The 71,754-nt window shown below is 47.5% G+C and overlaps 1 protein-coding gene across 3 annotated transcripts; it reads left to right on the forward strand.

Moving 5' to 3' along the window:
* Positions 1–5,177: 5,177 nt before the first annotated feature.
* On the forward strand, positions 5,178–47,915 carry LOC118471938 (DNA repair protein RAD5A). 3 transcript variants are annotated; one of them, XR_004857791.1, is made up of 20 exons: positions 5,178–5,841; positions 5,922–6,055; positions 6,154–6,289; positions 6,698–6,751; positions 6,832–6,978; positions 7,067–7,218; positions 7,306–7,390; positions 7,498–7,755; positions 7,938–8,084; positions 8,546–8,701; positions 8,869–8,936; positions 43,160–43,282; positions 43,481–43,580; positions 43,649–43,761; positions 43,926–44,194; positions 44,295–44,495; positions 44,709–44,802; positions 46,519–46,590; positions 47,194–47,292; positions 47,446–47,915. XR_004857791.1 is itself a non-coding variant. In XM_035967311.1 (20 exons), exons 1-20 carry the CDS (start codon positions 5,326–5,328, stop codon positions 47,566–47,568), a joined length of 3,051 nt encoding a protein of 1,016 aa, XP_035823204.1. In that variant the 5' UTR covers positions 5,178–5,325; the 3' UTR covers positions 47,569–47,915. The 3 variants fall into 3 exon arrangements, 2 of the variants coding, with proteins under 2 accessions (XP_035823204.1, XP_035823203.1); XM_035967311.1 differs by having other exon boundaries at positions 43,926–44,198; XM_035967310.1 differs by lacking the exons at positions 46,519–46,590; positions 47,194–47,292; positions 47,446–47,915 and adding an exon at positions 44,929–45,868 and having other exon boundaries at positions 5,180–5,841; positions 43,926–44,198.
* The last annotated feature ends 23,839 nt before the right edge of the window (positions 47,916–71,754 follow it).

Consider the following 71,754-nt stretch of genomic DNA (forward strand, 5'->3'; position numbering starts at 1 on the left):
AAGCAGGGAAACAGGTGGGAGGAGCGCATCACAGCAAGAATGTGATGACCACTTCAAGACCCCTGGAGCTGCTGCATATGGATCTCTTCGGACCCGTCGCCTATCTAAGCATAGGGGGAAGTAAGTATGGTCTAGTTATTGTTGATGACTTTTCCCGCTTCACTTGGGTGTTCTTTTTGCAGGATAAGTCTGAAACCCAAGGGACCCTCAAGCGCTTCCTCAGGAGGGCTCAAAATGAGTTTGAGCTCAAAGTGAAAAAGATAAGAAGCGACAACGGGTCCGAATTCAAGAACCTTCAAGTGGAGGAGTTCCTTGAAGAAGAAGGGATCAAGCACGAGTTCTCCGCTCCCTACACACCACAGCAAAATGGTGTGGTAGAGAGGAAGAACAGGACGCTCATTGACATGGCGAGGACGATGCTAGGAGAGTTCAAGACCCCCGAGTGCTTTTGGACGGAAGCCGTGAACACTGCTTGCCATGCCATCAACAGGGTCTACCTTCATCGCCTCCTCAAGAAGACGTCGTATGAGCTTCTAACCGGTAACAAACCCAATGTATCTTACTTTCGTGTATTTGGGAGCAAGTGCTACATTCTAGTGAAGAAAGGTAGAAATTCTAAGTTTGCTCCCAAAGCTGTAGAAGGGTTTTTATTAGGTTATGACTCAAATACAAAGGCGTATAGAGTCTTCAACAAATCATCGGGTTTGGTTGAAGTCTCTAGCGACGTTGTATTTGATGAGACTAATGGCTCTCCAAGAGAGCAAGTTGTTGATCTTGATGATGTAGATGAAGAAGATGTTCCGACGGCCGCTATACGAACCATGGCGATTGGTGATGTGCGACCACAGGATCAAGAAGAGCAAGATCAACCTTCTTCCTCAACTATGGTGAAACCCCCAACTCAAGACGATGAACAGGTTCATCAACAGGAGGCGTGTGATCAAGGGGGAGCACAAGATGATCTTGTGGTGGAGGAAGAAGCGCAACCGGCACCTCCAACCCAAGTTCGAGCGATGATTCAAAGGGATCATCCCGTCGACCAAATTCTGGGTGACATTAGCAAGGGAGTAACTACTCGATCTCGATTAGTTAATTTTTGTGAGCATTACTCCTTTGTCTCTTCTATTGAGCCTTTCAGGGTAGAAGAGGCCTTGCTAGATCCGGACTGGGTATTGGCCATGCAAGAGGAATTAAACAATTTCAAGCGCAATGAAGTTTGGACACTGGTGCCTCGTCCGAAGCAAAATGTTGTGGGAACCAAGTGGGTGTTCCGCAACAAACAGGACGAGCACGGGGTGGTGACGAGAAACAAGGCTCGACTTGTGGCAAAAGGTTATGCCCAAGTCGCAGGTTTGGATTTCGAGGAGACTTTTGCTCCTGTGGCTAGGCTAGAATCAATTCGTATCTTGCTAGCATATGCCGCTCACCATTCTTTCAGGTTGTTTCAAATGGATGTGAAGAGCGCTTTCCTCAACGGGCCAATCAAGGAGGAGGTGTACGTGGAGCAACCCCCTGGCTTCGAGGATGAACGGTACCCCGACCATGTTTGTAAGCTCTCTAAGGCGCTCTATGGACTTAAGCAAGCCCCAAGAGCATGGTATGAATGCCTTAGAGATTTCTTAATTGCTAATGCTTTCAAGGTTGGGAAAGCCGATCCAACTCTTTTTACTAAGACTTGTAATGGTGATTTGTTTGTGTGCCAAATTTATGTCGATGACATAATATTTGGTTCTACTAACCAAAAGTCTTGTGAAGAGTTTAGCAGGGTGATGACGCAGAAATTCGAGATGTCGATGATGGGCGAGTTGAACTACTTCCTTGGGTTCCAAGTGAAGCAACTCAAGGACGGCACCTTCATCTCCCAAACGAAGTACACGCAAGATCTGCTAAAGCGGTTTGGGATGAAGGACGCCAAGCCCGCAAAGACTCCGATGGGGACCGACGGACACACCGACCTCAACAAAGGAGGTAAGTCCGTTGATCAAAAAGCATACCGGTCAATGATAGGTTCTTTGCTTTACTTATGTGCTAGTAGACCGGATATTATGCTTAGCGTATGCATGTGTGCTAGATTTCAATCCGATCCTAAGGAATGTCACTTAGTGGCGGTGAAGCGAATTCTTAGATATTTAGTTGCCACGCCTTGCTTCGGACTCTGGTATCCAAAGGGGTCTACCTTTGACTTAGTTGGATACTCAGACTCCGACTATGCTGGATGTAAGGTCGATAGGAAGAGTACATCGGGGACGTGCCAATTCTTAGGAAGGTCCCTTGTGTCATGGAACTCTAAGAAACAAACATCCGTTGCCCTATCCACCGCTGAGGCCGAGTACGTTGCCGCAGGTCAGTGTTGCGCGCAACTACTTTGGATGAGGCAAACTCTCCGGGACTTTGGCTACAATCTGAGCAAAGTCCCACTCCTATGTGATAATGAGAGTGCTATCCGCATGGCGGAAAATCCTGTTGAACACAGTCGCACAAAGCACATAGACATCCGGCATCACTTTTTGAGAGACCACCAGCAAAAGGGAGATATCGAAGTGTTTCATGTTAGCACCGAGAACCAGCTAGCCGATATCTTTACCAAGCCTCTAGATGAGAAGACCTTTTGCAGGCTGCGTAGTGAGCTAAATGTCTTAGATTCGCGGAACTTGGATTGAATTGTAGCATACATGTGTTTATGCATTTGATCAGGTTCATTCTGCATTTTGTTGCTTATTGTGGTGCTCAAGTTGTACCAACACTCCCTGGACCTCACAAGTCCGTTGCAAAGTGATGCACATGTTTAGGGGGAGATGTGTTACAACTTGACCCTTTGAGACTAACCATTTGCTTGAGTTTGCTTGATTTAGTCTCGAAGGAGGATTGAAAGGGAAAAGGTGGACTTGGACCATGAAAGACTTCCACTGCACTCCGATGAGAGGGTAACTAATTCCAAGTTCATCTCATGAAATCTTATTGCCATTTGCTCTTAATTGAAGACTTTGGTGAGGCAATGGGGTTAACAGGCCAAGATTGATCCCGTTTTGGTGCTTGATGCCAAAGGGGGAGAAAATAAAGGCCAAAGTGATAAATGGATCAGCTACCACTTGAGAGATTTTGAAAATAATAGAATAGAATTTTTGGTTTGTCAAAATTCTTATGTTGTCTCTCTTGTCAATATTTGGCTTCTTGTGGGGAGAAGTATTGATTATGGGAAATAGGGGGAGTTTTTGAAATCTTTGATCAATCTCTTTTGGAATGATTCTCTTTATGCTTCAACATGTGTGTTTAACTTAGAGATTTGAGTTTGATTTGCAAAAACAAACCAAGTGGTGGCAAAGGATGATCCATATATGCCAAAATTGAATAAAACCAATTTGAGTTTTTATTTAAAGTGATTTTGCACTTGTTCTAGTTGATTTATGTTGTGTTGGCATAAATCACCAAAAAGGGGGAGATTGAAAGGGAAATGTGCCCTTGGGCCATTTCTATGTATTTTGGTGATTGAGTGCCAACACATGTGCTTAATTGGGAATTTATGTACATGGATGAACAAGGTGAAAATCATGAAGTAAAGGTATGTTTCTAAGCCTTAGTACATTGGTTTTAAGTACTAATATATTTGTCTAAGTGTTAGAAACAGAAAGAAGAAGAATAGAGAAAAGGAGAAGGGACTTGGCTGTGTGCTGCCAAGACCCAGCTCGGTCTGGAGCACCGGACTGTCCGGTGTGCACCGGACAGTGTCCGGTGCGCCAGGCTGGCACGACTCGAACTTGCCGCTCTCGGGAAATTGGCCGGTGGCGTACGGCTAAAATTCACCGGACTGTCCGGTGTGCACCGGACTGTCCGGTGAGCCAACGGTCGGCCAGGGCCAACGGTCGGCCGCGCAATCCGCGCGGGACACGTGGCCGAGCCAACGGTCGGAAGACGGCACCGGACTGTCCGGTGTGCACCGGACATGTCCGGTGCGCCAACAGCGCCAGATCTGCCAACGGTCTGCAACGGTCGTCTTCGCCGTTTAAGGAAACAAATCGGGCACCGGACAGTGTCCGGTGTGCACCGGACTGTCCGGTGCCCCCGACGACAGAAGGCAAGGATGACCTTCCGGATTTGCTCTCAACGGCTCCTAGCTGCCTTGGGGCTATAAAAGGAGCCCCTAGGCGCATGGAGGATACACACAAGCAACCTTTGAGCATTCTTGATCATCCACACTAAGTCTCTGCGCATTCGTTTGTGTTTCTAAGTGATTCGAGCTCTGTTCTAAGTGAGAACTCTGAGATAGTCTTGTGAGCTCGATTCTTGGCCGTGTGTGTGCGCTTTTGCTGTGAATTTGTGTGTGTTGCTTCCCTCCCTTACTCTGTGTTTCATTTGTGATCATATACTTGTAAGGGCAAGAGACTCCAATTTGTGGAGATTCCTTGCAAACGGGATAGTGAAAGGAAAACAAAACACCGTGGTATTCAAGTGGGTCTTTGGACCGCTTGAGAGGGGTTGATTGCAACCCTCGTCCGTTGGGACGCCACAACGTGGAGTAGGCAAGCGTTGGTCTTGGCCGAACCACGGGATAAAACCACTGTGTCACTCTGTGCTTGATTCTCTTGTGGTACTGTGTTTTGTTGAGACTTCACCTTAGCCACTTGGCAATAATCGTGCTAACACTTAACAAGTTTTTGTGGCTTAAGTTTGAAGTTTTTACAGGATCACCTATTCACCCCCCCTCTAGGTGCTCTCATCGCCCCGTCTCGCGTCCTCGTCCAACACGAAGGCCCACGTGGAATTCGACCCATTGTAACAGGTCCCGCGCGGCTGAGTGTATTACGGGCCCGATTTGTAAAGGCTTTTCTGTAATGACAGTCTGTAACCCTGCTTTATGGGAATATTCCGGGGATGACCTAGGCGCCTGAGGGCACATGCGTCCTTAATCCAAGACGCTGGGTACTCAGGCACCTATAAATACCCTCGCACAGTGCCCTTAAGAGGCTAGATTAACAGAGCAATTGTCTTACTAACCTAAAACCTTGTTTGCATTACTTTCACTCTCGCGTTGGATCATCTTGCTCGGGAGAGCAAGTTCCAACACTCCCTATACATTATTATATTTTGATTGCATTTATTACTTAGAGATTTAGGATTGTATTATGTAGTTTTTTGAAGCTGTCTTTTATATTTAGAAAATTGTTCCAAAGCATTATGTTGCACATGTCCTAAGTGTTGCGAGGGCAAATCGGTCTAGCCCTCCCACCTTCCCGCGAAATCTAATAGTCGGCGGCGCGAAGCAGGAGTTCTGGGGAAATTTCGCCGGCCGGGTGCGAGCAGAGCCGCCGCCGCCTTCTTGCGTGGGAGATGGTGAAGGAGCGGGAGGAGCAAGTGGCCATTGTGCGCATGGTGCTTGGCGAGGGTACACCGGAGATGGACATCATCCGTGCTCTCCACATGGCCGGCGACGACCCCACCAAGGCCATTAACATCCTCCTCGACCTCAACAAGGCTGCGCCACCTCTCCCGCCGTCGCCGTCTCCCTTTCCCTGTCCATCGCCCTCCCCTTCGCCGGGGAAACCCGCCAAAGCCCTCGTCGACTCAACCCCACCATGCAAAGCCCCTACCCGGCCCATGCCCACGGCAGAGAAACCTAAGTCCACTACAAGCAACGGTGGCAGCGAGGAGCACTGGTGGCTGGTGGGGAGCGCCGAGATGGTGGGGCTGTCCACCTGCAAGGGAAGGCGAATTACCTCAGGGGACGTGGTCACCTTCAGCTTCCCCAATGCCACAACCGCCGTGGGCAAGAGCCGTCCGAGCCGTCCCGCCCTAGCTTCCTGCTCCTCCGAGATCATGCGCTTCTCCACCCCGAGCCACGGGGAGGTACACTACTTCATCATTGCTGCCCACCCCATCTTGGCAGTGCATCAAGCTATTGTATGAACAATTTGTTGCTGTTTTAGGTGGGTCGCATCCCCAATGAGTGGGCAAGGTGCCTCCTTCCCCTTCTCAAAGAGAACAAGTTAAAAGTCAAGGGCTCGTGCAAATCAGCTCCCGAGGTGCTTACCATTATGGACACTGTCCTCTTGTCAGTGAGGTATACAAACCACGACTGAAACTAAGTCCAGTTTATATGCAATTTAGCATCTTTGTTGCTTGACTACACCACCTTCGCTGAGGTCTTGTACTTTGTAGTATATATATCAACAGCTCAATGTTTCATGATCAAAAGCAATCGTCACCCAAAGCAGCTCGATTTGCTCCAGATGACTCCACATTTCACCCCCTACCTGCACTTTTCAAATTGATAGGACTTGCTCCTTTTATTAAGGTGAGCTGTGCGCTCTTATCATCCCCTGCTCGTTTATTATCTAGTGCAAATGCACTGCAAAAGTCTACCAATTTAAAGCTCTTGGATAGGTGAATGTATAAATATGCATTGCCAAAGTTTGTACAATTGTAATTAGGTGTTCTTTGGTATCATGAAATTAGCGTAGCGTTGATAAATATTTTTTGAACAGTCACTGATGAACACTGAAAGCAAAAAATTAAGAAGTATGAGAACCATTTATATATCTTTACCCCAACATTGTACAACATATGATTTTAGAATGTGGATAAAGGTATAAAAAGACATTAAAAGAAACAAGTCCATTTAAGTCACATGCATTCCTCTTTCTCTGGAATCAACATTTTAGTATGGTCTGATTTTTTTTGGTTTGACATAAATTGAAAACAGGCCGCTTTTACTCCAGAAGATCTTTATTCCAGGAAGCGGCCAACTGAAACAAAGGTAATAGTTTAGTACTTCATTCGTTACACTGCTATCAAAATAATAGATATTGGCCTTTTATGTTTTTTCTGCCTGAACAGAGCAGTATAGGGTCTCCTGCTGCAAAGCTGACATCCGGCAGATTGAGGTTGTCTTCTGATGGAAACGAAGATGATCATGGTGAAGAAACTGTTTCAGATTCAGATTTGGATGATATAATTGGGATCTCAGACAGCTGTGCACTAGAGGTAATTCAACAGCCCATCGTTGTGCAGTGTTTCAGCAACTAGTGGATATTATCCTGACCTCAGTGTGCTCTGAATTTATATTTTGTAGGAAAGGGCTCCCCCTGATTCTCTGATGTGTGATCTACGCTCTTATCAAAAGCAGGCACTTCATTGGATGCTGCAGCTTGAGAAAGGTAGTTCTTCCCAGGATGCCGCTACAACCCTTCACCCTTGTTGGGAAGCATACAAACTTGAGGATAAGTATGCATGTGTTATATGAGCTGTTTTTAATAACCATTCTGGCAATAGTTGGACATTACATTTCATATTTTATTGCATTTATTTCAGGAGGGAACTCGTTTTGTACTTGAACGTGTTTTCAGGCGATGCTACAACTGAATTTCCTAGTACATTACAACTTTCTAGAGGAGGAGTAAGAATATTTTTAATATTGTATTTCTTTATGTTTAGCATTTCTATGATAGCTATCGTTTCTGGTTGATTTTACGATCAATTCTATTAACTGGAGTAAAAATTAAGATTCTGGCAGATGCAATGGGACTGGGGAAGACTATTATGACGATAGCTCTTCTTCTTTCTGATTCTAGCAAAGGATGCATCACAACTCAGAATGCTGCTCAGACCCCTAGAGAAGCTAGTGGGTTGGGTGAATCGCATGATGCTGTGAAGAAGCTTGCTAACCCTTTCTCTTTTAGCAAACACAAGAAACCTAAGGCCCCACTTATTGGAGGAAGCAATCTAATTATCTGTCCAATGACACTAATTAGTCAGTGGAAGGTATAGTTCTAATTGTGGCACCACCCCACCATTGCCTATGCTACATTATATGTGTGCTTATTTGCTGCAGAAAAGTAAAAGATAAGAGGTTAACATAATTTTGACTTGCTTTACCAATTTCATCTTTAAGTGTTTCTTTCAACTATTTTTCTGAACACTAGAGTTGATGTTATGAATAACAGGCAGAGATTGAAGCTCATACTAAGCCAGGCACTGCGAATATATATGTTCACTATGGACAAAACAGGCCAAAAGATGCAAGCATCATTGGTCAGAGTGATATTGTCCTGACTACATATGGTGTTGTGTCATCAGAGTTTTCAATCGATGTAAGCTCTGAGATCTTATATCTCTTTCAGTTTACTCTTATTATGTTCAAGCTTTTGTAAAAAATTCATTGGTTAAGAATTAAGATAACCTAGATAGCACCAGACCATGCGATTGATTGGTCATTTGCATACTCTTACTACTATAGCCACTTGATTTGACATCTTCTACTTTTACTTGTGTCCATTTTTTATCAAAATAATACAGATAATGCATTACCCATTTGCTTGTCTTTTGTCCTTCCCACCATGTTTCTGCATTTGATCCTTCATGTCATACTTACACAATCTTATTGGTAAAATATGGCTTGCTTAAATTTGGTCCATACATGCATAAACAAGATAGCCACATTGACCAAAGTATGGATGCAATGATGGGGAACTGCTGGGTCCATTGCTATTAATATTTAGTTTGAATTATGCAAACTTATTCTTGACTGAACTTTTGATATCTGCTTGGCTAGGGTTCAACAGAAAATGGGGCTTTGTACTCTGTACATTGGTTCAGAGTTGTGCTTGACGAAGCACACATGATAAAATCTTCTAAAAGTTTGATATCCCTAGCTGCGGCTGCTCTGACTGCAGATCGGCGCTGGTGTCTCACTGGTACACCAATTCAGGTGAGAATATGTGTAGATCTATCGGTCTTTGTTAGAATTCCCTGAACATATCATGTTTATCCCTAATGCAGGATTATGGAGCCGACATTTTACTCTTATTTTTCACGCATGTATTTGCGTACTAGGTGCTTATGCATTCAAATTTATGAAGTTTACTTTACTCACAGAACAATTTGGAGGATTTATACAGCCTTTTCCGGTTTCTGAAAGTTGAACCATGGAGGAACTGGGCTTTGTAAGTGTGTTTTTATTGGTTTTCATTGACGTTTCTAGTTGAACTTGACAGCTCTAAATTAATTGGACTTTTGAAATTCATAATGGTTTCTCACATTATTTACCACTTTCTATTTATTGTACACATCACGGGAGCATTTGAGGTTGTGTAGATGATTAATTTGTTTCATAGCAGTGGCAGAGGATTAGAACAGTTATTAAGGGAGCCAAACAGAAAGAGATAAATCATAAAGAGGAGTTAGGAATTTTCTACTGCATTTACATGTTAGATTTCAGTGTTGTAACAGGAACCAAACATGGGGTAGCCACCCCCTCCCTCCCTTTGACACTATTTTGTAATGTCTTGTAAGCGTGTGGGACGCTACACGGGAGGAGATGGTGATATGAGTCTGCAGTAGTCAGTAGGCGGCACACTGTTGGCAGTAAGTAATATGGGTAGGGGAGCAAGTTGTGATTGGTGGGCTTCTGTGTGGGTTGTGGAGTCGTGTGGGCCGTGGGCCGGTGTTGTAAGCGTTTAAATACCCAAGTGGCCGTCAGGTGGGGTATGAAAAACTAAATAACAGAATTTGTTCCAGAAGACTTATCTCACTCTTTCAAACAGCGCACACGCCGAATCACTTCTGGCGATCGTCGTGGTCGCTCACGTATGGCGTACCGTCGGCCAAGGGCTATCACAAGTAGTACCAGAGTTTGGTCGATTCGAGGACAGAGGAAGGATCAGGGTGTCACCACGGCTCTGTCAGCAAAACCATCGGCACAGACAAGATTCATCTTGGAGGCGATGGCGGACTACGACAGAGTTGGTCAAGAGAAGTGGAGTAAGGTGTTCGACGCCTTGAGCAATTTTACCGGATAACTGAAGGAGTTGGAAACGGGTCTAGAACCAACTTCTAGCTCAATCCGACCTTGCGGCATCTGTGTCAGAGCAAGTGGCGGAGGAGAGGAACGAGTTGTTTCAAAAAGTAGAAGAGACTGGTCGAGTGGTGGCGCAATTGAGGTTGGAGAAGATGGACAGATAGTTTGGAGACAAATCGAATGAATCGGAGGAGTGTGGGGATGAACCGTACCAACGTCGTCGACTACCTCGGTTCGGGAAGCGGGTGGATCATGGTGGACCCATCAAGTGTATGACGTTGGGACTCTAGAGTGTATGACGGATGCATCCTGATCAGGGTCGTCAGGTATTGCCAAAACTATCATTCTCGACATTTGTTGGAGAGGATCCGGTGGTTTGGTTGGATAAGTTTGTAGACTACACTATTTTCAAATTACCGGAAGCAACTTGGTGTCAGCAGCAGCAATGCATATGGAACAGAACGCTGTTCGATGATGGCAGGTGTATAAGCTGCGGAATGGAATGGGCAATTGGATGGAATTTGTGGCTGTGATAGAAGCTAAGTTTGGTGTTGATGCCTATCCAAAAGCTTTGAGGAAGTTATTGAATCTGAGGCATACTGAAAGTGTTGAGGCTGTAAGTAGAGGGACTCTAACTCTCATCAAGAGGATGACACTATGAGTTGGGGCAATTTTCTTGTTTATTTCTTCAAACACTACATACCCATCTAAGGGTTGGAGACCCATATTTATAGCCCTAGAGGCTGCACTACCACACCTTCTCACACACACTACACAACAGGATTGTCCTCTAGATGCTAAAGAGACTACAAAGGACAGTCAAAAGCGACTGTTGTCCTCTAGATGCTAAAGCGACTACAGAGGACCGTCAAAAAGCGACTGATGTCCTCTAGATGCTAAAGAGACTACAGAGGACAGTCAAAAGCGACTGTTGTCCTCTAGATGCTCAAGACTTATTCCATCATTCTCCCCCTAAGTCTTGGGCGTCGTCTTGTGAGAAAGTTGGGCCATCCCGGACCTCGAGCAAAGCTCAACAAACTTGATCTTCCCAAGGGGCTTGGTGAGCAGGTCTGCAAGCTGATCCTTGGTGTTGATGTAACGCGCCTTGATGCTCCCTTCTGCCAAGCAGTCTCGGATGAAGTGGTATCTCAGCCGGATGTGCTTGCTCCGTTCATGGAACACGAGGTTCTTGGCCAATGCCAGAGCGGACTGGCTGTCCACCCTGAGTTCCACCGCTCCAGTGTCTCTCCCGAGGAGATCACCGAGCAGTCGAGCCAGCCAGAGCGCCTGAGTCGAAGCAGTGGACGCCGCTATGTACTCGGCCTCGTAGCTGGACATGGCCACCACCTGCTGCTTGACCGACTGCCAGCTAATGAGGCACTTGCCGAGGAAGAAGAGGATCCCGCTTGTGCTCTTGCTAGTGTCGATGTCAACGGCGTGGTCGCTGTCGCTGTATACGACAAGGTGTGCATCCCTAGGGCACCTCGGGTAGTAGAGACCGTGGTCGAGAGTCCCCGCAACATAGTGGATGATCCTTTTCACAGCCTGCTCATGCTCCGTCGTCGGTCGCTGCAAGAACCGACTAACGTAGCCGACGGAGTATGCCAAGTCAGGCCGTGTGTGGACGAGGTAGCGAAGGCTCCCCACAAGACGCCGGTACTGTGTAGCATCCACCTCCTCCGTCGTGCTGTCGCGACTCAGCTTCAGCCTCTCCTCCATCGGAGTGAGAGCTGGGTTGCAGTCGGTGAGCCCAGCCAGCTCAACAATGCGCTTGGCGTAGGCGATCTGGCGAAGTGTGATCCCGGAGTCTCCCTGGTGCACCTCAATCCCCAGGTAGAAGGAGAGATGCCCCAGGTCACTCATTTGGAAGGTGGCCTTCATCTCTTCCTTGAACGCTGCCACCTCTACATCCTTGGCGCCGGTGATCACCAAGTCGTCGACGTAGACACCCACCAGCAGGGCACTTCCTCCATTGCACCGTCGATAGATGGCCGCCTCGTGCGAGCTTGGCGTGAAACCCATTCCTTTGAGCGTGGAATCCAGCTTGGCATTCCACGCCCTCGGTGCCTGTCGCAGGCCATAGAGAGCTTTGCGCAGGCGCAACACCTTGCCCTCCTTGCCAGGGATCGCAAAACCTAGCGGCTGGTGTACGTAGACCTCCTCCTTTAAGTCGCCGTTAAGAAACGCCGACTTGACGTCCATGTGATGAACGTGCCAGCCCTGCTGGGCTGACAGCGCAAGGAGGAGTCGCACGGATTCCATCCGTGCCACGGGGGCGAAAGCATCGTCGAAGTCGATCCCCTCCTGCTGTAGGAAACCGCGTGCCACCAAGCGAGCCTTGTGCTTGACGATGGCGCCGGCTTCATCCCTCTTCAGTTTGAACACCCATTTAAGGGTGATCGCGCGATGACCATGAGGGAGATCAGCGAGCTCCCAGGTGCGGTTCGTCTCAACCGCGTCCATCTCCGACTGCATAGCGGCATGCCAAGCCGCATGTTTCTCGGCCTCCGCGAAAGATCGAGGCTCACCATCGTCGCATGCAAGATGCAACTCTCCTGCCAGAATGCGAGATGCAGGGCCTGGCACCGACGGGTCGATGAGAAGGCCCTCCACCCTTCGATACCGCAACGGCTCGCCGTCGTAGCACGCGTCGACGTGCTCTTCGTCGCGGGACAGAGGGGTCACGAGCTCCACTGGGTCGTGCTCGACACGAGCTGGTGTCGGAGAGGACGTTCCCGGAGAGGGTACTGTCAGTGCTGGAGTACGTGGTGGCGAAGAGCTCGCTGTAGCCAGAGTCGTGGTTGGAGTGCGTGGTGGTGAAGAGCTCGTTGTAGCAGGAGCTGGAGAGTTTGGCGCTGGAGTCGGTGGAGACTTGGGGGCTGGGGTAGACCTGCTCGGAGAAGAGTTGCCTACTCCCCCAGCTCCCTCAAAGTGGACGTACTCGATGGTGAAGTCGTACGTCGGAGTCGTGCCGTCGTCCACCGCCTTGTCCCACGCCCATCCTCGCCCTTCGTCGAACACTACGTCGCGCGCCGTGCGCACACGCTGTGTTCTTGGGTCAAGGATGCGGTAGGCCTTCGAGCCCTCCGCGTAGCCAATGAACACCCCTGGGGTGCTCCTATCGTCGAGCTTGCTGATGTGGCCAAGCTCCTTGGTGAACGCGAGGCAGCCGAAGACCCGTAGGTGAGAGACCGCCGGCTTGCGTCCATGCCAAGCCTCGTACGGTGTCATCCCGTTGAGAGCCTTGGTGGGCGAGCGGTCGAGGATGTAAACCGCTGTCACCACCACCTCTCCCCAGAAGACAGCTGGCATTCCTCTCTGCTTGAGGAGAGCGCGAGCCATCCCCACAACCGTCTGGTTGCGCCGCTCGACGACACCGTTTTGCTGCGGGCTGTATGGCGCGGAGTAATGGCGCTGAACGCCCTCATCCGCGCAGTACGACGCGAACTCAGCCGCCGTGAATTCGCCGCCGTTGTCGGTGCGCAGCACGCGCAGCTTGCGGCCGCACTCCGCCTCCGCAGCGACCTGCACACGCCTGATGGTGTTCGCAGCCTCTCCCTTGCTGCCAAGGATCATCACCCACATGTAGCGGGAGAGATCGTCGACGAGCAGCAAGAAGTAGCGTCGTCCTCCTGGTGTGGCTGGTGTCACCGGGCCACACAAGTCCCCATGCACGAGCTCGAGCCTCTCCTTGGCTCGGAAGCTCGACTGCTGGGGAAAGGGGAGCCGTCTCTCCTTTGTCAACACGCAGACATCGCAGAATTGTTCCACATGGTCAAGGCACGGCAGGCCTCATACCATCTCCTTAGCACTGAGCCGCTTCAGGGCCTCGAAGTTAAGGTGCCCGAAGCGCTCGTGCCACTGCCATGCCCCGTCGTCTCGACGAGCAGCAAGGCAGCAAGGTTGTGCCACCTTCACATTGAGGATGTATAGCCGATTTGGACTCCTGTGTACCTTGGCAAGAAGGCGACGAGAGGGATCTCAGATCCTCATGACTCCGTGCTCGACCTCCACACGCGAACCGTTCTCATCCAGCTGTCCCAAGCTGATGATAGAGTTCCTCAACGCGGGGATGTAGCAGACTCCGGTGAGCAGCCTGTGCTCACCAGACGCGGCGGTGAAGACGACTGAGCCGGCGCCCTTGATCTCTACGCCGGAGGCGTCCCCAAACTTGACGGAGCCTCGGACGCTAGAGTCAAGCTCGGTGAAGAACTCCCGTCGGCCGGTCATGTGATGAGTGGCGCCGGTGTCGAGGCACCATCCTTCGATCATGTCCTTGTTGGAGCCGTCGCCGAGGAAAGCGCGTGCTTTCGACTCATCAAGGTGGAGGAGTGCCGCTGCGGCCGGTGCCGCTGGAGATGGCTCGATGCTTGCATGTGCCAGGGGCAGGGTCTCCTCCTCCGCCTCCGCCTGTGCGACGTTGGCCTGGCCACGTCGTGGCTGCCGACAATCCCTGGCCTAGTGGCCAAGCTTGCCACAGTTGTGGCAGCCGTCGTCTCGTGCCGGCTTCTTGTTGCCGACGGCGCTGCCTTGGGCACCTCCACGTGCACCACCCTCAGCATGTCCTCGCGCCCCGGCCTGGGCGCCTCCACGCGCCTTGCGCGGCATGCCGCGTTTGCGGCCTCGTGTCGAGGAGGACTCCCCCTTCTTGTCACCCTGACAGGCCTCCCACTGCTCCCGAGTGAGATGTAGCTTCCCGCCGATAGTGATAGGCCCAGAGAGAGCCTGTGGTTCGTCGCCGTCGACCACCTTGAGGCGACCAATCGCCTCTTCGATCGTCATCGTGGAGAGGTCTAGCAGAGACTCGATCGAGCGAGCAATCTTCCTGTACTTCTCGGGGATGCAACGGAAGAGCTTCTCAACAGCTCTCTCCTCATCGTAGGTGTCGTCGCCGAACTGCACCATCTTCTGCAACAGAGTGTTGAGGCGGAGAGCAAAGTCATCAACATCCTCACCTGGCTTGAAGGCCAGGTTCTCCCACTCCTTGCGAAGTGCCTGCAGTGTGGTCTTTTGGGCACGATCGCTGCCGATGCGGGTCGCAACGATGGCGTCCCAGGCCTCCTTGGCAGTCCGCTTCTGGGAAAGCGAAAACTGCATCTCGGGCGGGACTGCAGCAATGAGGGCATCCAGCGCCCGCCGATCCTCGTGGTAGTCGACGTCGTCGTAACGAACTGCTTCCCACATGTGGCGAACCTGGAGCCGTACCCTCACCACCGCGGCCCACTCGACGTAGTTGGTCTTGGTGAGGGTAGGCCACCCACCGCCGGGACCGATGTCCCTGACAATGGCCTGGGCCATGCGGCGACCATGGTACCGATCCGGGGAGGGAGAACCGCGCCGCCTGTAGAGGCCGCGATCTCCGTCGACTCGGTCGCCGCCGCCGGGAGCACCGCCGGCGCGTCTACGCCCGTCTGGGCTGCCGCCGCGTGCGCCTCCGCCTAGAGCGCCGTCAGCGCGTATCCGGGCTGCCGCCACGCGCGCCCCCATGGGGATGCGCGGCTGCCCACTATGCCGCCTGCTCTCGCGCTGCTTCCCTCGCCAGCCTGAGCTCTTCGTCGGTGTTGTCGTCGACAGAAGCAGAGCTGCCAGCTCTACTGCCGCGCAGAACCTCGAGCTCTGTTGCCGCCGCACGTGCAGCATCCGCCGCCTCCGCTGCTTCTACTTCCGCTCTCGCCGCTGCCAGTTCCGCCGCCGCCAACCGTGCTGCCCTCGCCGCTGTCGCTGCAGCCGCCGCTGCTGCTCGCTCGCGTTCTTGTGCCGCGGCGACCTCGGCCTCCTGCTGGCGCCGCGCACTCGAAGTGGCCGAGCGTAGGGACATGGTGGGCTAGTGAGGGGTCGCTGCGTGCGGAAGAGGCTGTCTCAGACGAAAGGCTGCTCGTCTGAGCAGGGGAGGAAGGAACAGTTGGAGCTCTTGCTGCCGACTGAGTGTGGGGAGAGGCGCGGGAAGGAGATGAGCACGAGATGTTTAGGCTGCAGGATAGTTTGGCTTTGATACCAATTGTAAGTAAAGGGACTCTAACTCTCATCAAGAGGATGACACTATGAGTTGGGGCAATTTTCTTGTTTATTTCTTCAAACACTACACAATGCCATACGCATCTAAGGGTTGGAGACCCATATTTATAGCCATAGAGGCTGCACTACCACACCTTCTCACACACAGTACACAACAGGATTGTCCTCTAGATGCTAAAGAGACTACAGAGGACAGTCAAAAGCGACTGTTGTCCTCTAGATGCTAAAGCGACTACAGAGGACAGTCAAAAAGCGACTGCTGTCCTCTAGATGTTAAAGAGACTACAGAGGACAGTCAAAAGCGACTGTTGTCCTCTAGATGCTCAAGACTTATTCCATCAGAGGCTTATATAACTGAATTCGAGCAGGTCCGATATGGTGCTGCCGTGCAGTCGTGCACAATGCTGAACTGGATGAAATCTTCTTCGTGACTCAGTTTGTGCATGATCTTAAACCTGATATTCAGAACGCGGTGCAGGTGCAGTTACCCACCACAGTTGATAAGGCGATGTTACTAGCACAATTGCAACAGGAAGTACTGGAGCGCAGCAAGTATAAAGGGCAGTGACAGGTCCCGACTAGTCTATTCCCAGTCCATTGGAGGGTAAGGGTCAGCAATTGGGGTGGATTTGTCCAAGGAGAGATGCAGAGAGTTTAGAAGACTGAATGGTTTATGCTATGCTTGTGGTGACAAGTTTGAGCCAGGGCATATTGCAAAGTGTACTAAACTGGGTCCAGTACAACTTAATGCTGTAGTTACTAAAGATATATCGATGGTGTTGACTAATGAAATTTTGCAGCAGTTGTCACAGGAAGATGTCCTGTCAATTATCTATGCAGGCTTTGGCTGGACCTGATAGTGACAATAGCATGCGAGTTAGATCTATTGTACACAAGCTAGTGATGCTAATGCTGATTGACTCAGTAGTTCCACCAGTTTTATTAGTGAACATATGGTTCAGCAGTTGGGGTTAGCTGTCAACTCTTGTCAGCCTGTGACTGTGAAGGTGGCCAATGGGCATTCCATGATTAGCACCACTATGGTAAAATGGTTGGAATGGTGGGCTAATGGGCACTTTTATCATACTGATACGAGAGTATTGTCTTTGAGTGCTTTTGATGCAGTTCTGAGGTATGATTGGCTCACAAATCATAGTCCAATGCACTGTGATTGGGAACAGAAAGTGCTAAGATTTGTGGATGACGATACTCAGGTAACTTTGTATGGGGTTGGAGTGAAGGATCCCTCATCAGTTTAGGATGTGTCAGTTGCTCAAGTGCACAAATGTGTGAAAGGAAATGAGGTTTGGGCTTTTGTCTTGTTGGAACCCATGGTTGAATTGAAGGACACCCTGGAAGCAGATATTCAGCTTTTGCTTCAGGTATTTGACATTTTTACAGTCCCCACTCAGCTTGCTTCTGTCAGGCCTTATGACAACATATTCCTTTGATACCAAGGGCTGTTCCAGTCAATTCCGGACCTTATAGGTATTCACCATTTCACAAGAATGAAATTGAGAGACACTGTCCTATTCGATGCTGGCCTCATCATTCCTAGTGTCAGTCAATTTGTTTCTCCAGCATTATTGGTGAATAAAAAAGATGGCTCATGGAGATTCTGTGTGGACTACAGGAAGTTGAATGCATTGACAATTAAGAACAAATTTCCTATGCCTTTAGTGGAAGAGATATTGGATGCGTTGGCAGGGACACAATTCTTTACTAGCTTGGATCTCACTACTGGGTACCACCATATAAAGATGGGGGAGGCTGATGAATACAAACCAACCTTTAAAACTCATCATGGCCATTATCAGTTCAGAGTTATGCCATTTGGATTCACTAATGCGCCTGCTACTTTCTAATGTGCTATGAACTCAGTGTTAGCACCCTTTCTTAGGAAATTTTCTATGGTGTTTATTGATGATATTTTGATATGTAGTCCCTCTTGTGCAGAGCATGTGACTCATATTAGAATGGTCTTGGACAGGTTGAGGGAACATCACTTCTTTGTCAAGAAGACAAAGTGTGTTTTTGGTATAATTGAACTGATTTATTTGGGCCACATCATCTCTCAACAAGGGGTGGCTACATATCCTTTCAAAACTGAAGCTATGAAGAATTGGCCTACTCCTACCTCTGTGACTGAGTTGAGGTTTTTTTGGGGTTTGACTGGTTATTACAGAAGTGGTTTGTGAGACACTATGGTGTGATTGCCAAACCCCTTAGCAAATTGTTGCAGCACAAAGCATTTCAGTGGGGCAAGGAGGCTGAGATAGCTTTTCAAGCCTTGCAACAAGCTATGCAGTCTACCCCAGTCTTAGCTTTGCCTCAATTTGATGAGCCTTTCATGGTGGAAACTGATGCTTGTGATGGAGTAGGAGCAGTGTTGATGCAAAAACACAGACCCATTGCTTATCTGAGTAAGACTCAAGTTGCCCATTTATGAAAGAGTTCTTGGCTTTGTTATTGACTTGCTGGCAGTAGAAAGGTGGCGTCAGTACCTTCACCGTGCTGAGTTTGTATCAAAACCGACCATAAAGCTCTCAGTTTTTTTGATGATCAGTTACTGCAGTGTGATTTGCAGAAAAGGGCTATTGCTAAGCTTATGGGGCTGCAGTTCAAGGTTGTTTATCGGAAAGACAAGGACAATGTTGCTGCCAACGCATTGTCCCGAGTGGGGCACTTTATGGCTTTGCAGACAGTGTCTGAGGTGCAACTAGGGTGGATTAAAGAGGCTATCAATTCTTATGTGACTGATGAGGATGCTCAAAACGCTCAACCAGCAGTCTCCAGCCCCAATGAGTAGGGTTTCTCTTTGCAACAGGGTATTATTCGAAAGGGGAGTCGAATTTGGCCTCTGCTTTGAAGAGGTGATTTCAGTGTTACATGACAGCGTGGTGGGAGGTCATTATGGCAGTAAAGCGACTTACCATCGAGTCAGACGTGTGTTTTGGTGGAACGGTTTAAAATCGGATGTAATCAGTTTTGTCAAGCAATGTGGGGTTTGTCAGCAGGCTAAACACGAGAGGGTTCATTCATCGGGTCTTTTTTGAACGTAATGGCAAGAGCTCTGCTCTCAATTAAGAATAATGGAATTGATCAAGTTTTAAGTAAAACCGGGCCCAAAACCTACACAGAGCGCACGCTAGAAAAACCGGCGAAGGTGATGGAATAAGTCTTGAGCATCTAGAGGACAACAGTCGTTTTTGACTGTCCTCTGTAGTCCTTTAGCATCTAGAGGACAACTTGACTGTCCTCTGTAGTCTCTTTAGCATCTAGAGGACAACAGTCGCTTTTTGACTGTCCTCTGTAGTCTCTTTAGTATCTAGAGGACAACAATCGCTTTTGACTGTCCTCTGTAGTCTCTTTAGCATCTAGAGGACAATCCTGTTGTGTAGTGTGTGTGAGAAGGTGTGGTAGTGCAGCCTCTAGGGCTATAAATATGGGTCTCCAACCCTTAGATGGGTATGACATTGTGTAGTGTTTGAGGAAATAAACAGAAAATTGCCCCAACTCATAGTGTCGTCCTCTTGATGAGAGTTAGAGTCCCTCTACTTACAATTGGTATCAGAGCCAAACTATCTTGCAGCCTAAACATCTCGTGTTCATCTCCTTCCCGCCTCTCCCCACACTCAGTCGGTAGCAAGAGCTCCAACTGTTCCTTCCTCTCTTGCTCAGACGAGCAGCCTTTCGTCTGAGACAACCTCTTCCACATGCAGCGACCCCTCACTAGCCCACCATGTCCCTACGCTCGGTCACTTCGAGTGCGCGGCGCCAGCAGGAAGCCGAGGTCGCCGCGGCACAAGAACACGAGCGAGCAGCAGCAGCGGTTGCAGCGACAGCGGCGAGGGCAGCACGGCTGGCGGCAGCGGAACTGTCAGCAGCGAGAGCGGAAGTAGAAGCAGCGGAGGCGGCAGATGCTGCACGTTCGGCGGCAGCAGAGCTCGAGGTTCTGCACGGCAGTAGAGCTGGCAGCTCTGCTTCTGTCGACGACAACACCGACGAAGAGCTCAGGCTGGCGAGGGAAGCAGCGCGAGAGCAGGCGGCACAGTGGGCAGCCGCGCATCCCCATGGGGACGCGCGTGGAGGCAGCCCAGATAGGCGCCGACGCGCTGACGGCGCTCCGGGCCAGGGCGCACGCGACGCGACTCTCCCTCCCCAGATCGGTACCATGGTCGCCGCATGGCCCAGGCCATTGTCTGGGACATCGGTCCCGGCGGTGGGTGGCCTACCCTCACCAAGACCAACTACGTCGAGTGGGCCGCGGTGATGAGGGTACGGCTCCAGGTTCGCCAAATGTGGGAAGCAGTTCGGTACGGCGACGTCGACTACCACGAGGATCGGCGGGCGCTGGATGCCCTCATTGCTGTAGTCCTGTCCGAGATGCAGTTTTCGCTTTCCCAGAAGAGGACTGCCAAGGAGGCCTGGGACGCCATCGCTGCGACCCGCATCGGCAGCGACCGTGCCCGCAAGACCAAACTGCAAGGCACTTCGCAAGGAGTGGGAGAACCTGGCCTTCAAGCCAGGTGAGGATGTTGATGACTTTGCTCTCCGCCTCAACACTCTGTTGCAGAAGATGGTGTAGTTCGGCGACGACACCTACGATGAGGAGAGAGCTGTTGAGAAGCTCTTCCGTTGCATCCCCGAGAAGTACAAGCAGATTGCTCGCTCGATCGAGTCTCTGGTAGACCTCTGCACGATGACGATCGAAGAAGCGATAGGTCGTCTCAAGATGGTCGACGGCGACGAACCACAGGCTCCCTCTGGGCCTATCACTATCGGCGGGAAGCTACATCTCACTCGGGAGCAGTGGGAGGCCTGTCAGGGTGACAAGAAGAAGGGGGAGTCCTCGACATGAGGCCGCAAACGCGGCAAGCAGCCGCAAGGCGCGTGGAGGCGCCCAGGCCGGGGCGCGAGGACATGCTGAGGGTGGTGCCCGTGGAGGTGCCCAAGGCGGCGCCGTCGGCAACAAGAAGCCGGCACGAGACGACGGCTGTCACAACTGCGGCAAGCTTGGCCACTGGGCCAGGGAATGTCGGCAGCCACGACGTGGTCATGCCAACGTCGCACAGGCGGAGGCGGAGGAGGAGACCCTGCTCCTGGCACATGCAAGCATCGAGCCATCTCCAGCGGCACCGGCCGCAGCGACACTCCTCCACCTTGATGAGTCGAAAGCACGGGCTTTCCTCGGCGACGGCTCCAACAAGGACATGATCGAAGGATGGTGCCTCGACACCGGCGCCACTCATCACATGACCGGCCGACGAGAGTTCACCGAGCTTGACTCTAGCGTTCGAGGCTCCGTCAAGTTTGGGGACGCCTCCGGCGTAGAGATCAAGGGCGCCGGCTCAGTCGTCTTCACCGCCACGTCTGGTGAGCACAGGGTTGAGGAACTCTATCATCAGCTTGGGACAGCTGGATGAGAACGGTTCGCGCGTGGCGGTCGAGCATGGAGTCATGAGGATCTGGGATCCCTCTCGTCGCTTTCTTGCCAAGGTACGCAGGAGTCCAAATCGGCTATACATCCTCAATGTGAAGGTGGCACAACCTTGCTGCCTTGCTGCTCGTCGAGACGACGGGGCATGGCAATGGCACGAGCGCTTCAGGCACCATAACTTCGAGGCCTTGAAGCGACTCAGTGCCAAGGAGATGGTACGAGGCCTGCCTTGCCTTGACCATGTGGAGCAATAATGCGATGTCTGCGTGTTGACAAAGCAGAGACAACTCCCCTTTCTCCAACAGTCGAGCTTCCAAGCCAAGGAGAGGCTCGAGCTCGTGCATGAGGACTTGTGTGGCCCGGTGACACCAGCCACACCAGGAGGACGACACTACTTATTGCTGCTCGTCGACCATCTCTCCCGCTACATGTGGGTGATGATCCTTGGCAGCAAGGGAGAGGCTGCGAACGCCATCAGGCGTGTGCAGGTCGCTGCGGAGGCGGAGTGCGGCCGCAAGCTGCGCGTGCTGCGCACCGACGGCGAATTCACGGCGGCTGAGTTCGCGTCGTACTGCGCGGATGAGGGCGTTCAGCGCCACTACTCCGCGCCGTACAGCCGCAGCAGAACGGCGTCGTCGAGCGACGCAACCAGACGGTTGTGGGGATGGCTCGGGCTCTCCTCAAGCAGAGAGGAATGTCAGCTGTCTTCTGGGGAGAGGCGGTGGTGACAGCGGTTTACATCCTCAACCGCTCGCCCACCAAGGCTCTCAACGGGATGACACTGTACGAGGCTTGGCATGGGCGCAAGCCGGCGGTCTCTCACCTACGGGTCTTCGGCTGCCTCACGTTCACCAAGGAGCTTGGCCACATCAGCAAGCTCGACGATAGGAGCACCCCGGGGGTGTTCATTGGCTACGCGGAGGGCTCGAAGACCTACCGCATCCTTGACCTAAGAACACAGCGTGTGCGCACGGCGCGCGACGTAGTGTTCGACGAAGGGCGAGGATGGGCGTGGGACAAGGCAGTGGACGACGACACGACTCCGACGTACGACTTCACCATCGAGTACGTCCACTTTGAGGGAGCTGGGGGAGTAGGCAACTCTTCTCCGAGCAGGTCTACCCCAGCCCCCAAGTCTCCACCGACTCCAGCGCCAAACTCTCCAGCTCCTGCTACAACGAGCTCTTCACCACCACGCACTCCAGCCACGACTTCGGCTACAACGAGCTCTTCGCCACCACGTACTCCAGCACCGACGGTACCCTCTCCGGGAACGTCCTCTCCGACACTAGCTCGTGTCGAGCACGACCCAGTGGAGCTCGTGACCCCTCTGTCCCGCGACGAGGAGCGCGTCGACGCGTGCTACGACGGCGAGCCGTTGCGGTATCGAAGGGTGGAGGGCCTTCTCATCGACTCGTCGGTGCCATGCCCTGCATCTCGTATACTGGCAGGAGAGTTGCATCTTGCATGCGACGATGGTGAGCCTCGGTCTTTCGCGGAGGCCGAGAAACATGCGGCTTGGCGTGCCGCGATGCAGTCGGAGATGGACGCGGTTGAGACGAACCGCACCTGGGAGCTCGCTGATCTCCCTCATGGTCATCGCGCGATCACCCTTAAATGGGTGTTCAAACTGAAGAGGGATGAAGCCGGCGCCATCGTCAAGCACAAGGCTCGCTTGGTGGCACGCGATTTCCTACAGCAGGAGGGGATCGACTTCGACGATGCTTTCGCCCCCGTGGCACGGATGGAATCTGTGCGACTCCTCCTTGCGTTGTCAGCCTAGCAGGGCTGGCACGTTCATCACATGGACGTCAAGTCGGCGTTTCTTAACGACGACTTGAAGGAGGAGGTCTACGTACACCAGCCGCCAGGTTTTGCGATCCCTGGCAAGGAGGGCAAGGTGTTGCGCCTGCGCAAGGCTCTCTATGGCCTGCGACAGGCACCGAGGGCGTGGAATGCCAAGCTGGATTCCACGCTCAAAGGAATGGGTTTCACGCCAAGCCCGCACGAGGCGGCCATCTATCGGCGGGGCAATGGAGGAAGTGCCCTGCTGGTGGGTGTCTACGTCGACGACTGCAACCCAGCTCTCACTCCGATGGAGGAGAGGCTGAAGCTGAGTCGCGACAGCACGACGGAGGAGGTGGATGCTACATAGTACCGGCGTCTTGTGGGAGCCTTCGCTACCTCGTCCACACAAGGCCTGACTTGGCATTCTTCGTCGGCTACATTAGTCGGTTCTTGCAGCGATCGACGACGGAGCATGAGCAGGCTGTGAAGAGGATCATCCGTTATGTTGCGGGGACTCTCGACCACGGTCTCTACTACCTGAGGTGCCCTGGGGAGGCACACCTTGTCGGGTACAGCGACAACGACCACGCCGGTGACATCGACACTAGCAAGAGCACAAGCGAGATCCTCTTCTTCCTCGGCAAGTGCCTCATTAGCTGGCAGTCGGTCAAGCAACAGGTGGTGGCCATGTCCAGCTGCGAGGCCGAGTACATAGCGGCGTCCACTGCTTCGACTTAGGCGCTCTGGCTGGCTCGACTGCTCAGTGATCTCCTCGGGAGAGACCCTGGAGCGGTGGAACTCAGGGTGGACAGCCAGTCCGCTCTGGCATTGGCCAAGAACCCCGTGTTCCATGAACGGAGCAAGCACATCCGGCTGAGATACCACTTCATCCGAGACTGCTTGGCAGAAGGGAGCATCAAGGCGCGCTACATCAACACCAAGGATCAGCTTGCAGACCTGCTCACCAAGCCCCTTTGGAAGATCAAGTTTGTTGAGCTTTGCTCCAGGTCCGGGATAGCCCAACTTTCTCACAAGACGACACCCAAGACTTAGGGGGAGAATGATGGAATAAGTCTTGAGCATCTAGAGGACAACAGTCACTTTTGACTGTCCTCTGTAGTCCTTTAGCATCTAGAGAACAACAGTCGCTTTTTGACTGTCCTCTGTAGTCTCTTTAGCATCTAGAGGACAACAGTCGCTTTTGACTGTCCTCTGTAGTCTCTTTAGCATCTAGAGGACAATTCTGTTGTGTAGTGTGTGTGAGAAGGTGTGGTAGTGCAGCCTCTAGGGCTATAAATATGGGTCTCCAACCCTTAGATGGGTATGACATTGTGTAGTGTTTGAGTAAATAAACAGAAAATTGCCCTAACTCATAGTGTCATCCTCTTGATGAGAGTTAGAGTCCCTCTATTTACAATTGATATCAGGCCCAAGTCTTCCTAGACAATGTGGTAAAGGTACATGGCAGATTGGGATAAGGTTTTTACCGGTCATTCTTGGAAAGCTCCTTTTTCAATCTCTGCGTATTATCCGCAGTCTGATGGGCAATCTGAGTATGTCAACTAGTGTGTTGAGATGTATTTGCGGTGTGCTATTCACGAGACTCCTACCAAATGGATGAAGTGGTGACCTCTCGCGGAGTTTTGGTAGTTACTCCCCTTTTAAGGCTCTCTATGGGTATGACCTAGTTTTTTATGCTGCTCTGCTGGTGTCCAATGAAGACAACTCCCCAGTTTTTGAATTTTTGACTGAATGACAAGCATATTCAGCAATCTTAATGGAATGATTGGCTACTGCTAAAAATCGTATGAAACTCCAGGCTGATAAACATCGTTCCAATCGTGAATTTCAGGTGGGGGAGTTGGTGTTGTTGAAGTTGCAGCTGTATGTGCAGACTTTGGTGGTGAGCAGGTCCTGTCCGAAATTGGCCTTCAAATATTTTGGACCCTTTACAGTGCTTCAAAGTATTGGTTATGTGGCTTATAAACTGGATTTGCTTGACACTGCGATTGTGACAGCCCTTCCAAGTTATCAGGTCCACATGCACCCATCCTTGCCATAATGGCATCAGATTGCTATCCATGTGTACCGGGTAACTTAATAAGGCTATCGAGTTCATCAACTTGAACTTATCATCTCAAGGATCTCCCACATAACAGGCATATTACAGTAATCACATTTGATACACACATTGGAGATAGAGCAGAAGACTTTTACAAAATACACCTTACAATCTAGAACTCAAGTTTTACAACATAAAAGGGATTGAATTTATTACAAGTCCTGATAGTCTTCAAAGTGCATAACTTAACTACAATACTTGGAAAGGTGAAGCCTTTCCATAAGATATACACATAATTAATCTAAGCTTCAAGACCTTCACAAGAAGCAACTACTAAAGCCCAAGTCATCAAAATCTTTCCTGCAACAACATAGGGAATAAAACCCTGAGTAGGCAATTACTCAACACACTTTACCCACAAGTCGTGATTCCCATTCTGCTTGGAGATCATGACTCTCCATTGATCACTACCATGGTGACCTAGCATGGTCTCACTACGTAGCCTTTACAAAGATTCCCCAGATGTCATAGTCGCCCGTTAGGTTTCTCCAGTTTGATAAACACAGTACTTCTCCCCACAGGAAGGGTGACTAACAAAACCAAATCATAGAACCTCTACAACCAGCCTTGGCAGAGCAAGTACTGTGCCTGGACCCCATTGACGGCCCTACGGCGAAGTCAACTACACCTCAAGTTCCTCTAATTAATCAGCTACAGGCGTCCCATTCCACCCTCATGGTTGTACTGTTATCCCGGGTGGTCACTCAACAAACAGGTACTTATGGAGAGGTACTCAGGAAACAACCTGAGTCCCCTAAAGTATCCACAAGATCATCATCGGGATAACATCATCGTATCATAAATATTCACATTATGTTCGTTGATTAAGTTAAAGCAATAGCATAAAGGTAACCATGATAACCCAAAAGGTAAACAAAAATAAGTAAATACAGACTAGTCAATCCTTAGGTTTCAATAAAGTAGTGCGGGATGGTATATTATAAAGTATGTAGGACATAATAGGTCAGAAGACACTTGCCTTCACCAGGTTGTTGCTCAGGAAGATCTTCGGCAACACACTCAGGAACCACGGCCTGCTCGTTGTCTAAACAAAGCGATCATGCATTCAATACATTTGGATAAAGACAAAGAACAATGCACCAAACAAATGCAATCGAGTGAACACAAATTTGACAAAGCAGTATAAACACAAAAGGTAAACCTAGGTGCTAGGGTGGATTAGTACACTTAGAGATTAGTGATTCTGTTATGGCCGACAGCTTAGCAGCCCTAATAAAATCAGTTAGTTTGTTTAGATGGATAAGTATCAGTTAGTTTGTTTAGATGGATAGGGATAAGGAGTTTGTTTAGATAGATAAGGATAAGCAGAGTTTGTCTAGAAAGATAAGGGACTAGTTGAGATAAGAACGGGTTGAGATAAGAATGGGCTGCTATCTCAGCCCTATAAAATGTACTCGTGAGTTCAATGAAAGCAAGCAAGCAATCATTTTGCTCACGCTTCCTCTCCCTGCGTCTACTGTTCTCCCGGCGGGTACTGTTCACGCGTGAACAGTGCCACCCTGTCTTCCAGCCAGCAGCCCTAACCCTAGGACAACGACGCCCAAACGTCGTGGTCCAGAGCCTCGCCCTTCTCCTCACCACTCATACCTTCTTAGAAGCCGCAGCTCCAACAATTTGACCGCCGGGAGAACAGTAGACGCAGGGAGAGGAAGCGTGAGCAAAATGATTGCTTGCTTGCTTTCATTGAACTCACAGGTACATTTTATAGGGCTGAGATAGCAGCCCATTCTTATCTCAACCTGTTCTTATCTCAACTAATCCCTTATCTTTCTAAACAAGCTCTGCTTATCCTTATCTATCTAAACAAACTCTTATCCCTATCCATCTAAACAAACTAACTGATACTTATCCATCTAAACAAACTAACTGATTTTATTAGGGCTGCTAGGCTGTCGGCCATAACAGGTTCCCTAAATATTATGGATTACATAATTTAGTTCCACTAATTTTAGTGAGACACCAAAATTATACCAGGGATAAATTCATACATGACATATTATTAATCTCACAAAGTTAAATACCTAAGTATCATTAGGGTTTTCCTTTTTATTTTCCTATTTCATAAACAAATTATTACATACACTAACCTATAGCTTAGGCATAAAATTAAAGTGCACATACAGTGAATGATCATAATTTATTTAGACAGAGAATAATCCTATGAACATTTTGCAATTTGAATCACTCAATTTGGGGTCCATATGAAAAAGATATGAAATAAACAAGTTTTGAAGTTTAAAATACAAAATTAGGTCCAATTCTGTGATTAATAAAAGGGCAGGGGTCTGTTTACAAGAATATAGGGGCCTGCGCGCAAAACCTAAAGGACGGCGGGTTGATTCTCGGTGAACCGAGGGTCTCTTTAACAAAATTACACGCGAAGGGGTATCGGGCCTGCTCAGCCGTCAAATCTCAAATCAACGGCCGAGATCAGATCCCGCGGACAAGCGCGCGCGCGGATGCGGCGAGTGCTGACAGACGGGCCAGGGGCGTCAGCAACACAGGTGTGGGGCGGACTGACCGACCGGGCCCAATTGCAGGGTGCGGGTGTGGGGGCGGATCCGAGCTGTCAGATCCGAATCAGACGGTTGGGATTAGATCTGGTTTAATTGAAGTCAGGCCGTCCGATTAGAAATGGGCGGGTAGGATGGACGCCAGGGACTTTGCCTTCTCCGTTCAGACAGGGGCGGCGCTTCCCACGGACACGGCGGCACCATCGCCGGCGGCGAGGCAGGCTGGGACTCCTAAGGCGCTAGGAGTTGGTCTGGATAGCCAGAGAGGTTAGGGATGACTTGACAAACACTAAGGCGAGGTCGGGATTGCGTGAACGGGGCTGAGGCGGGCAGACGGCGGAGGGGGACCCTCGGGCGAACCCAGGGCTGCTCCGGCGAGCAATACCCGCCGCAGTGGGGGTTAATCCGGCGCTCTAGGGTCGACATAGGTTCCGGGGAGAGGGTAGGGGTGCTCTAGGCTTGAGTTCGTGCTCGGGGAGGGGTTGCAGTGGCCGGACGCCGTGAAGAAGCGGCGGTCCGACGAAGGGGGGCTCCGGCGAGACAAAATTCCCCACGGTAAAGTGGAGTTGGCACAAAATAGGGACGAGGAAGGGTCACTTACCCAGAGATGGCGCTTGGGGTAGCTTGGCACGGCGCGAGGAGGCTCCGGTTGGTCGGACGTCGAAGAATCGCGGCGGCGGCGAGCTCCGACCTGCGCAGGGGAGAGGCTGAGCGTGGACCGGGCAGAGGAGTTGAGGAAAGGGGAAACCACCGCGTGTTCCCGGTGCGCCAAGCTCAGACGAAGCTCACCGTGGCCAAGACGCTGGCAGAAGTCCGGTGGTGACGGCAGAACGGCGAAGCGACAGTGGGGGGGGGGAGGGAGGCGGCGCTGTGGCTGGGTGAGTGCGAGGGCGGGGAGAGCGAGAATGTGAGGCAGGGGCGAGCTGAGGGAGTGTGCAGGGTCTTTACCTAGTGCTCGGGCGACGTGGGCGGGTCATGGGGACGTGGGTGCACACCATGGGCGCGACGGTTGCGGAGGAAGGGGCAGGTCTGACGGACAGGGCCCGTGAGCCAGCGAGAGAGGGTCCGCGCGAGTGCGCAACGGTGCTGACGGGCGGTCCTGTTGGGCAGAGAGAGGAGAGCGAGCGAGCGGGGTGCGACACCGACAGGTGAGGCCCGCCTGTCAGCGGACGCGGGCGCGCGGGGGGGGGGGGATAGCTGGGCCGGCTTGGGCCGAAAGGCCGAGGAGGGAGGGAGTTCGGGCTGTTTTCCTTTTTCCTTTTATTTTCTGAATTTCTAATCCTTTTCCTTTTATTTTCTCAATTCAAATTCAAACTATTCCAATATGTGCATCAATTCAAAGAATAACTTAGGCTCAGCATGATGCAACATTTCATGACTCACATAGTTTTGTCAAAATAAAATAATTAATCCCTCTCCTAATTAGCTTAATTCTAATCAAAAGAAAGAGAGAGAGAGAGATAACACCTGAATTTGGTAGATATTTAGAAAGAAATTTTATACTCCCAAAATCAGGGTGTTACACCTGTCCAAACAGCTTTAAACTTGACCCAAGAGCTAATATGTCCAAGATAAGCTTACACAAACTTTCCTACAATTTTTAGTGCTCTACTTTTAAACACTCCCAGTACCCAAAATTAATCATGGTGACTAACATATCAATCTAACCTATCCATACAATATGCTAGCTAGTCGGAGCAGCCAACTAGCTAACCACGACTAATTTAGACTCAGAAACCGTGAAACTACGGCGATCTCCGGTTCGGCCAAAACACCGGACAACTGGTGAGCAACGCCCTAAGTATTGCGCAAAACACAATCTAAATCCTTTCTTCTCTAATCCACCACACACAAACACGGGATAAGGACGATGGCGCTACCCATAGCCGACCATAATCACACAAGAACCAATTGTTTCGAACTTTCTTCTGCATTTACACATATATCCGAACCATACCTGCTCTAACACGCGACAAGCCGATGAAGCGAGAGGAACACATAAGGCGACACGGAGAAAGCACGCCGAGCACGACGGCCTGCTGGGCACGAGAAGCTGCAGGAGAAGACGACACTAAATAAACTAGGCACTCAGCTAACATTTTCCAATTGAAAAGAAGTCGATGACAAACCGTCGAGCTATACCACGGCGAGACGATGAAGCTTGTGAACGTAGGCAGGGAGAGGACGCTGCGGGACTCGACAGACGCAGGGCGCTGTGCAGTGGAGCACGAAGAGGTGAGCGTGAGCTGGACACAAACGACGTTGGCGTTCAACAGCCTGAGGCCACCACGCGAGGACATAGGGAGGCTTCTAGGAGCTGGCGTGTGCTAGAAGCGTGGAGATGGCCTGGGCATCGATGGCTTGAGAGACACGGGATGATAGAACATTTCCAGAGACTTGTACGTATTCTAGATAGGAGAAACAAAAACATGCAGATAAGGAGAGGTGACGTGAGGGAGTTAGCCTAGGATAGGATTGAAGACGTCCTGAGCCCCCGAGAGCAGCTGCTGTGGTCCAAGTTTCACCTGCTCAGAGCCGAACTCGGAGAGACTGCCAGCACCTGCTTGGTTGGGCCACGTCGTGGGGGACACGCCAGCACGCGAGAGACATCACAGTGACACCAATCAAAATGATGGCAGCGTCCTTATCCAAAGTTTCAGTGAACTGAAACTAAAGTTCAGTAGCCCGACTGATAGCCCAGGTTCGAACGATATTTACTCCCTCGTATGCGAAGCAGCTTGCAACCAGCCTTAACCAAATTTGTGCACTGATCAACGCCCTATCACTTTGGTATAATGACTACAGTGAAAACCCCCATGGATCAAGCACGTGAAAGCGTCAAAGTTGGTTAAATATAACTGAAACACGACTTTCAGCTACAAGAGACTGGCAACTGTACTCAACACGCCTGACAAGAAGAGTTTGGACACAGCTTACTCCAATTCTCTTGAGCACCAAGTCAAACTTGCTTAAGGAAAGTTGTTCAGTATTAGATGATCTTTAACTTTTCTATAAGGATCACTAAGAAATTCTCAACGAATTTCAACTGAGAGCCAAACACACTGAAATTCAGCCGTGGACAATTACACTAAGTCTGAAACCCAAAACCTAACATCCCAGCTTTGGACACCATTTTCACCCAATTCCAAACAGTTTCAAGGGCATAACCTTTAATAGGACATACACTCCTATTATAGCTCTACAAGTTTGCTATATTGATCTTTCACCAAAAGCTCATGGGTTACAAGATATAGAGTTCCTAAGTCAGCCATTGCAATAATTTTTTTTGTGGAAAACAGAACAAGCGCAGTGGGATGAGATGGATTTCTTGTCAGAAGATGTTGTCACCCCTCGAGCCCATAATCAGCAGCTGGTCATTGCAATAATTTTCAGAACTCCAAAAGTCCCAATCTGAACTTTTGCAAATTACTCCAAATTTTGCTATACAACATGCAAATCTCCAAATATGAAAGTTGCTTAGTTTTCCATGATCTACAACTTTGGTATATGGACTTTAGCAAGTTCACACTAGATTTTGAATTCCACTTTTGGGGCTAGTTTAGGGTTTCAATTGTGCTCACTATTCTCCAAACAATCTCTCAACGTTGATCCACCACTTAAAAGCAAAGCTACTCCTTAATCTAAGATCCAACTTTGGTATATAGAGCTCATGTCCAAAGTGCCACTGGTTTAGAATTTGGTTGCTTATACGTGATTGCAAACAGGGTTTTTGAACTTCTCTGGCTCACAACAACACATCACACCACGGTTGCTTCGAAATTTTTAACCTAGTAAAATGCAATCTAGGTGTATCAAGCAAGATGATGCATATGATGACATGCCAAAGTTTTAGTTCTCGTAACACCAGGGGTGTTACAGCGATGACCCACCCCATTTTTCATGTCTCAGTTGAAGATGTTTACTCCCAGTTCTGTTCCGATGTTGTCGGATTTGTCTCAGTGTGTGGACTTATCGCGGGTGGATGTCACACCGGTGCAGATGTTGGTTCGCAAGGTCAGCCAGCTGGTGGTTCAGGTTCGAGTTGCTTGGTCACAGTTGTCGTCGCATGCTACCTACTTGGGAAGACTACAAAGTGTCGAAGAAATGTTTTCCAGGAGCTCTTGATTGGGGACAATCAAACTTTGGTGGTGGGGAAGGTGTAAGCGTGTCGGACGCTACATAGGAGGAGATGGTGATATGAGCCTGCAGTAGGCGGGAGAAGTTTGGCAGGAAATATTATGGGTAGGGGTTCAAGTTGTGATCGGTGGGCTTTTGTTTGGGTTGTGGAGTGGTGTGGGCCGTGGGCCGACGTTGTAAGCGTTTAAATACCTGAGTGGTCGTTTAGGCGTGGTATGAAAAACTGAATAACAGAATTTGTTCCAGAAGACCTATCTCGCTCTTTCGTACACCGCACACGCCAAATCGCTTCCGACGATTGCCGTGGTCCCTCACGTTGACGTCAACGGCGTATCGTCGGCCAAGGGCTATCACATGTCTTTTTTTTCTCGAAAGTGCAGGAGAATTGTGCCCCATTATATTAAAAGCAGAAAGAAACATGGGTCTAAAGAAGACCCATGTACAGGACACTCCTTACGAAGGCCAGAAACAAGCATACAAAAAAATATCCATAAAGACACCTAAAAACTGAAGACCCCCAACGTCTGTCCCTACGCATTAGGACTTGGAGCAGCCAAAAAGGATAAACCCTTGGCTCCTGCAACTTGCCATTTCTCCCTCTCCTCATTTGCAGACTCCAGGAGAAGAGTGAGATTAGGTGAAACTCCATCGAACACCGCTGTTTCTATTCTTCCGGATCATCCATGCTCCCAGGATAATGAGAGAGTCCAATCCTTTCCTTGCCATACCAGAGACAATAGCTGAAACTCTCTCCCACCATTGTAGAAATCTAGTGTCACCTAGCTGAGGGGCTAAACTGTGAAGGCCAAACTTTCTTAAAATGATGTACCAGGCCCGCTCCCTTGGACTGGCGGTGATTGAGAAATCGAGGATTCGCCAACGGGCCCGACTTACCCGCATTCGATTAGGCGATGCAAACACTAAATTCTTTCATCTCACTGCCAGCTCCAGAGCGAGGAAGAACTACAAGATAATTCCTTTGGGAAAAAAAGATTCCACTTTGAAGCATTCTGGCCAAAAATTGATGGGTTTCTTGATACTGTTCAGTCTGCATGGGACTCTGTGGATAGTTTGCATTGCCCCCTTGTGACCCTGGATAGAAAGCTTAAAGAGACTTCTAAAAGGCTGCAAAGCTGGAGTACTAAGAAAGTGGGTCATGTTGCCTCCCAGTTGGCACTTGCAAAGGAGCTCCTTCATAAATTCGAAATTGCCCAAGATCACAGACTGCTTTCACCGGCTGAGAATTGGCTCAAAAACAAGCTCAAGATGCAATCCTTGCTGCTGGCCTCCTTTAAAAGAACTATGGCCAGGCTGAGATCAAGAATAAGCTGGCTGAAGGAAGGAGATGCTAATACCAAATACTTCCATATGCATGCAAGGCACAGAAAGAGGAAAAATCTGGTGACTAAACTTAAGGATGGGGATAACATCCTGACCAGCCACCATGAGAAAGCTGAAGTAATTGACCTATTTTATTCAAAACTTATTGGCCATACGGCTGAAAGAGCTAGATCCATCGACCTCGAAGCTCTTGGATTACCGATGCATGACCTTGCTGATCTTGAGCTGCCTGTTTCTGAACTGGAAATATGGGAAACTATCAAGACCATACCTTCTGACAAGGCTCCAGGTCCCGATGGTTTCACTGGGAGATTCTATAAAGTTTGTTGGAATATCATTAAAAAAGAGGTGATGAATGCTGTGGCAGCTTTATGGAACAGAAACTTCTTGAATCTGTACAAACTTAATAGTGCTTATATCACTATGGTTCCTAAAGTGGAGGGGGCTGATCAGGTCAAGGATTTCAGACCAATTAGTTTGGTTCACAGCTTTGCCAAATTAGTCACCAAAATCCTTGCCAACAGATTGGGAAAAAAGTTAAATAATATGGTGTCTCCTATTCAAAGTGCTTTCATCAAAGGCAGATTCATACAAGATAATTTTATGCTTGTGCAACAAACTGCAAGACTTTTTCATTCCCAAAGCAAGGCACGACTCCTTTTTAAGCTGGATATTTCTAAAGCCTTTGATTCTATTTCCTGGGCTTTCTTGATTGAAGTTATGAAGCATATGGGTTTCGGAGATCTTTGGAGAGACATCATTTGTGGGCTGCTTGGTTCCTCCTCTACTCAGGTTATTCTAAATGGCTGCCCCGGGAAAAGAATTCAGCATAGAAGGGGACTAAGACAGGGAGATCCCCTATCCCCAATGCTTTTCATTCTTGTCATGGATGTTCTGGGGGTCCTTTTCTCCAGGGCTGAGGAGGCTGGTTTACTTCAACAGCTTTACTTGGGGAAAAATCTTCACAGAATTTCAATTTATGCAGATGATGTTGTCTTGTTCCTGCACCCCATTCAGTCGGATATCTCCATTACTCTGGATATTCTTGGACTCTTTGGAGATGCCTCTGGGCTTCATAACAATACTCATAAATCCAATATTTACCCTATAAGGTGCTCTGAGGAGACTATCTTGGACGTCCAGCATATGTTACCTTGTGATATTGCCTCCTTCCCCTGCAAATATCTGGGCCTTCCTCTATCCCTTCATAGATTAACCAACCAACAACTCTGGCCCCTGGTGGATAAGATTGCTGACAGATTACCTAACTGGAAGGCTGACTTATTAAATAGGGCAGGGAGAAGAATTCTAGTGCAACATGTTCTCACTGGGATGTGTGTTTATACTGCTATGGCTATTGATTTCCCTATGTGGGTCATTAAGGAAATTGATAAGATAAGGAAAGGTTTCTTATGGAGAGGCAGAAGAGAGGTTAAAGGAGGGCATTGTATGGTGGCTTGGGGCAAAGTGTGTAGACCCTTGAACTTTGGAGGTTTGGGAATTTCCAGCCTCCCTGAACTCTGTTGGGCACTTCGGATGAGATGGCTATGGCTGCAAAGGACCGACCCTACCCGGCCCTGGAATAATCTTCCTGTTCATGTCCCCAGCAATGCTAAAGCCCTCTTCTCTTCTGTGCTTGTCACAGAAATTGGTAATGGTGCTAACACCTTCTTTTGGAGTGACAAGTGGATTAATGCCAGAAGTGTTTCTGATATTGCTCCAAGGCTCCTCTTGACTGTTCCAAAAAGAATTGTTTCTAAAAGAACTGTTCGCGAGGCTCTAACTAATAGAAGATGGGTCTCTGATATTAAAGGTGCCTTGACCTGGGGAGTTCTGGTAGATTACCTACACCTCTGGAATGCAATATCTGATGTTGTATTGCAACCTAACTCTGAGGATAAGCATATCTTTTCAATCGCTTCTAATGGGCAGTATTCTGCATGCTCGGCTTATAAGGGTTTCTTCACTGGCTCTGTTGGTTTTGAGCATTACAAAATGGTCTGGAAAACTTGGGCACCTCCTAAGTGTCGGTTCTTCCTTTGGCTGGTGGCTCATAATAGGTGCTGGACTGCAGACAGACTTGAAAAAAGAGGACTAAATCATCCTCCTAGATGCCCTCTTTGTGACCAAGAGCCTGAAACCATCAACCATCTTTTGGTTTCTTGTAGCTTTTCCAGATTATATTGGTACATCACTCTTCGGAAATTCGGGCTCCACATTCTTGCCCCTATCCAAGATGACACAAACTTCCTGCAGTGGTGGAAATGCATTGCTGATATTGTGTCAGGCATGACCAAGAAGGGGGTAAATTCACTTTTGATTCTGGGAGCCTGGATGATCTGGAAGTTCAGAAACAGAGTGGTGTTTGACGGGTCCCCCCCCAATATCACTACACTATTAGAGGCCACTGCTGAGGAAAGGGAGAAATGGATGGTTGCAGGAGCTAAGGGTCTTTCCTTTTTAGCTGCTCCCAGTACCAATGCCTGAGATAAGTTGTATCTTTTAGTTGTGTATGGATTGTTTCCTTTATGCTTGTTTCTGGCCTCCATAAGGAGGTCCTGTATTCGGGTCCTTTTCGACCCTATTTCTTCTTACTTAATATAATGAGGCGCAGTTCTCCTGCGTTTTTCGAAAAAAAAAACAAAGAAAAAACTATTTATGACCATTTCAAGTCACATCTGGGGACAACCCCACCCAGAGAGCTCACCCTCAACTGGTTGGCGCTGGCCTTACCGCGACACGATCTCTCGTCCTTGGAAGCGCCGTTCTCCCTAGATGAGGTGAAGGAAACCATCTTCTCCATGCCAAGCGATAAGGCCCCGGGGCCAGACGGTTTTATAGGAATTTTTTTCAAGGAGTGCTGGGACATCATCAAAGTGGATGTGTTGGAGGCCTTTCACCAACTCCATGCCATGGATGGAGCTGAATTGAAGTTCCTGAACTCTGCGAATATCGTGCTCATTCCAAAGAAGCCAGATGCTAAGTCAGTGGGAGACTACCGCCCTATTAGCTTGATCCATAGCATAGCAAAAATCTTCTCCAAATTACTTGCTAATCGGCTGGCCCCCTTCCTGAAAAACTTAGTCTCCAAATCCCAGTCTGCATTCATTAGGAAAAGGTGCATTCAAGACAACTTCTTGTATGTTCAAAACGTGGTCAGGAGGCTACATAAGCAAAAAAAGTCGGCGCTCTTCCTGAAGCTCGACATCCAGAAGGCCTTCGACTCTGTGAACTGGGGATATCTCCTAGAAGTCCTACAGGCCATGGGATTTGGGCCACGCTGGCGTGAGTGGATCTCCATCCTGTTCGGTACGACCTCTTCTAGGGCCCTGCTCAATGGCACCCAAGGGCCAGGTATCCTGCACAGGAGAGGGGTGAGGCAAGGAGACCCCCTCCCCCCTATGTTGTTCATTCTCGCCATTGACCCGGTGCAGCGCATCCTTGAGCTGGCAACCCGACAAGGAATCCTCTCCCCCCTTCCGCTGAACACAGCCAATCTTAGGACGTCTCTTTATGCTGATGATGCTGCTATCTTTATCAACCCCTCTAGGGATGAAATTGTGGCGGTCAAAGACATCCTACACGCCTTTGGATGTGCCTCGGGCTTGGTTACTAACCTTGAAAAGAGCTCCATCCACCCGATCCGGTGTGAAGACATCGACCTTGATCATGTGCTCCAGCCATTCCACGGGACTCGGGGGAATTTCCCCTGTCATTACCTAGGTCTCCAACTCCATACCCGACCACTTCGGAAAATCCACATCCAACCACTCATTGAAAAAATTGGCAACCGTCTGGCAGGATGGAAAGGAAATCTTCTAAACCGAGCTGGCCGGCTCACGCTCGTATCTTCTGTTCTGTCCTCCATGCCCATCTACCACTTATCGGTTTTTCCCCTGCGGTTTGGGCACACAAACGCATTGACAGGATTCGGCGCTCCTTTCTTTGGAAAGGGAAGGCCGAGTCAAATGGTGGTCACTGCCTCGTCGCATGGCCACTAGTTTGCAAGCCCAAAGCCCTCGGCGGCTTGGGGGTTCTCAACCTTGACAAGTTCGGACGCGCCCTTCGCCTTCGCTGGCTTTGGAAGGAATGGACGAGAGACGATCACCCTTGGAAAGGTTTCGAAGCGCCTTGTAACCGGGTTGACAGATTGCTCTTTAGCGCCTCCACTACTGTCACAATTGGGGACGGTAAGACGGCCAGGTTCTGGCACGATAGTTGGCTCGATAGCATGGCTCCAAGGAATATAGCCCCGCACCTCTTCGACCTAATCCCGAGAAAGAACAATTCGGTTGCCCACGAACTTAGCGGACAACATTGGATCAAAACACTAAGAAGTAGGATCACTTCCAGTGTTCAGATTGAGGAGTTTGTCTCTCTTTGGACTAGACTCTGGGATTTCCAGCTGCAACTTGACTCACCGGATACCATTGCCTGGAATCGGTCTCCTGATGGTATCTTCTCAGTTAAATTGGCCTACAGAGCACAATTCATTGGCTCGTACAGTCACCTTAATGCTAACCTTGTCTGGAAGGCACGCGCAGAACCAAAATGCAAAATTTTTGCTTGGATTCTCCTGCAGGAAAAACTACTCACGGCCAACAATCTCGCCACTCGTGGGTGGCCTCATCAGCCGTCTTGTGCCTTCTGCAACGGAACCCTTGAGACTGGTATTCACCTGTGTCTACATTGTCCTTTCGCCCGTGCGGTGTGAAGACAAATCCTGGCTTGGGAAGGTGTAATCCTCCCTGCCCAGTCTGACCTTGCTTCCGCCACCAACATTCGGGAGTGGTGGGAAGTTGCGACTCCCCCACTACCAAAACATCAGAAACGCGCTTTCAATGGAATCGTGATTTACACAATGTGGAACCTCTGGAAGGAGAGGAATCGCAGGATTTTCGAAAGCGTCGCCCTTCCTGATGAGGACATCCTCCACTATTACCCGTTGGCAAAGACGCAATTGGCTCAGTTGGCCCAATTGTAGTCGGACGGCGACCGTGTGAGCCTTAGAATTATCCCACCTCGCTTAACTTGGGAGGGGGAAGCCACTTTAAAAGGGAGAGCCACCCTTCCCCCATTGGACTAGTCTTTTGGGGTGATTGGGCCTTTCCCTGAGTTGGGTGTGCTTGATGAACTGTTGGGCTCCGGGCAACCCTAATTTGTTGGGCCTCGGCCAACCCCACCTGGGCTGGGTGTATCATCTGGTATCAGAGCTAGGGACCATTTTAAGAAGGTGGGAATGATGAGGACATCCTCCACTATTACCCGTTGGCAAAGACGCAATTGGCTCAGTTGGCCCAATTGTAGTCGGACGGCGACCGTGTGAGCCTTAGAATTATCCCACCTCGCTTAACTTGGGAGGGGGAAGCCACTTTAAAAGGGAGAGCCACCCTTCCCCCATTGGACTAGTCTTTTGGGGTGATTGGGCCTTTCCCTGAGTTGGGTGTGCTTGATGAACTGTTGGGCTCCGGGCAACCCTAATTTGTTGGGCCTCGGCCAACCCCACCTGGGCTGGGTGTATCACTTCCCCCGGTCCAAGTCGCCTTAAGAATTAAAGATGTTTCACAATTTAGGCGGGCTTTGCTTCCCATGTAATTTTCATATTGCTGCTTCCTGCTAGCCTGGAGGATTTAGGGTGTGGGGCTTAGCCTCCCTTTGGGTGTGCTCGGGTGTGGCTTGTCCGGTCTCAGACCGTTGTTTTACTCTCTAAACTCTTTCCCCTTAAATGATGGGCAGAGCTCCTGCCGTTTTCGTTCAAAAAAAAACACAGGAGACCAGCAGATGATTGATGGTTTCAGGTTCTTGGTCACATCGAGGGCATCTAGCTAGATGATTCATGCCTCAATTTGCTAGTTTGTCAGCAGTCAAGCACCTGACCATAGCAAAAAAAAGAACCTACACTTAGGTGGGGCCGTGGGGCCCAAGATTTCCAAACCTTTTTATGATGATCAAAGGAGCTTGAGCCAACAAAGAGGCCATTATAAGCAGATCTTGCAGAGTATTGGCCATAACGAGCAATAGTAAAGATGTGCTTGTCCTCAATGTTAGGCTGCAGCACCATACCAGAGATAGAATTCCATAGGTATAAATAATCTATTAGAGCTCCCATGGTCAATGCTCGCCTAATATCTGCAATCCATCTTCTATTCAATAAGGCTTCCTGCACAGTTCTTCTGGCAGCTATTTTTTTCGTATTATACTGTATGCCTTGGAGCATCAGAAACCTTCCTTCCATTTATCCATTTATCTGTCCAGAATAAAGTATTGGCACCATTGCCAATCTCAGTGATAAGAACAACAGAAAAGAAGGATCTGGCTTGACAAACTTTTGTTTGATGAGGCTTGACAAACTTTTCTGTTAGTTACAAGGATGATATTGCTGCAAGATGCAAACCACATTGTTTTTCTTGAACACAATAAATATCAAAATACTATTTACTTTTTTCCTGCCAATCTTATACTATTTTGAGTAAATTTTGTTAGCGCTCCTTGAAGTTGTCGGTGTTCTCATCTAGGTCCCGGTACTCTCAAAATGCATTTTTGACATCCAAGCTTGCTAATTGCACAAACATGAGTGCAACTAAGCATGCTGACTGTGTGTCTATGTAAGTACGTGCGCTAGGCACACGGTAGCAAAAGTTCAACCTACAGGTCAGGAGTTCAACTCCCCGTTCTCACCAAAAAAAGGCCCCTCATTGTGCTATTTTCAGTGAAATACGTGGTCCACTTATGGTTGCAAAGTGATGCGACTGACAGGTGTGTCCTCGCCGTTAGTGGCACTGTCTGAATAGCCAGGCCAGGACCCTACGGAAGAGAATCTTCTACCTTTCTGTCAATGCCTTGGGGGAGGTCTTACCCCAGGGGTTGGGTTTTGTTTTGAATATGCGATGACGCCAACGGGAAAATTTCATTAGCAGTCTTGTCCTGCATTTTCATTTAGGTCCTGGTACTCTCAAAATGCATTGTCCTGCGTTCTCATTTCAGTTCCGGCACACTCAAATACATTTTTTGCCACCCTAAATTTGTTGCTAATTGTACCACATGACGTCTAAGTCCTTAGAACTTTCATTAAACCCTTTATGGCATGCTGATCATACGATGATGTAGGTCTGACATCTGGTGCTCACCGTCATCTCCATCTCCCTTATCCTCGTCTCTATCTAGCCTTCTTCCCTTCAGTGAGCTGACCAGGCATACTATGAAAGAGTATAGACCATCATCACTGGTTCAGGCATACCTCAACAATGCCAAATCTCAGTGTGGCCAGGAGCCATAGTTGCTGGGGAAGAGAGGATAATAAAGGATATGAGAGTGACACACCAACCTCACATGTCATGACCATGCCGTTGCATGGTCAACATGCCACGTGGGCAATTTAACACATGAATTGGATTTCATGTGGCGCTATTAGCGAGTTTAGGATGCCAAAAGTGCATTTTGAGATTACCGGGACCTAGATGAGAATGCAGTAAAAGGACCGCCGCTGAAAGGTCAATTCATTGCAAAGTCAGCATGCCACACAGGTGGTTTAGTCAAGTTCTGATGATATGGACCTAATGTGGTCAGCTAGCAAGTTTAGAGTGCTAAAAATGCATTTTGAGAGTGCCGAGACTTGGATGATAATGTGGGACAAGTTCAAGGACCACTGGTGATTTTTTTTCGAAAACACAGGAGAGTTGCGTATCATTATATTAAGAAGAATAGGTGAGGCAAAAAGAAACCTCGTACAACCCCACACAAACCCACATACACTAGATTATAGGAAGAAGATTAACAACAAAAGACATCTAGACCCGTGACCATGGAGACTCAAAATAAAGATTACCGACTGGTTCACTGGAGCATAAGGATGCTAGATAAATCACTGGCTCCAGCCCTACACCAGAGATGAGACTCCTCCTTGACCCAATTGATGACCATGCTAGAACTAGGCTGCACACCATTAAATACACAACAGTTGCGATGATTCCAGATGGCCCAAGCACCAAGTGTGATCAAAGAATTCAAGCCCTTGTGCAGCCCCTTGTATGCTGGATCAGCAGGAGCTACGACAACTCCTTCCTACCAATCCTCAAAGGAAGAGCTCTCAAGGTTAGGAGCAAGGTGCTGCAACCCAACATATTTCATAATCTGAAACCAGACTTCCCATGAGAAAACACAGGAGATTAACAAATGGTTTAGCATCTCTTCCTCTTGATCACACAGTGTAAAAAACTGAGGGTGAGGCAGTTCTTTCTTTGCTAGGCGGTCTGCTGTCTAGTAGCGACCGTGAGCCACAAGCCACATGAAGAACTTGCATTTACTAGGAGACCAAGTTTTCCAAATCCTTTCCCAAGGTTTAAAAGTTGTTGCTCCAAGAAAGAAACCGACATATGCCGATTTGGCAGAGTAAGAACCTGAGCTTGAAAGCAGCCAATTATGCTTATCCTCTTGATCCGGGTCTAAGGCCCAGTCTGCAGTGAGGTCCCAAACATTAAGGAAATTAGACAAAACATTTACAGTGATAGCTCCTCTGATGTCATGCACCCAGTTCCTTGAATTGAGGGCATCGTGGACACTCCTCATTTTAGCCCTAGAAGAGACCAACTTGACCAAATGAGGGGCCAACTGACTTAGACTCTGGCCATCGATCCATTTATCTGTCCAAAACAAGGTGTTTTTACTGTTGCCCACCACCGAAGAAACCGCTGCTGAGAAGGCCTTAACCGAAGGATGAGTATTTATTTTAAAGGATGCCCAAAGCCTGCCAATATTAGTTTTTTTTTTCAGCCAGAGCCGGCGCAATCTAAGAGCCCAACTCATCAAATGTAGGTTTAAGATACCTAATCCTCCAAATTATTTTGGTCTAGTAACCTTGTTCCAAGCTACCAAACAATGTCCTCCCATAGCTTCTTTTCTTCCTCTCCACAGGAAATTTCTTCTGATTTTGTCAATTGCTTTGATAACCCAAGAAGGAAGGTTCATGGCCATCATTAAGTAAATAGACATTGAAGACAAGACAGTCTGGACAAGAATCAATCTTCCAGCTCTAGTCAACAGATCGGCTTTCCAGCAGGGAAGACGATTTGCAATTTTATCAATGAATGGTTGGAGGTGCTGTTTGCCAAGCTTTTTTAAGGATAGAGGCACCCCAAATATTTGCAAGGGAAGTTGGCAACAACGCATGGCAGCAGATTACATATGGTATCAAGATTTTCAACAGCACAGTGGATGGGGAAAACACTGCTCTTTGCCATATTTGTTTTGAGCCCACATGCCTCACCAAAAATCCTGAGAATTGTCCATGGTGATTTCTAAATCAAGTGCCACCGGGTGGAGGAAGATCACATCATCAGCATAAAGAGAAATATGGTTATGAACTGAATTTTCCGTTAGAGGCTCCAACAATCCAACATCAGCAGCCTTCTTAATTAAGTAGCCCAATACATCCATAACCTTGGATGAATAGCATTGGGGAGAGAGGGTCCCCTTGCCGAAGACCTCTTCTATGAAGAATTTTACGGCCTGGTTTACCATTAAGCATTACTTGAGAAAAGGCTGAAGCAAGAAGAATGCTAACAATATCGTACCAAATTTGCCCAAGACCTCTAGGAGGAAGGGCCACGAGACAGAGTCAAAAGCTTTGGTGATATCCAACTTAAGGAGGATCCTTGCACATTTTTTCTGGTGAAGCATTTTGGTTGTCTGTCGCACAAGCAAAAAGTTGTCTAGGATGGATCTGCCTTTAATAAATGCACTTTGATTCTGAGACACCATATTATCAAGGTCAGCCAGCCTATTTGCCAAAAGTTTAGTAATGAGCTTAGCAAAGGAGTGGACCAAGCTTATGGTCCGAAAATCCTACTCTTCTATTCCATTCACATCAAGTATGTTAATTTGTTTTTTATTAACGGTGAAGTATGTTAATTTGTTATGCTGACTGTATTATTTGTGCAATCTAATTGAATATTACTATTGTATTCTATAACTTTTGTTTTTCACCTTGTGTTTAGGTGGAATAAACTTGTACAGAAACCATATGAAGAAGGTGATGAAAGGGGCTTAAAGCTACTGCAGTCCATTTTGAAGCCAATAATGCTGAGAAGGACTAAAAATTGCACAGACAAGGAGGGCAGGTATGTTTAGCTTTGGTTATGATGCATTTTGTCTTTGTCCCCTTCTTTTTGTGGACTATATAGGTGCTTAATTAAATTGCTCAAAAGGAATACAACCAGGTGGTGTACATTTTATTCGAAAAGCCTGCACTCTATTAAACCACTCTCCTTTTCAAATCAACATTTTTTGGCACATAACACATGCACGCTTTTATGCAGGCCAATCCTTAATTTACCCCCTGCAAACATTGAAGTAAAATACTGTGTTTTATCTGAGGCTGAGAAGGATTTCTATGAAGCTCTATTTCGAAGATCTAAGGTAATGCGCTTCTACTGATAAGCGTATTCTTTCAGGGAAACAAATTAATTGCCTTGTGTTGATTATAGGTAAAATTTGATCAATTTGTTGAGCAAGGAAGGGTTCTGCACAACTATGCTTCAATTTTGGAGTTACTTTTGCGCCTAAGGCAATGCTGTGATCATCCATTCCTTGTTATGAGGTTTGTTGCCATGCAATGCTATCCATAACAGTAGCCTGTTATGGTACTTGAAATTTGGATTTGTATCTTACATGAATAGCAATATCTTTTAAAACTGAACATCGATATTTATGGTCTTTTGTTGTCAATTACCTATTGATGATGGAGTTTTTTTTGGTTGCCAGTCGTGGGGATACAAAAGAGTATGCAGACCTAAACAAGCTTGCAAAGCGTTTTCTGCGTGGTGGTAATGGTGCTGTTAATGGTGATTCTTGCATCCCCTCTAGAGCTTATATCGAACAGGTTGTCCAAGAATTGCAAAAGGATGAAGGGGAGTGCCCTATTTGTCTTGAAGCCTTTGAGGATGCAGTATTAACTCCCTGTGCTCATCGTTTATGCCGAGAGTGTCTCTTATCTAGTTGGCGGAGTGCGACAGCAGGCCTTTGTCCTGTCTGTAGGTATTTTATGTTTCAATCTTCTGTCTCTCTTTGTTTTCTTAAAGTATTCTTCCATGTCAACTTGTCATGTCCTTCACTTTGATTATATTATTGCAGAATGTCAATGAGCAAGCAGGACCTTATAACTGCTCCTACTGATAACCGCTTTCAAATCGATGTCGAAAAAAATTGGGTTGAATCTTCCAAGATATCTGCTCTCCTGCAGGAGTTGGAAGCTCTTCGCAGTTCAGGCGCCAAGAGTATCGTGTTTAGCCAGTGGACTGCTTTTTTAGATCTGTTGCAAATTCCACTTTCTAGGTAACTGGTGTTCAGTTTATTTGAATTGCTTGCGTATTTTGTTTTTTTATGCTGCCGCCTTTAAGATCTAAAATAGATATAGTTTCTGCCAAGAACCTCCTGCCCCATGATACTAGATATTCTGGTTTACATGTTTACTTTTTTGGCAGCTGTTCTTTCGTTGTCTGGGCGAAGCTGATCTTACCAACTACTTTTCGAGTTTTTGCATGGCAGGAATAATTTCTCATTTGCTAGGCTGGATGGGACGTTGAATCTTCAGCAAAGGGAGAAAGTTATAAAGGAGTTCTCAGAGGACAAAGGCATTTTGGTATTTCTTCTGTTTCTTGGAATGACTCTTTTCTTTCTTTTTTGAACGTAATGGCACTCTGCCTTTCCATTAAGAAGATTAGAATTGACCCAGTTTTAAGGAAAACCGGGTTCGAAACCTACACAGGGAGCCCAAACAACACAAGCAGCGGCAACCCCACACACAAAGCATATCCAGAGTCATCGTTGCCGAGCTCAATACAAGGTACGAGCAACTCCGACTTCGCTAGACGGGCCGCACACAGCCAAAAGAACACGACGACACCTACACCTTAAACCTGGCTCAGAAGGAGGACTGAGATGCGCCATCGTTGCCATGCCTCAACACACCCACACTCTAGGCAACAACGATTCTTCACCAGCGATCTTGATCCAACACCCACCTCCGGTTTTTGCCCGACCTCCAAAACAATTCAGACCAGAGGAAGGGGTTTCGCCTCATGTCATCGTTGCCGAGCCACTTCCCCTAACGTGACAGCCTCGATTTCACGTTGTAAACCCCACCTCCACCCACAAACGAGACGCTGGGAAGCGAAAGCATCAACCGAAGGCAACGCCGAGGCCGAGACGAAGGCAAACGTGACGCCTTTAGGAAAGGATTGACGTCCAGGACGACACCGTCACATGTCCAAGATGGACAAGGCTTTCGCCCATGAAAGACAGAGCAATGCGACGTCCTCAACAGGGGGAAGTGGTGCCCACGGGCGTCACCATCGCCGAGACTTTCGCTCAAGATGCCCTCCATCACTTGAAAGGCTAGGACCCTAGGCCAAAGCATGTAGCCACCGCTGTCGCCATCGCCCTGGCTTCCGCGCAAAACCCTCCAGAGGGGCACCGATGCGCCGACTACCGCAGCAGCCGCAGAGCTACGTCGGCTGACGTCCCCTGCGGCTGGGCACACGGAAACAGGAACACCTTGTCGTGTGCGCCACACGTGTTGCCACTGAAACCGCGTTGAGAGCATCACCTCCGCAACTGTCACTCGCACGCACCACACCCCTAGGTCCAACCTCTCCGGCCGCCACAGCTAAGAACGGCCAGAGACGGTGGCGCCCAGCCACTGCCGTCGCGACGCAGCCCGTCGCCGTCGTCACCACACCAGCCACAGCTGCCGCCGTGCCGGCCGCAAAGGCCAGCAGACCTCCGCCGTCCCCAAAAGGCCAAAAGGCACCGACCCACAGATCCGCACGTGCTCCTCATCCCGACCGCCTGCCAGCGTCACGAGAGGTGCACCACCGCGTCCTGCACGCCCGCCATGGACGGCGGACCTCCGCACCCCCTAGCTGTAACCGTCGTTGCCATGAAGCTTGCCGCAGTTGCTCGCCGATGCACCGCACAACACCCTTCCGAGGGGGCACCGGATCCGCCACAAGGGGCCGTGGATTCGGCCGACGAAGTGTCGAAGGAGCTCCTAGGGCTGTCGGGGAAGAGCGCCGCCACCTCCCGCATGGCACGGCCGCCTCCCGACCGAGATGCCCTGCCGCTACCCTCCTTGCTGGTGCCGGGCTTCCGGCCCCCAGCTCGGGCGACGGCGAGGCAGAGGGGGGAGGAGGGAGATGGCCTGGCGGCGGCGCAGCGAGGGCACCCCCGAGCCACCTGCGGGAGCGACGCGGGGGAGGATGTCACGCAGAGCAGTTCCGCCGATTAGTTTTACCATAGTTTGCGAGATCTGATCTGTTGAAAATGTTAGGACTTTCATTGCACTTGACCTATGCAGGTTCTGCTTATGTCTCTGAAGGCTGGAGGTGTTGGAATCAATCTTACTGCCGCTTCTAATGCATTTGTCATGGTATGCCCCATTGAACTTCTTTGCTGCGTTTCCAAACAAAAAAAACTTATGTGCAAATCAACCTATTGGTGCAAACCATGCAAACCAACACAAGAATGGAGGTGAGAGGACCTTTTTAAAATGTCCATGGGGAGGTGGAAGGGTTGATTTGAAATATATTATTTTTAAAAAGGTCCTTCCACCTCCACACTGGTGTTGGTTTGCACCTGATACGTTCCCTTTTAAGTTATAATATCTTTGACATTGTGCTCCCTCTTTTGGTTGTTCACATCCTTGAACCTTTACGTTTAATATTTTATATTACCAGAGTTACTAAAGATGGAATTCATTGATCCATTCATTCTTTTGTTTTATCAATTCTGAACAACATAATATATAGCAATGTGCTGGGGTGGTGGCAATGCTACGCATACATTGAACCAACTCACCAAGTACATGCTTCTGCTGCATATTTGTAGCATGGTGGTGAAGCTGCAATGCTCACACCTGCCTGTGGTACTGTAACAGTAATATAGTGTACTGTTAGCTTCTTTTTTATGCTAGCCATTATCTTTTAGCTGCCTTCCACTTGTTTGTGAGTGTCTTATGAGATGTTTGCCGAAGGACCCTTGGTGGAATCCTGCTGTGGAAGAACAAGCTGTCATGCGCATCCATCGAATTGGTCAAACGAAGACTGTTTCTATCAGAAGATTCATCGTGAAGGTATCTTTTTTTTGCATCAAATCTCATCATAATCCAGATTTTGCTGGGGCCATTATCAGAAGAATATACGAGGCAGACCCTTCGACATTCTGATGCCCCGATTCTCTTGTTATTTTTTTTTTGTATTGGTCATGATATAATATGGCCGTCCAGGGCACTGTCGAAGAACGAATGGAGGCTGTGCAGGCTCGAAAGCAGCGAATGATTTCTGGAGCTTTGACTGACCAAGAAGTCCGCACTGCACGTATAGAAGAACTGAAGATGCTTTTCTCCTGAGACTACAAAAGGGCTGTTGTGCATCGGATGGTCGGCAATTCGGCATGGCTAAAACAAGATGGCTGGTAGCCAGAATGTTGGAAGGTAAGACGAGGGTAGGAAATTGCACGCCCAAATATCTTGGCGTTTAGCTGCTGTTGTGCGCACGATTTGTACATCATGAATGGTTAATGGCTGACAAGAGTCCAAGACGCTTCATTGAGTGAAAATCGAAAGCATCATCTCAAAATTGAATATTTCTGTTTGGGTTTTGTATAAGTAGATAAACTGAACATTTGCAGTAATACGAAGGCAGCTACCTGCTCGATCATTAATTTAACAATAAATAAATTTGGTAAGGTGGTCAAGTATAAATGTGTGTATAATTCATGAATCGTGAGACATGTGTCGTTTGCGTTGTAAGGATGTGGCCAGATTGTGTATATGGTCGTGCAAAACACTATTTTATATTGTAAAAAATGTATTGTTTACAGGATAGAGAATGAAATAGGAGATACAGGCTATAAGCTCCATGAGCTTTTCCCCTCCAAGCCTGGTTGATTACAGAACAGCCATGTCTGTGGAGAGAATAAGTGCAGGTGCATGACGAGCGTTGTAACACATTGAATTTGAGGTAAATTTCTTCTCTAATACCTATCAAATTCAGGTGTTATTCCTTTTCTCACCTCTATAGTTTTTCTTTTATATTCTCTTTAATAGGATTTTAGGTTAATTATGTGAGAGATATATTATTTTCTTTAGAATATTAAAACTAGTGGAGATATGAATATTTGCATCATGCTGAGCTTAATCTTTATTTTTGGTTGATGCACATGTTTGAAATATTTGAAACTGGGCCAAACTGAGCTTAAACTTTATTTATGAATTATGGTTTGATTTGATTTGAATTCCATAGAGAAAATAAAAAGAAAAGAAATTAGAAATTTAGAAGAAAAAGGAAAAACCATTTCAGCCCAGTTCGGCCTAGTCCGGCGCGCTCGCCCCCTCCTTGATAGGTGGCCCCCGCCTATCAGCGCCAGCCCCGCCCCGCGTGTACTCGCTCCCTCTCTCCCTCTGCTCGGTGGGGCTGATCTGTCAGCGTCGGTTTTCCTCGCGCGTGTCCCATTCTCTCTCTGTCCTGCGGGCCCGCCTGGTCAACACCTTTGCTCGTTCACTCCGCGCCCTCTCTCTCTCGCTGTGCAGTGGGCCCTTCGTCAGCTTCGCCTTCCCCATGAACCGCTGCTGACGCGCGCACGCATACATGCTGAGAAGTTCGGCCATGTCCCTGCCCATGCGCCCTAGCTCCTTTTTGAGCCCCTCTCTCTCTCTCTCTCCCCTTCCTCATTTTGTCCACGCTCACCCTCTCTCGCGCTCTGTCGTCGCCACTAGAGCTCACCGGTGACCAGCGCCCGCCGTGCCGACTATCCAGTCCACCAGGAGCCGCGCCAAGCCTCCCCGAGTGCTGTTCCGAGGTGAGGAACTCGCTCCCATGCTCTGTTTGCCTTAATTTTGCCCTACCGTGGTTAATTTGCCCTTGCTGAAGCTCGGTCGCGCCAGTTCGCCGCGTGGCGTTTGGCCGAATTGGCCCTGTCCCGAGCCCCTATTGTGGTCCATAGCTTTCCCCTTCCCTCGTCGGAGCTAGTCCGAGCTTTAGCGCGCCCGATTGCCCCTCCCTATGGTCGGGATTCCTCGCTGGAGTTACCTCGACCCGCCCGGAGCGCCCCCTTCGCCGTTATCTCGTCCTCAGTCCCGTTCTCGCGGTCGGAGCCCCGCAAGTGGGTTCTTCGGGCCCTCCTTGCCAGTTCCGGCCAACCCCAGCGACCCTAGATCCCTCCGAAGCCGCATCTGCTCTGTCTCTGGCGACCCTACCGCCGCGGACGGGAGAGGCGCCAGCCACCGAGTCGTCAACCCCCGTGCGCCAGATCTAAACTGCGACACCCCAGGTGTCAGTTTCGTGTTATGTCGGGAGATTTATCCTAATCTCGTATGCTCAGTGAAAATTTCTGTTTCTCGATCATGTCTATCTCTGTTTACCAGGATTATCCTTGGAAGCTCACCGAAGTCGTAATTATTCAATCTCACAGAAGGCCAATTTTGGAGCCTGTTAAAACCTTTAATTCTCGGCACGAATACGAACTTGATAATCCATCTCGAATTATAAATCTCATCTGAAGCTCATTTAATCAAACTCTCGACGACTGTTATTTGATCTGAGCCCGAGTCTAATTCCTCGAACCTTGATCGATGTCCGACTATTTTAATCCGAGTCCGTACTCTCAGACGGAATACTCAGTATGTCGTCCTCTAATCAATTTTATTCGACTCGGCCAAATATCTCATGTCCGAACCGAACTCAAAACACCGTATCGACAGCAATTTTAAAATATCACGATTCGCGTTCTCCGACTAAAAATCCAAAGCCAATCAAATCTTAGGACGATTTATTTTGGAATCACGCGTAGGGAATTATTTCCGAGCGAATTCAAATCAAACTCTCGGCCGAATTAATCGCTCAGTCGTCCGTTCGTCGAAACTCTAATTCGCTCTATTCTCTGTAGAAACAAATTTCGCAGGAACATTTTTATTCCGGAAAATAAATTTAGCGCGACCCGAATTGGGATTTTGGGCCAAGCCCATTCCAGCCTAGCCCAGCCCACTAAAGAAACCCTAACCCTAGGGCTTCTCTATAAATACGGACCCTCTCCCCTTGCACTTGGGCAATTTTGCACTCCCACCCCTCCATTTCCTTCAGCCGCCAGCAGCCTTCTTCCTCCCTGCTCCACGACAATAGCAGCCAGCGCGCAGGAGCTCCATGGCTGCCAGCCTTCCCTGCGGCGAGCTCTTTCCTCCAGGCACCCATGCCGCCGAGCTCTCCTCCACGGCGCGGGCGAGCTCCCTCCCTTCCACGGCCGCCCAGCCCCTGCCCTAGGCGCTCGCCTCCCCATTTCAGACGGCCGGCCTTGGTAGCCGCTGTTGCCATGGGCGCCATTGCCGAGCTCCCTGCTCCCCTGCTCCAAGGGCGCGCACCCCACCTCCCAGCGCCCTTCTTCCCCCTCAACTCTGGTGGTGGGTGCTCGTGAGATCTTCCCTGGCGTTGCCTCCCTGTTCATGGCGCAGAAAAGCTCCTAGCTGATGCTCTCCCCCTGCTGCCCATGGCGTCTCCTCCTCTTCTCCTCCATGGCCAGCCGCCCCTCTGTTGCTGCCGAGCTCCAGCTCCGGCCAGCAGCCACGGCGCCGAGTATTCCCTGCGCGCGAGCACAAGCCCCATTTCTTCTACCTCTGTCCGGCGCCCAGCAGCATCCCTGCGCAGCGCCGCTGCTCCGTCTTCCCCACCCAACAGCACCCGCAGCGAGTCGCCGTCGCCCATGGCCGAGCCCCTTCCTCCCTGGCCGCCCATCTCACTGTCCAGGGCGCCCAGAAAATTCCAGTAGCGAGCTCCACCGCCGACCTGCGCAGCAAGCTGCACGCCGCAGCAACATGCTCCCTCGCCTCGCGCGTTGAGTGCTCGACGAATCGCCGCAGCAAGCCACGCCCTCCGGCTTTGCTTTGGTCTTCCATGCGCGACGACGCGTTCGTCTTCACGCCACATGTGCAGCAACCACGATGGAGATTTGATATGGTGAGCCGATGTGTTATTTTGTTGTTGGATTAGATATATATGTGGCTGCGATAGTTCTTTTGTGCGTCGTAGAGATTGGTTCGCGGATGTATTAATTATTTGCTAAAGCACTTCGTCGTAAATTAGTGTGTTAGTTGTGGTAAATTTAATAAAGCGTAAAGAATGCTTGGAAATTTCCGCAGTCGGCTAAGATGTTAGCCTATGTTAAAGATATGTTATGTATTAACCGTGGTGTAGGATAGAGTGGATCGAAAATATAAATTATGTGACTTGTGATTCGTGTTTTAAAGATGAGATGTGCGAATGATCGGTTAGTGTTTCACTTGTCTAGTCGATAAACATTGTCATAAATAATTGTGCGAAAATTGGTCATGAGAATGCAGTGGGGACACGTATGCGTGTGTGTGCCGTGGTGTATCATAGTGATGGTGGCATAAGATATTTGTTTGAAGTGTGCGGGTATATGCCGTAATATGGTTATACTCGCAACGAAGGAAGATGTATGTCTGGTGTAACACAACGTTAGATTGCTGTCGTATAACCGTGTGAAGGATGCTTCCGATGTTCATATGACTAAAGGGTGTTGTAGTGGCAAAGCGAGAAGTAAGTCTAATATTTTTAAACGATTAGTTGATAGCACCTATCGTCTTCGTCATGATTTTTGTTGTATGGCGGATCGATGCCTTGTCGTCGTAGTCTCAGGGAATTTTTGGAAATGTGCTGGTGCTTTACTGATGGGGTTGTATGTACTTGTGATGTATTACAATAGCCGTGTGTCGTGCAAGTATCCACAAATGGTGAAAGGTGGTGTATGTTGGTAATTAGAAAATGGTCACTTCGTTAGCCAATAGCCAAGCTTATGCCGAGATTTAAAATATGGGCAAGTTGAATTGAAATCATGCTTATCTAGGCGTGTGGTTAAATAATAATAATTTTGGCTTGTGTAGTGAGGTGGTGACATGCCGAAGTAGTCATCGCTTCCTCTATGTTTTTAAGTCGAGTCAAAATGCGGGGTACTAGTAGTACGCCAGGCAGGCGGTGTTCCAAATAGATAAATCGGGTGATGTGGTAGTTGTCAAGCGTGATAGAGGTTGAGTCACTTAGGTTATAAATTGATGCTCAACATGTGAGGTCTCCTAAAATATGGTGTTTTAAGTGACTTGTGTGTTGTCCAATTTAAGTTGAGAAAACGGTTAAGAAAAACTAATTAACCTGCTCCCACCTATGTTTTTGAGTTGCGAAGTCTAAAATACTTGCTAAGTTTTATACTGGTTAACCAACTTGTTAGATGACTTTAGTTAAGCTCGTGGTCACGATGATTTGCTTGTTGTAGTCTAAATACGTATGGTTATGGTCGCGGATGAAAAGTATTAGTGCTCATGTGAGGTCTAAGTTAAAATGCAAATTATTGTGTGAACAACACTTCGATATCGATTATCGGGGAGAATGCGTTGTTAATTAAATATGGTACTTCTAGTGCTCATAATGACACGGATAAAAATTAATAAGTCCACTTGTTAGTTCTCATTTGGTTATTTTAACTCTAACAAATGTCAAAGTGTTATAATAATTCAAGTCTCTAGAACGCGGCAATTCTTGAATTGTATAGAAGCTGAAATGTATTGATTGCTGTTTTGTGCTGCACGTACTGTTTTCGGTGTGTTGTATGTTTGATGAACTAAATTGTGTTTTCTGTAGATATGTGCTATAGAAAAGTGGTAGATAATTTTATTATCTTTCTAGTGTTAAAATTTGACAGCCATAAGTCTGACAGTTTAGGAGTTATGAATTTTGCAAATTCAGTAACTGAATCTGTCCAAATTCTGTACAGATTTCAGAAACTGCATTGTTTGCTCAATTTAATGTTGCGATCTGTTCATGGTCGTTATAATAAAGTTGTAGACACTTTTCTGATCTTGCTTGTGTTAAAATTTCATAACCACAGGCCTGGTAGTTTAAGAGTTATGAATTTAACAAACTGCTTGCTGTGTTCTGTCCACTGTCAGAACAGATTTCGAAAACTGTAATGTTTGATTTAGTTAAACCTGGAATCACTTCTTGGTGATTACAAAAGTTATATAGTACTTTTGCTAAGCTTTTCAAAAAGTCTTAGATCACTCTTTTTGGTGGTCTGAAGCTTAAGTTATGAAGGTTTCAATTATGAAGACTGAATCTGTCCAGTTCTGGACAGCAAAGTCTTTTAGTGATGTTCATCCTTAGTTAAATATTGAATCACCTTGATATGTTTATAAATGATATGTAGACAATTTTATTACCTTTCCAGAATGTCTAGGATCAATTTGTTTGGATGTCTGAATCTGTAGTTGTGAATTTTTGAATTTGTAAGTCTGAATCTGTCCAAATCTGGATAGAACTGTTGTGTTAGCACTGTTTGACCTTGCTAAGTGCTGAATCCTGTAGAGGTAAAAATACCAAAGTTGTAGTTCACTTTTTAAGATTTCCAGAAAGTCCTAGTTTGCTATTTTTGGGTGAATCTTTGAAAAGTTATGATTAAAACAAGTAGCTGCTATGTTGCTGTCCAAAAATCTGCAAGTGCACATTTGATTGTTTAGTTCACCCTTTTTGCTAAAAATGTGTGGTTAGGTCCTAATTAATGTAGACTTGCCATGGCTAGGCTTGAGATAACATATGTGTCATGTTTTATATGTTTCTTTCTTTAGTTGATTGTGATGTCGTATTTGTGTTGCGTAAGTATCTAAAATGTTGTCGTCTTTTTAATGGTGTTAATGATGAACGCCGATAACGTACAACTAGCTAGCGCTTGCGTATAGTCGTTACAGTGTTTTACTAATTAATGATTAGTTCACCACCGTGTCTTGAATATCTTGTGCTACCTTCATTATATTCATACATATGTATCTTGCATCTCATTTAGGACCGAGAGAGGATGATCGTGCAAGTGATGTGGTGCCACCCACAAGTTGCAGTTGGTGGACAACCTGAAGAATGATGGACATGACCACTGGATGCTCGCCAAAGCGAGTGCCACCCAGCAAACACTATCTAAGTGTTAAATTAAAGCCAAGCCCCGGTTTATGCATAACCAGTTCTATATATTATTTTACTGCACTTAATGATTGTAGGCTTGTATTGTGCACTTAAGTGTAGGAGTTGTTTGAAACCCTAGTTGCATGATCTCAGGAATCCTTTTGTGATGGATACTAGTATGCTAGGTCGAGTAGCTGCTTTACTAATTAGGGATCTTGAGAGCACCTAGAGGGGGGGGGGTTAATAGGTGATCCTATAAAAACTTAAAACTTAAAGCCACAAACTTGATTAAGTGTTAGAGCAATAAAGCCAAGTGGCTAGAGAGGAGTTCTCGCGAAACACAATAACCACAAAGATATCAACACAGAGAGGCACAGTGGTTTATCCCGTGGTTTGGCCAAGTTCAACACTTGCCTAATCCACGTTGTGGCGTCCCAACGGACGAGGGTTGAAATCAACCCCTCTCAAGTGATCCAAAGATCCACTTGAATACCACGGTGTTTCTCTTCCTTTCACTATATCCCGTTTGCGAGGAATCTCCACAACTTGGAGTCTCTCGCCCTTACAAAAGATGATCACAAATGAACACGAAAGTAAGGATGGGATGAGCAACACACACAAGTCCACAGCAATACGCACACACACACGGCCAAGACTTGAGCTCAAATGAATATCACAAAGTTCTCACTAGAACGGAGCTCAAATCACTAAGAATGTCAAACGAGTGCGCAAAGACAAAGTGTGAATGATCAAGAATGCTCAAAGTATGTTTGGTGTACTCCTTCATGCGCCTAGGGGTCCCTTTTATAGCCCCAAGGCAGTTAGGAGCCGTTGAGAGCAATCCAGGAAAGCAAATCTTGCCTTCTGTCGACTGGTGCACCGGACAGTCTGGTGCACCACCGGACACTGTCCGGTGTAGATTTCTTTCCTGTTTTGGCGCAGCCGACCGTTGGCGATTTGGAGCCGTTGGCGCACCGGACACTGTCCGGTGCACACCGGACAGTCCGGTGCCCCCTTCAGACCGTTGGCCCGACCACGTGTCACGCGCGGATTGCGCGGCCGATCATTGGCTCACCGGACAGTCCGGTGCACCATCGGACAGTCCGGTGAATTTTAGCCGTACGCTGTTGACTTGATTCCGAGAGCGGCGACTTTGCCGCAGCCGACTCACCGGACAGTTCGGTTGACCACCGGACAATCCGGTGATTTATATCCGTACACCGCCGTTGAGACTTGAGAGCAGGCAGTTCACCAGACGCCAGCCTGGCGCACCGGACACTGTCCGGTGCACCACCGGACTGTCCGGTGCACCCAGACTGAGCAGAGACTTGGCTGCTCGAGCCAAGTCTTTTCCATTTGTCTTTTCTCTGATTCTAGCACTATACCTTTGTATTGATTTGCACTTTGTCCACCATTTGGTATAGTTTAACACATGACCATTTGTGTTGGACACTTAATCACCAAAATACTTAGGAATGGCCCAAGGGCACATTTCCCCTTCAATCTCCCCCTTTTTGGTGATTTATGCCAACACAACAAAAAGCAACATATAGAAGTGCAACATCAATGCAAATAAGAGCAAGAATTTGTTTTGATTCAAATTTGGCATATTTGGATCACTCTTTACCACCACTTGGTTTGTTTTTGCAAATCAAACTCAATTTTCTTATCTCTAAGTCAAATTCACTTGTTGAGGCATAGAGAAAGGTATTCCAAGAGAAATTGATCAAAGATTCAAAAACTCCCCCATAATCACACATTCTCCCTCAAGAGACCAACTTTTGACAATAAGAGACATTAAGAGAATTTTGCCAAAACAAAAACTGTAACTCTATTATTTTTCAAAATTCTCAAGTGGTAGCTGATCCATTTCTTGCTTTGGCCTTATTTTCTCCCCCTTTGGCATCAAGCACCAAAACGGGATCAATCTTGGCCCTTTTAACCTCATTGCCTCACCAAAATTGTCAATTAAGAGCAAAAGGCAATAAGAGTATGGAGATGAACTCAGAGTAAGTTACCCTCTCATCGGAGTGCAGTGGAAGACTTTCATGGTCCAAGTCCACCTTTCCCTTTCAATCCACCTTTGAGACTAAATCAAGCAAGCTCAAACATATGGTTAGTCTCAAAGGGTCAAGTTGTAACACATCTCCCCCTAAATATGTGCATCACTTGCAAATGGACTTGTGAGGTCCGGGGAGTGCTTGTACAACTTGAGCACCATAAATAAACAACAAAATGCATAGAAGGGACATGATCAAGGGCATAAAACACATGTATGCTATAAATCAATCCAAGTTCCGCGAATCTAAGACATTTAGCTCACTACACAGCCTGCAAAAGGTCTTCTCATCTAGAGGCTTGGTAAAGATATCGGCTAGCTGGTTCTCTGTGCTAACATAAAACACTTCGATATCTCCCTTTTACTGGTGGTCTCTCAAAAAGTGATGCCGGATGTCTATGTGCTTAGTGCGGCTGTGTTCAACAGGATTATCCGCCATGTGGATAGCACTCTCATTATCACATAGGAGTGGGACTTTGCTCAGATTGTAGCCAAGGTCCCGGAGGGTTTGCCTCATCCAAATTAGTTGCGCGCAACACTGTCCTGCGGCAACATACTCGGCCTCAGCGGTGGATAGGGCAACGGAAGTTTGTTTCTTAGAACTCCAAGACACCAGGGACCTTCCTAAGAATTGGCATGTCCCTGATGTACTCTTCCTATCAACCTTACATCCAACATAATCAGAGTCTAAATATCCAATTAAGTCAAAGGTAGACCCCTTTGGATACCAGATCCCGAAGCAAGGCGTAGCGACTAAATATCTAAGAATTCGCTTCACGGCCACTAAGTGACACTCCCTTGGATCGGATTGAAATCTAGCACACATGCATACACTAAGCATAATATCTGGTCTACTAGCACATAAGTAAAGCAAGGAACCTATCATAGACTGGTATGCTTTTTGATCAACTGACTTACCTCCTTTGTTGAGGTCGACGTGTCCGTCAGTTCCCATTGGAGTCTTTGCGGGCTTGGTGTCCTTCATCCCAAACCGCTTGATCAAGTCTTGCGTGTACTTTGTTTGGGAGATGAAAGTGCCGTCCTTGAGTTGCTTCACTTGGAACCCAAGGAAGTAGTTCAACTCGCCCATCGTCGACATTTCAAACTTTTGAGTCATCACCCTGCTAAACTCTTCACAAGACTTTTGGTTAGTAGAACCAAATATTATGTCACCGACATAAATTTGGCACACAAATAAATCGCCATCACACGTCTTAGTGAATAAAGTTGGATCGGCTTTCCCAACCTTGAAAGCATTAGCAATTAAAGAGTCTCTAAGGCATTCATACCATGCTCTTGGGGCTTGTTTAAGTCCATAGAGCGCCTTAGGGAGCTTACACACGTGGTCAGGGTACCGTTCATCCTCAAAGTCAGGGGTTGCTCTACGTACACCTCCTCCTTGATTGGCCCGTTGAGGAAAGCGCTCTTCACATCCATTTGGAACAACCTGAAAGAATGGTGAGCGGCATAGGCTAACAATATGCGAATTGACTCTAGCCTAGCCACAGGAGCAAAAGTCTCCTCAAAGTCCAAACCTGCGACTTGGGCATAACCTTTTGCCACAAAAAAGTTGTGCCTTGTTCCTTGTCACCACCCCATGCTCGTCCTGTTTGTTGCGGAACACCCACTTGGTTCCCACAACGTTTTGCTTTGGACGTGGCACCAGTGTCCAAACTTCATTTCTCTTGAAATTGTTGAGTTCCTCCTGCATGGCCAACACCCAGTCCGGATCTAGCAAGGCCTCTTCTACCCTGAAAGGCTCAATAGAAGAGACAAAAGAGTAATGCTCACAAAAATTAACTAATCTTGAGCGAGTAGTTACTCCCTTGCTAATATCACCCAAAATTTGGTCGACGGGATGATTCTGTTGAATCGTCGCTCGGACTTGGGTTGGAGGGGCTTGAGGTGCTTCTTCCTCCATAACATGATCATCTCGTGCTCCCCCTTGATCACACGCCTCTTCTTGATGAACCTGTTCCTCATCTTGAGTTGGGGGTTGCACCATTGTTGAGGAAGAAGGTTGATCTTGCTCTTGGTGTTCCTGTGGTCGCACATCTCCAATCGCCATGGTGCGAATTGCGTCCGTTGGAACATCATATTCATCTACATCATTAGGATCAACTTGCTCTCTTGGAGAGCCATTAGTCTCATCAAATACAACGTCGCTAGAGACTTCAACCAAACCCGATGATTTGTTGAAGACTCTATACGCCTTTGTATTTGAGTCATAACCTAACAAAAACCCTTCTACAGCTTTGGGAGCAAATTTAGAATTCCTACCTTTCTTCACTAGAATGTAGCATTTACTCCCAAATACACGAAAGTATGAAACATTGGGTTTGTTACCGGTTAGAAGCTCATACGAAGTCTTCTTGAGGAGGCGATGAAGGTAGACCCGGTTTATGGCGTGGCAAGTCGTGTTCACGGCTTCCGACCAAAACCGCTCGGGCGTCTTGAACTCTCCAAGCATCGTCCTCGCCATGTCGATGAGCGTCCTATTCTTCCTCTCTACCACACCGTTTTGCTGTGGTGTGTAGGGAGCGGAGAACTCGTGCTTGATTACTTCCTCCTCAAGGTACTCCTCCACTTGAAGGTTCTTGAACTCGGACCCGTTGTCGCTCCTTATCTTCTTCACCTTGAGCTCAAATTCATTTTGAGCTCTCCTTAGGAAGCGCTTGAGGGTCCCTTGGGTTTCAGGTTTATCCTGCAAAAAGAATACCCAAGTGAAGCGGGAAAAATCATCAACAATTACTAAACCATACTTACTTCCCCTGATGCTAAGGTAGGCGATGGGTCCGAAGAGGTCCATATGCAGCAGCTCCAGGGGTCTTGTTGTGGTCATCACGTTCTTGCTGTGATGAGCATTTCCCACTTGTTTACCTGCTTGACAAGCTGCACAAGGTCTATCTTTTTCAAAAGTCACATTTGTTAGACCTAACACATGTTCTCCCTTTAGAAGTTTGTGAAGGTTCTTCATCCCCACATGTGCTAAACAGCGATGCCACAGCCAGCCCATGCTAGTCTTAGCAATTAAGCATGCATCTAGACCGACTTCCTCTTTTGCAAAATCAACTAAATAAAGTTTGCCGTCTAGTACACCCTTAAAAGCTAATGAACCATCACTTCTTCTAAAGACAGACACGTCTACATTTGTGAATAAGCAATTATAACCCATATTACATAATTGACTAACGAGCAACAAGTTATATCCGAGCGACTCAACTAAAAACACATTAGAAATGGAGTGCTCGGATGAAATAGTAATCTTTCCTAGTCCTTTAACCTTGCCTTGATTCCCGTCACCGAATATGATTGAATCTTGGGAATCTTTATTCTTGACGTAGGAGGTGAACATCTTCTTCTCCCCCGTCATGTGGTTTGTGCATCCGCTGTCGATAATCCAGCTTGAGCCCCCGGATGCATAAACCTGCAAGGCAAATTAGGCTTGGGTTTTAGGTACCCAACTCTTGTTGGGTCCTACAAGGTTAATAACAATGGTCTTAGGGACCCAAATGCAAGTTTTATCTCCCTTGCATTTTGCCCCTAATTTCCTAGCAATCACCTTCTTATCCTTTCTACAAATTGCAAATGAAGCATTGCAGGCATGATAAATTGTAGAAGGTTCATTAACTATTTTTCTAGGAACATGAGCAACATTTCTCCTAGGCATATGATGAATGACATTTTTCCTAGGCATATCTCTACCATGCACATAGGAAGAACTTGAAGCAAACATGGCATTTGAATCAACATCATTGTTACTTCTATCGTAATGAACATTCCTAGAATATCTCCTATCATGATACATGAAAGCATGGTTCTTTTGAGCACTATTAGCCATAGGGGCCTTCCCTTTCTCCTTGGCGGAGATGGGAGCCTTATGACTTATTAAGTTCTTGGCTTCCCTCTTAAAGCCAAGCCCATCCTTAATTGAGGGGTGTCTACCAATCATGTAGGCATCCCTTGCAAATTTTAGTTTATCGAATTCATTTTTGCTAGTCTTAAGTTGAGCATTAAGACTAATCACTTCATCATTTAATTTAGAAATAGAAATTTGGTGTTCACTACAAGCATCAACATTAAAATCTTTACACCTATTGCAAATCACAACATGTTCTACACAAGAGGTTGATTTATTAGCTATTTCTAACTTAGCATTCAAGTTATCATTGATACTCTTTAAGCTAGAAATGGATTCATGGCATGTAGACAATTTACATGAAAGCATTTCATTTCTTTTAACTTCTAAAGCAAGAGAATTTTGCGCACTTACAAATTTATCATGTTCTTCATATAAAAGATCTTCTTGCTTTTCTAAAAGTCTATTCTTCTCATTTAAAGCATCAATCAATTCATTGATCTTATCAATTTTAGTTCTATCTAATCCTTTGAATAAACATGCATAGTCTATTTCATCATCACTAGATTCATCATCACTTGAAGAAGCGTACGTAGTATTATTTCGAGTACTTACCTTCTTCTCCTTTGCCATGAGGCATGTGTGATGCTCGTTGGGGAAGAGGGACGATTTGTTGAAGGCCGAGGCGGCAAGTCCTTCATCGTCGGAGTCGGATGATGAACAATCCGAGTCCCACTCCTTGCCAAGGTGTGCCTCGCCCTTAGCCTTCTTGTAGGTCTTCTTCTTTTCCCTCTTCTTTTCTTGATCCTGGTCACTATCATTATCGGGACAATTAGCAATAAAGTGACCAACCTTACCACACTTGAAGCAAGAGCGCTTTCCCTTCGTCTTGCTCTTGTTGGGATGCTCCTTGCGACCTTTAAGCGCCGTCTTGAAACGCTTGATGATGAGAGCCATTTCTTCCTCGTTAAGCCCGGCTGCCTCAACTTGCGCCACCTTGCTAGGTAGCGCCTCCCTACTACTTGTTGCTTTGAGAGCAACAGTTTGAGGCTCGTGGATTGGGCCATTCAACGCCTCATCAACATATCTCGCCTCCTTGATCATCATTCGCCCGCTTACAAATTTTCCGAGTATTTCCTCAGGCGTCATCTTGGTATACCTAGGATTCTCATGAATAGAGTTAACAAGATGAGGATCAAGGACGGTAAAGGACCTCAGCATAAGTCGGACGACGTCGTGGTCCGTCCATCGCGTGCTTTCATAGCTCCTTATTTTGTTGACGAGGGTCTTAAGCCTGTTGTACGTTTGGGTTGGCTCCTCCCCCCTGCTCATCACGAACCTTCCTAGTTCACCTTCCACCAACTCCATCTTGGTGAGCATGGTGACGTCGTTCCCCTCATGCGAGATCTTGAGGGTGTCCCAGATCTGCTTGGCATTATCCAAGCCGCTCACCTTATGATATTCTTCCCTGCACAACGATGCTAACAACACAGTAGTAGCTTGTGCATTTTTGTGAATTTGTTCATTGATAAATGTGGAACTATCCGTACTATCAAATTGCATTCCATTTTCTATTATCTCCCATATGCTTGGATGGAGAGAGAACAAGTGACTACGCATTTTGTGACTCCAAAATCCGTAATCCTCTCCATCAAAGTGAGGAGGTTTACCAAGTGGAATAGAAAGTAAATGAGCATTGGAACTTTGCGGAATACGAGAATAATCGACAGAAAAGTTCGAGTTAACCGTTTTCTTTTTCTCCTCGTATTCGTCGTCCTTTTGAGAAGAGGAAGACTCGTCGCTGTCGTAGTAGACAACCTTCCTGATGCGCCTCTTCTTCTTTCCATCTTTCTTCTTTTGACTCGAGCCGGAGTCATTTACTTTGTTGTCCCTTGGCTCGTTGAAGATGGACTCCTTCTCATTATCGTTGACCACCATCCCCTTTCCCTTAGGATCCATCCCTTCGGGCGATTAGTCCCTTTCGTGAAGAGAATGGCTCTGATACCAATTGAGAGCACCTAGAGGGGGGGGGGGGGAATACGTGATCCTGTAAAAAACTTAAAACTTAAAGCCACAAACTTGATTAAGTGTTAGAGCAATAAAGCCAAGTGGTTAGAGAGGAGTTCTCGCGAAACACAATAACCACAAAGATATCAACACAGAGAGGCACAGTGGTTTATCCCGTGGTTTGGCCAAGTTCAACACTTACCTACTCCACGTTGTGGCGTCCCAACGGACGAGGGTTGCAATCAACCCCTCTCAAGTGATCCAAAGATCCACTTGAATACCATGGTGTTTCTCTTCCTTTCACTATATCCCGTTTGTGAGGAATCTCCACAACTTGGAGTCTCTCGCCCTTACAAAAGATGATCACAAATGAACACGGAAGTAAGGATGGGATGAGCAACACACACAAGTCCACAGCAATACGCACACACACACGGCCAAGACTTGAGCTCAAATGAATATCACAAAGTTCTCACTAGAACGGAGCTCAAATCACTAAGAATGTCAAACTAGTGCGCAAAGACGAAGTGTGAATGATTAAGAATGCTCAAAGTATGCTTGGTGTACTCCTTCATGCGCCCAGGGGTCCCTTTTATAGCCCCAAGGCAACTAGGAGCCGTTGAGAGCAATCCAGGAATGTAAATCTTGCCTTCTGTCGACTGGTGCACCGGACAGTCCGGTGCACCACCGGACACTGTCCGGTGCAGATTTCTTTTCTGTTTTGACGCAGCCGATCGTTGGCGATTTGGAGCCGTTGGCGCACCAGACACTGTCCGGTGCACAACGGACAGTCCGGTGCCCCCTTCAGACCGTTGGCCCGGCCACGCGTCACGCGCGGATTGCGCGGCCGACCGTTGGCTTGGCCGACCGTTGGCACATCGGATAGTCCGGTGCACCACCGGACAGTCCGGCGAATTTTAGCCGTACGCTATTAACTTGATTCCCGAGAGCGGTGACTTCGCCGCAGTCGACTCACCGGACAGTCCGGTGCACCACCGGACAGTCCGGTGATTTATATCCGTACGCCGCCGTCGAGACCCGAGAGCAGGCAGTTCACCAGACGCCAGCCTGGCGCACCGGACACTGTCCGGTGCACCACCGGACAGTCCGGTGCACCCAGACTGAGCAGAGACTTGGTTGCTCGAGCCAAGTCTTTTCCATTTGTCTTTTCTCTGATTCTAGCACTTAAACAAATATGTTAGTACACAAAAACCAATGTACTAAGTCTAGAATCATACCTTTGTATTGATTTGCACTTTGTCCACCATTTGGTATAGTTTAACACATGACCATTTGTGTTGGACACTTAATCACCAAAATACTTAGGAATGGCCCAAGGGCACATTTCCCCTTCAGATCTCGGTAGAAGTCGAGTGATTTTTCTAGCACTCGCGCGAGGTCAGGAATTGCTTGTATCCATTTACATATCGTATTAATGATGGTCTGTGGACAACAGTCCTTGGGGATGCGTTGTCTACGAGACGGAAATTGGAATAAGGATTAAGGTGTGGTACCGTGTGTCAAGCGTTTGAACGTACTAAGCACATGACGAGAAATATGGTAAATCGGTAAGCCTAGTACCTGAGTGAACCTGCCCGCAGACTTTGCCCCTCACGCGACCTGAGACGTCTCCCATTCCGGTTATGGTGGGTACAAGTGCGGTCACTGCACGACGGCAGTCGGGGTCAGTGAGGCATTGTACGCCAAGGCGGTGAGCCCTGATCTGTTGCCAGGGAATCGATGGGGATGGTTGATGTGTGTGGGGACAGAGTGCCTCGCCACGTCGTGTGTTTAGGTTTACCTTGCAAGGTTTAAAAACTCGATTCGAATCGTCTGCTTCTCGCAGCTAATGAGACTGCTTGATCCATGCTGCTACATTGAGTAATAAGTGGAAATGAGTTGACTGGCAAAAAGGTTGATTGCTTAAAAATGTTTGATATCATGTATGTGTAGCTAGGTACTCATCTAGTTTAAAAAGGATTACACTAAAACTTGAAAAGCTAAAACTTGATTTTAGACTCAGCTAGTGCTTTTGGCAAACCAAACCCCTCAGCCAAACAACTGCATGTCTAGAGGTAGAGGAGTAGACTCCTCACACCGGGTAAGTCTAGCTGAGTATTAGTATACTCAGCCTTGCTTGTGGCATAATTTTTGCAGGTACCTCCTTGATTTGGTTGATGGTGTGACTTGGCCTCCATCCCCGCCACCGAGATAGATGGTCGAGTGGGTTATTGCTTCCACAGGAGAGGACCAGGAGGAGTAGCGTGGCCAGGCTTTGCCATGTTACTCGGTTTTCTCCGTTAGTTATTTCCGCTGCATTAAAATTTATGGTTATTATTTCTGAAACTCCGATAATGTAATCACTAATGATACTTATTAAATTTGTGGTATTATGTTTTATTGTATTTCTCTGTGCCTCACCTTCGAGTGAGCTAGTGGTATTCGATCCTGATAAGTGGCTTTATCGGACTAGATCCGAGGGACTGACGGGTTATTCCTGTTTAAGTGTGTTGCTGCCCTTAAAGGTGCGACTTGGGCACTTAAGCTGGAATAATTCGGGCGGTTCCGCCACATGAACCGTCCGTCCCTGATCTAGCGTTCCAGATCTCTAGATACCGCTTCGCGTGAGATCGCTCTGCCCTTGTGCCCCACCTGTCGGTCGCCGCGCGTCCCCTGGCACTAGGCCCGACTGGTCAGCCACCTTCCCTCTCCAGTCACTGATGTGACACCCCAGGTGTCAGTTTCGTGTTGTGACGGGAGATTTATCCTAATCTCGAATGCTCAGTAAAAATTTTTCTTTCTCGCTCGCGTATGTCTCTGATTATCCAGATTATTCATTCACATTTCGCCGAATTCGGAATTATTCAATCTCAAGAACAACCAAATTTGGAGCTGTTAAAACTTTTATTCTCGGCGCGAATGTAATCTCAATATTCAATCTCGATTTATAAATCTCGTCTAAAGCTCATTAAATCAAACCCTCGACGACTGTTATCTGATCTGAGCCCGAATCTAATTCCTCGAACTTCGATCGATGTTCGACTATTTTAATCTGAATCCGTACTCTCAAAAGAAATACTCAGTATGTCGTCCTCTGATCAAATCTTACTCGACTCAGCTTAGTATCTCTGTATCCAATCCGATTTCAAAATCAACATCGGCAACGATTTTTAAATATCACGATTCGCTTTCTCCGACTAAAAATCCAAAACCGATCAAATCTCAGGACGATTTATTTTCGAATCACGTGTAGGGAATTATTTTCGAGCGAAATCAAATTAGACTCTCGGCTAAGTTAATCGCTCAATCGTCCGTTCGTCCGAACTCTAGTTCGCTCTGTTTTGCGTACATACAAAATCCACAGGAACATTTTTATTCGGGAAAATAAATTAGCGCGGCCCGAGTACGTGTTTGGGCCAAATCCAGCCCAGCCCACTAGGCCCACTAAAGAACCCTAACCCTAGCCATTTTTTATAAATAGGGGTGCTCTCCCCTTGCACTTGGCAATTTTGCACTCCCACCCCTATCATTTTTCCAGCCGCCACCAACAACCTCCTTCTCCCCCACGCTCTCCTTCCTCCTCCTGCCGTGCAGCACCTCGGCACTCCTTCCATGGTGCCCAGCTGGCCGAGCTCCTCCAATGGCGCCCTCCCTTTCTTCCCCGGCGATGCCCCTGCTTTAGTCGGCTCCCTCTCCCTGCTCCTGAGCACGCAGGGCAGACCAAGTCTCCCTGGATCCATGGCGCCGGTGAAGCTCGAGCAGCCAAGCTCCCAGCTATGGCGCTCGCTCCCTGCAGGGAGCAGTTCCCTTGGCCGACGCCCAACAGAGCAGCCATGGCCGAGCTCCCGGGGAGCACGCCGGTGCCCCTGCTCTCCCCTTGGCCGCCAGCAGCCATGGCCGCCAGCCCTCGGCGAGCTCGGGTTCTTCTTTCTGGCCGCCCTGCTCCCTGTCCACGGCGCCCAGGAATTCCAACAGCAGCTCCACCTTCCCCCGCGCCCTCTCTTCCATGGCGAGTAGAACCTTTTCTTCTTCCATGGATGCGCCCTCCCTCCTCTCTGTTTCCCTGGAGCTCAAGCGCAAGAAACCGCATCCTTCTTCTTCTCTGCGCAGGGCGCCCCTGCTCCATGCCGACGCCCCCATGGTACTCGTGCCCTCCTCTGCACAGCGCCCAGCAGCAGCATCTCCCTCCCCCCAAACTGCTCTCGCCATGGCCGGATCCCCCTGTAATGGACGCCCCCTGTTTTCTCCCTGCGCAGCTCCATTTCCCCCATGACTGTGAGCTCCCCATCTGGCCGCCATCCACCCGTGTGCTCGGCCCTCCCAGTGCGGTGTCTACCGATCCGCGCAGCAGTGCCGGTCTGCAGCAGGGAGCCCCCTCCTCGCTGTCCTCCATGGTGCCCGCCGGCTGTTCGGCAAAATGCGCAGCAAGCCGCGCGATGCAGCAGCCCATCCGCGACGTCGTCAAAACCCTTGGTGAGAAACCCCGCTGTTCTTGATGTTTATTTTCCGATGTGTGTGATGTTCGATGAACTGCCGCCAACAAATTTGTGTGTTTTCGCAGCTAGTGGTCGACGTCGCGCTTTGCCCGTTCGACGAAATACCGAGCCATGTGGACAGCCATGCGTCTAGTCACGACTCGTTCAGGTTGATTGATTTATAGTTTATAATACATATGCTTTGGTTGATGTCGGGCAATGCATGTATATATGTGGATGTGTGTAATATGTTTCGGCTATACACGTTAGTAGGATCGCATTTGCGGTTAAGGAACAAGCGTTTGTTGATGTGTGCAATTTGTAGTTTGTCTAATGATGTTTTGGTCGATGTGGTGTACATGGATGTTTAGTTATGTGTGGGTATAAAATGTTTTGGTTATATGCAGTGGCAAGGTCGCATTCACGTTTTGGTAAACAAATGTGTCGTATTGTTTTATGTGATGAGTAAGTCTGGAAATACAAGTTATATGAGGATTGAATTAGTACACGTATGTGCGTGTGAACTGTGGTGTATTTTAGTAGTGGTGGCGTAAGATAATTGATTGAGGAGTGCGGGTATATGCCGTAATATGGTTATACTCGCGACGAGGAAAGATGCCTGTATTGTGTAACACGATGCTTAGGTCGCTATTATGTAAACGTGTGAAGGATGCTCGTGATGGTTGTGTGATTGAGGAGTGATGTAGTGGCAAGCGAGAAGTAAGTTTAGTTTTTCAACGGTTAGTGGATAGTATGTGTCAGTGTTGTCATGATTTTTGTTGTATGACGGATCGATGCGTAGCTTTATAAATTACTGCATTCCATTTCCTTTTGATAAATGAATGTCTTGTTGATCGATGAGAAGTCTTATATGAGCGTTATCGCAGCCAAATAATTATTGGAGGCGAGTAGCGCTCATGAGTCAGTCCTTGCTAAAATTGAAGAACCATCCGACAACATATGCACGCGAGTGCTTTAGGTCCTTCAGTAACCAATGTAGATCTTATGGAGTTTTATGCCATGTTTTAATGTTTCTATGATTAGACCTCCTAAAATATGGTGTTTTAGGTGACTTGTGTGTTAACTAATTCAAGTTGAGCAATGGTTGAGAAACACTGATCAATCGGCTCCAACCCATGTTCTTGAGTTACGATGTCTAAAATGGTTCGCTAGGTCTTCTACCGTGATTAGCCAACTCATGTTAAATAGGAGTCGATTTCATTAAGTGTTTGTTATATATGTGTTGTCTCGGATTGCGATAATAAGAGGCAAGCCGACGTGTAGGATGTATAGCGGCCTATGTTGTTGAGCTAGTTAGCCGAATTAATAGATGACTTGGTTAAGCTCGTAGTCACGATGATTTGCTTATTGTAGTCTAAATGTGTATGTTTATGGTCGCGGATGAAAAGTAGTAGTGCTCATGTGATGTCTAATTTAAAACGCAAATTGTTGAGTGATTGTCGTGAAGAATGCGTTGTTAATAGGTTGTAGTAATTTTAGTGCACTAAATGACTTGAATAAAATTTGCAAGTCAAATTATTCGTTCTAATTTGATTGTCTTAACTCGAACAAATAGTAAAACGTTAGAGTAATTCAAGTCTCTCGAACGCGGCGATTCTTGAATTATATATGAGCTGAAATTTATTGATTGCTGTTTTGGGCTGCACGTACTGTTTTCGGTCTGCTGTATGTTTGATGAACTAAATTGTGTTTTCTGTAGATATGTGCTATAGAAAAGTGGTAGATAACTTTATTATCTTGCTGGTGTTAAAATTTGACAGCCATAGGTCTGACAGTTTAGGAGTTATGCTTTTTACAAATTCAGTAACTGAATCTGTCCAAATTCTGTACAGATTTCAGAAACTGCATTGTTTGCTCAATTTAATGTTGCAATCTGTTCATAGTCATTATAAGAAAGTTGTAGATGCTTTTCTAATCTTGCTTGTGTTAAAATTCCATAACTAAAGGCCTGATGGTTTAAGAGTTATGAAATTTACGAACTGGTTACTGTGTTCTGTCCTCTGTCAGAACAGATTTCGAAAACTGTAATGTTTGATTTGATTAAAACTGGAATCACTTCTTGGTGATTATAAAAGTTATGTAGTGCTTTTTCTAAGCTTTCCAAAAAGTCTTGGATCACTCTTTTTGGTGATCTGAAGATTAAGTTATGGATGTTTAAAGTATGAAGACTGAATCTGTCCAATTCTGGACAGCAAAGCCTTCTAGTGTCTTTTGTCCTTAGTTAAATATTGAATCACCTTGAGATGTTTACAATTGATATATAGACAATTTTATTATCTTTTCAGAAAGTCTAAGATCACTTTGTTTGGATGTCTGAATCTTTAGTTGTGCATTTTTGAAGTTGCAAAATTGAATCTGTCCAAATCTGGACAGAGCTTCTGTGTTTGCACAATTCGACCTTGCTAAGTGTTTAATCATGCTATGATGACAATACCAATGTTGTAGAGCATTTTTTTAAGCTTTCCAGAAAATCCTAGTTTGCTATTTTTGGATTAATATTTGAAGAGATATGATTAAAACTAGTAACTGCTGTGTTGCTGTCCCAAAAATCTGCAAATGCGCTTTTGATTGTTTAGTTCACCCTTCTCGCTAAAAATGTTTGGTTTGCTCTTAAGTAATGTAGACTTGCCATGGCTAAGCTAGAGATGACATGTGTGTATTGTTTTATATGTTTCTTCTTTAGTTGATTGTGATATAGAATTTCCATCGACATTGATGCATCGGTCCTCTATTAAAATTGTGTTTGTGATGCTTTTGTGTGATCAATAGAAGAACTAATGAAAAGCCGTAGCAACTAAATAGATGCTTGTACGTGTGATATCGTGTTACGTTGGTTAATTGTAGGTAGTGATCGTCGTCTTTCCAGTGGTAGTGTTTACGTGTGCCCAATGACACATAAATAACTAGTGTTTGCGTATAGTTGTTGCAGCGTCTTACTAATTAATGTTTAGTTCGCCACTGTGTCTTGGTATATCTTGTGCTATTTTTGTGCTACTTTCATTATATTCATACATATGCATCTTGCACCTCATTTAGGACCGAGAAAGGATGATCGTGCAAGTGATGTGGTGCCAACAACAAGGTGCAGTTGGTGGACGACCTGAAGGATGATGGACATAACCAGTGGATGCTCGCCAAGCGAGTGCCTCCCCCAGCAAACACTATCTAAGTGTTAAATAAAAGGCAAGCCCCGGTTTTATGCATAACCGTTTATATATGCTATTTTACTACACTTAATGTTTGTAGGCTTGTACTGTGCACTTAAGTGTAGGAGTTGCCTGAAACCCTAGTTGCATGAACTCAGGATTCCTTTGAGATGGATACTAGTATGCTAGGTCGAGTAGCTGCTTTAATAATTAGGGATCTCGGTAGAAGTCGAGTGATTTTTCTAGCACTCGCGCGAGGTCAGGAATTGATTGTATCCACTTTGATAACAGAATAATGATGGTCTGTGGACACGGATCCATGGGGATGCGTGGTCTACGAGATGAAATTGGAATAAGGATTAACGTGCGGATACCTGTGTCAAGCGTTTGAACGTACTAAACACATACCGAGAAATATGGTAAATCGGTAAGCCTAGTACCTGATTGAACCTGACAGCAGATTGCCCTCCTCACACGACCTGAGACGTGGTCTCCCATTCCGGTTATGGTGGGTACAAGTGCGGTCACTGCACGATGGCGGTCGGGGTCAGTGAGGCATTGTACGCCAAGGCGGTGAGCCCCTCTCTGCTGACGGGGAATCGATGGGGACGGTTGATGTGTGTGGGGACGGAGTGCCTCACCACGTCGTGAGTTTAGGTTTACCTTGCAAGGATAAAAACTCGATTCGAATCGTCTGCTTCTCGCAGCTAATGAGACTGCTTGATCCATTGTACTACATTGAGTAATAAGTGGAAATGAGGTGACTGAGAAAAGATGTTGATTGGTAAAAATGTTTGATACCATGTATGATTAGCTAGGTACACATCTAGTCTAAAGGATTCTACTAAAACTTGAAAAGCTAAAACTTGTTTTTAGACTCAGCTAGTGCTTTTGGCAAACCAAACCCCTCAGCCAAACAGCTGCATGTCTAGAGGTAGAGGAGTAGACTCCTCACACCGGGTAAGTCTAGCTGAGTATTAGTATACTCAGCCTTGCTTGTGGCACAATTTTTGCAGGTACTCCTAGGATGATTGGTTGCTGGTGTGACTTGGCCTTTATCCCTGCCACCGGGATAGATGGTCGAGTGGGTTACTGCTTCCACAGGAGAGGACCAGGAGGAGTAGCGTGGCTAGGCTTCGCCATGTTACTCGGTTTTCTCCGTTAGTTATTTCCGCTGCATTAAAACTTATTGTTATTATTTCTGAAACTCCGATAATGTAATCACTAATGATACTTTCTTAATTTATGGTATTATGCTTTATTGTATTTCTCTGTGCCTCACCTTCGAGTGAGCTAGTGGTATTCGATCCTGGTAAGTGGCTTTATCAGACTAGATCCGAGGGACTGACGGGTTATTCCTGTTTAAGTGTGTTGCTGCCCTTAAGGGTGCGACTTGGGCACTTAAGCTGGAATAATTCGGGCGGTTCTGCCACAACTGACCTCCCTGGCCCGTGTGTTAGCACTCGACCGCGCGCGCTCGCGCTTAGATCTGATCTCGGCTATCGATCTGTGATCAGATGGCTGAGGCCACACTGTACCCCTTCGCGTGGCTATTTTGTTAAAGAGCCCCTCGGTTCCCTAGAAATAGAACCCACAGTCCCGTTTCTTGCGCTCAAGCCCCCTTGTTTCTTGCAGAGAAGCCCCTGACCTTTATTTTTATCACAGATTTGGGTCTAATTTAGTGTTTTGAATTCTAAAACATGTGAATTTCATATCTTTTGCATATGAACTCCAAATTGGGCGGTTCAAATTGCAAAATGTTCATAATATTATTCTCTACTAGTTTAAATTATAATCTTTCACTATTTGCATGTCTAAATTTTATGACTAGACAATAGGTTTATTTAAAGTGATGGATTATTTATTAAAAGGAAAATAAAAAGGAAACACTAATGAATATTTAAGTGGTTAACTTTGTGAAATTAATATCATGTAATATATGATCCCACCCCTAGAATAATTTTGGTAATTCCTTAAGATAGCTATAGTTAAGTTATGTAATCCAATGAGAT

The sequence above is a fragment of the Zea mays genome, chromosome 4 (assembly GCF_902167145.1).
Source record: "Zea mays cultivar B73 chromosome 4, Zm-B73-REFERENCE-NAM-5.0, whole genome shotgun sequence".
Taxonomy (NCBI): domain Eukaryota; kingdom Viridiplantae; phylum Streptophyta; class Magnoliopsida; order Poales; family Poaceae; genus Zea; species Zea mays.

Excerpts from the sequence above, each read along its gene's own strand:
- LOC118471938 (XM_035967310.1), top strand. The coding sequence starts at position 5,326 with ATGGTGAAGGAGCGGGAGGAGCAAGTGGCCATTGTGCGCATGGTGCTT. Across the intron at positions 5,842-5,921 it reads CCACCCCGAGCCACGGGGAG|GTGGGTCGCATCCCCAATGA; the intron begins GTACACTACTTC and ends TTGCTGTTTTAG. Across the intron at positions 43,581-43,648 it reads CTCTATTTCGAAGATCTAAG|GTAAAATTTGATCAATTTGT; the intron begins GTAATGCGCTTC and ends TGTTGATTATAG.